The 72089-nt window shown below is 43.8% G+C and overlaps 2 protein-coding genes and 1 pseudogene across 2 annotated transcripts; all 3 read right to left on the bottom strand.

The window, feature by feature from the left end:
* Window positions 1-20586: 20586 nt before the first annotated feature.
* Window positions 20587-29041, bottom strand: LOC123486349 (annotated as a pseudogene).
* Window positions 29042-41938: 12897 nt separating this feature from the next.
* Window positions 41939-46409, bottom strand: LOC121572595. The gene is made up of 6 exons (XM_045217650.1): window positions 46298-46409; window positions 43478-43666; window positions 42975-43323; window positions 42742-42875; window positions 42500-42534; window positions 41939-42144 (listed from the first exon to the last, which is right to left on the bottom strand). The coding sequence occupies exons 1-6, from the start codon at window positions 46407-46409 to the stop codon at window positions 42004-42006; spliced, it is 960 nt and encodes a 319-aa protein (XP_045073585.1). The 3' UTR covers window positions 41939-42003.
* A 21873-nt stretch (window positions 46410-68282) lies between these two features.
* Window positions 68283-70474, bottom strand: LOC123481256. Its single transcript, XM_045217649.1, has 6 exons — window positions 70417-70474; window positions 69895-70257; window positions 69391-69741; window positions 69061-69192; window positions 68780-68814; window positions 68283-68423 (listed from the first exon to the last, which is right to left on the bottom strand). The coding sequence occupies exons 1-6, from the start codon at window positions 70472-70474 to the stop codon at window positions 68283-68285; spliced, it is 1080 nt and encodes a 359-aa protein (XP_045073584.1).
* Between the last annotated feature and the right edge of the window lie 1615 nt (window positions 70475-72089).

The raw sequence follows: 72089 nt of genomic DNA, 5'->3' as shown, positions 1-72089 counted from the left end.
TTTTAGTCAGTAACAGTTAAATGGATATTTATTAATGCTAAAAGAAGTAACATATACAGGGATTTCAGAAGAGCAATTTAATCAATTGATATACAAGGTCACATGTCATTCATTTTAAAAATGCAATATGAAACATTTACGTCATTTAGCAGACGCTCTTATCCAGAGCGACTTACAGGAGCAATTAGGGTTAAGTGCCTTGTTTAAGGGCACATCTACAGATTTTTCACCTAGTCGGCTCTGAGATTAGAACCAGCAACCTTTCGGTTACTGGCACAACGCTCTTACCCACTAAGATACCTGCCATTGGTAGACTATTTGTTTTCTCACACTTACTTTAGTTACACTTGATTTATCTTGCCTCCATTGCAGAAGACCAGCAAAACCAAGTGTACTTAAAGTATTTGAAAGAAAACTATTATTATTTTGAACAAGTCATTCAACAGTTACAGTACTCCAGATGACCCATAGGCGGGCTGTTATACATAGAACATGTCTTGTCTTGTCTAGACGTTAAGAGCATTGGGACAGTAACCGAAAGGTCGCTGGTTTGAATTCCCGAGCCGACTAGTCGAAAAATCAGTGGATGTGCCCTTGCGCAAGGCACTTAACCCTACTTGCTCCGGATAAGAGCATCTTCTAAATGACTAACAAGTAAATGTATACGGGTGAAAAGGGGTAGAGCTGTGGGAGGGTATATGAGATAAACAACTATAGAATGAAACAAGTCAATTGTATGTCAGTCTCATTCCCTATCATTCACAGAAACATGCACTAACTGAAATATAACACCTGAGAGTGCATGACTGATTGGACACCCCAGCCTAATATAACCAATATACATGACACACCGTTCTCATAGGAGGCAATCTATCAGGAGGATCCTCCTCAATTGGTCTCCTTACAGAGAACCCTGCAGTATTCCTAGAACACTTGTCTGATTGATAATGTGCTAGTTCTCCCATGAGTCATGATATCATCATAACATGGCCCTTCCCCCTGAGCACATAGCTATACAATAAATGGTGTTGTATTACACATGATGCTTAACTTGGAGAGTTCAAATAGTTCATTAGCAGTTCTTTGTGGTTTGTAACTGATTTCAGATAACTATATACATCCGAGTAACTGGTTTGCTTGACTGCAAGCTGTCAGTAGGAACATGAACAACAGTAACAAATGTTAAAACAACAGACTGACACCAGATAGACATCCTGCTGAAAACCACAGAGACACAGAGAGCAGGTAGGAGGGTCCTGTGTGTACAAAGCCAGCAGGCCTGACCAAAGCCTAGATATGGCCTCGAGCAGATCGCAAGTACCTGTGAACTTGTTAGCTGTGTGTTGGTGGATGTGAGTGTCATGCTATCAACACGTCTAAAAGAAGGTCAAGACATTTTAGAGGAGATATGACTTGAAAAATATGTTTGTTGCCTTACTAATGCAAAGACTCCCTGGAACTCAATTACAAAACTACACACTCAAACACATGAGTCATTGTCTTCATCATACAGATCACTCTACTACCAGTTTCATTTTGAGTGATTGTTGCTCCTTGTTACTAAGTTACACTTTATAACTATGTTGAGGTTAGTAGTAATGATCCAGTGATGATGACTGCCTTGCTTTTTAGGTGGTTGCTACTTAAAGCAACTGGAAATTATTTCTAACATGTTATAGATGTGTAATAAGCATTTAATAACTATATTACCTTGTTATAGATTCTTCATAGCCACACATTGTCTTTTTTGGCATTTGTTTGACTGCTATTTCGGCTAGACACATGAACTATCACAGAAAGGCAAGTTGTCTATGATACTTCAAATCAATGAACTTTGACAACTACATGTTGCTGCCAACTCTGTTGAGGCAGTTATGGGGACTTCCATGTACACTGCTGCTCCCTGTTGAAAGACAAATGGATTGCAGTCCTACAAGGTGCACTTATACATATTCACATTTTGTCAATCATTTTTGAAAACTGCCCAGTTACTATGTCAAATTGGAAATCAGTCTCTCAACCATATCAATTCTGTTCAAAGTATATTCAGCTAAGAAGTTTATTTTTAGTTCAGTCTTTTCTTATGGAGAGAGAGAGAGAGTTGTGTTCTCAGTGATATATGTTTGTGGTTTTTGATGGTGTGTGAAAAGAGAGTGTGGTGAGGACTGACGGTCATTGCTGGGGGTTAGAGTTGAGTTTACGTGAGTGGAAAATCTATTTAGGGCAGTCAGAACACCACAGAGAGCTGTGATACAGGATACAACTAAAAGAAGACAGTTTGAGAGGCTAAAACACCAGCAATATATACATATTAACAGTTATTATGCAACCAACCATCTTCTTTACATTGAGCATAGGCTTGATATGGTTGTTGCCCACTGAATCTGTGGGTGAAAGTGTTGTAGAAATGTAAGGACAGAGAAAAATATGAATGAAAATCCTCTATATGAAAGCAGTTTAATGTTTTATTTGATCAAAATTGAACAGTATCAATGTAAAAAGACATTGTAACTTACAATGTAAAAGCCACAGTCATACATACAGTGTAGAGAACACAGAATCAATGCAAGTTATTAAAGAGGAAAAGTTGCCATTTCAGTCCATGTTTTGGCGTCTCACCCCAGAGTACACAGTGTCTCTCTCCATGGCGTTCCCCTGTCTCCCGGCCTTCAGTTTCTGGTGGACGACGTTCAGAGCGGCGTAATGGAGAGTATCAGGCTCTTGATCCTGAGAAGAATAGCAAAAAATGATTATCCAAATATTTGGTATTAGACTAAGTATTGTGGTATAGTGAAACAACCCTTCTAATAAAATGCATATTTTCGTATTTTGATTGAAGGAAAAACCCATTGATTCAGCAACAGCTAAACAAGTGTTAGGTCAGGTTACCTGGTTATAATGACTGGGGACTGCAGGAGCACATAGCTGAGTGTGCGTTCCTTTTAATCAAACAAGAATCAATACAATCAACATTTACATTTTAGTCATTTAGCAGACGCTCTTATCCAGAGCAACTTACAGTTAGTGAGTGCATACATTTTCATACTGGCCCCCCGTGGGAATCGAACCCACAACCCTGGCGTTGCAAAAGCCATGCTCTACCAACTGAGCTACACAGTGCCGATGACGAGCTTTTATGACCAATTTTGGCCAAAACATGTAAAATAATGTAACTGTACCAACAATTGATAAGCATACTGTATCTTGCACAATAATATTGCTTACCTATGCACTTGCTCATCTTGTACAAAACACAAGTATAGACAATGATGAGGATGACTGTCACGAACGTTGAGAGATGGGTCAGACCAAGGTGCAGTGTGAAGAGCGTACATGTTTATTAACTAAATAAACATTCAACAAAACAAGAAACAACGTGACGTGACGTGACGTGACGTGACGTGACGTGACGTGACGTCCAAAGGGCTATACACATACCAGCCTAACAGGAACAAGATCCCACAATACACAGCAGGCAATGGGCTACCTAAGTATGATCCCCAATCAGAGACAATGAGCGACAGCTGCCTCTGATTGGGAATCATACCCGGCCAGACATAGAAATAGAAAAACTAGAACCTAAACATAGAATGTCTAACATAGAATTCCACACCCTGACTCAACAAACAAGAGTTCTATAGGTCAGGGCGTGACAATGACACACAGACCCAACGCTACGCCCAGGCAGTACATGAACAGAAGATGGTCCTCCTTAAAACCATCTGTGAAATATCAAATAGGGATAGAGACACTGAGACACTGAGGGATAAAGCTATGACAATGTTTAAGACACCAACAAGACTCTACCTGATCTGAGAGTCATACTTTCTTCTCTCAGATACAAAGATACAGTGGGGGAAAAAAGTATTTAGTCAGCCACCAATTGTGCAAGTTCTCCCACTTAAAAAGATGAGAGAGGCCTGTAATTTTCATCATAGGTACACGTCAACTATGACAGACAAATTGAGGATAAAAAATCAAGAAAATCACATTGTAGGATTTTTAATGAATTTATTTGCAAATTATGGTGGAAAATAAGTATTTGGTCACCAACAATCAAGCAAGATTTCTGGCTCTCACAGACCTGTAACTTCTTCTTTAAGAGGCTCCTCTGTCCTCCACTCGTTACCTGTATTAATGGCACCTGTTTGAACTTGTTATCAGTATAAAAGACACCTGTCCACAACCTCAAACAGTCACACTCCAAACTCCACTATGGCCAAGACCAAAGAGCTGTCAAAGGACACCAGAAACAAAATTGTAGACCTGCACCAGGCTGGGAAGACTGAATCTGCAATAGGTAACCAGCTTGGTTTGAAGAAATCAACTGTGTGAGCAATTATTAGGAAATGGAAGACATAGAAGACCACTGATAATCTCCCTCGTACTGGGGCTCCACGCAAGATCTCACCCCGTGGGGTCAAAATGATCACAAGAACGGTGAGCAAAAATCCCAGAACCACACGGGGGGACCTAGTGAATGACCTGCAGAGAGCTGGGACCAAAGTAACAAAGCCTACCATCAGTAACACACTACGCCGCCAGGGACTCAAATCCTGCAGTGCCAGACGTGTCCCCCTGCTTAAGCCAATACATGTCCAGGCCCGTCTGAAGTTTGCTAGAGTGCATTTGGATGCTCCAAAAGAGGATTGGGAGAATGTCATATGGTCAGATGAAACCAAAATAGAACTTTTTGGTAAAAACTCAACTCGTCGTGTTTGGAGGACAAAGAATGCTGAGTTGCATCCAAAGAACACCATACCTACTGTGAAGCATGGGGGTGGAAACATCATGCTTTGGGGCTGTTTTTCTGCAAAGGGACCAGGACGACTGATCCGTGTAAAGGAAAGAATGAATGGGGCCATGTATCGTGAGATTTTGAGTGAAAACCTCCTTCCATCAGCAAGGGCATTGAAGATGAAACGTGGCTGGGTCTTTCAGCATGACAATGATCCCAAACACACCGCCCGGGCAACGAAGGAGTGGCTTCGTAAGAAGCATTTCAAGGTCCTGGAGTGGCCTAGCCAGTCTCCAGATCTCAACCCCATAGAACATCTTTGGAGGGAGTTGAAAGTCTGTGTTGCCCAGCGACAGCCCCAAAACATCACTGCTCTAGAGGAGATCTGCATGGAGGAATGGGCCAAAATGCCTGCAACAGTGTGTGAAAACCTTGTGAAGACTTACAGAAAACATTTGACCTGTGTCATTGCCAACAAAGGGTATATAACAAAGTATTGAGAAACTTGTAAAGTGGTTAACCCACTGGCTATAAGGTGAATGCACCAATTTGTAAGTCGCTCTGGATAAGAGCGTCTGCTAAATGACGTAAATGTAAATGTAAATGTGCAAGGATTCCTCCAGATTTGTCGCTTGGCATTCAGGCCAAAGAGTTCAATCTTGGTTTCATCAGACCAGAGAATCGTGTTTCTCATGGTCTGAGAGTCCTTTAGGTGCCTATTGGCAAACTGAATACACCACTGCATATACCTTATTTTTTTCATGAAGGAAGAGTTGACAAAACTATTGAGATGACACTACAACTAAACCCTAAAGCACATCTTCCTGAGTGCTTTAGGGTTCTTAAACGTTTTCAACTCGAGACCCAAATGAGAAATTGACTGTCCTCCCGTGACCAAAATCGACCTCCAACGACCCGAAGTAAGAATAAATAGTTAGTGATAATAGATGTATTCTGATAACTCAGGACCCATAGTTTAAGAAACACTGCACAGTTTAGCGTTATGAAAATTATTTTAGATTGTTTGTATTCTTGACATACTTTGCACATCTAACTGAGCGGCAGCGGTCTGGTGTTCACCGTCCAGATGAACAGATGAAAAGAGGTGTGAGAAGAGCGTGTGCACTACCACCCCGATCAACGATTAAATGCATTACCAACCTGTTGACAGGTGGACTGGAAATACTGACATACTGAGAGAGAGAGAGAGAGAGAGAGAGAGAGAGAGAGAGAGAGAGAGAGAGAGAGAGAGAGAGAGAGAGAGAGAGAGAGAGACATAAGGTACATTTCATCCCCCAGTGTTAGTCTATGAGAGACCCAGTGATGTTCACCTCAGCAGGTCTCACTCTACACTGAGCTGCACCTTCCTATCACTCACACCACAGGAAGTGATGCGTACCCTCACTGGCCCCTCCTCTACCTCAGACCACAAACATATTCTCCTTATAAGGTGATTCTCGGAATAGGGGGCTGTGATCAGTGCAAAGCCAAGACAGGAAATGCTAAGGAGAGATAACATCATAACAAAGGCAATTTTGGTTTAACTCTTTATTTGTCTTTAGAAGTGATCAGCATAATGTAATTGTCTACTGCTGGGTCCTTTGCCCCTCAGGGCCACCCTGTAAAAAAATAACCAAATCACTAACACACACAACAGAGATCTAAGTTAAGAGAGGCCAAAAGAGGCAACTACTCCTCTGAGGCCATTAAACAGTTGTGTTTTGACTTCTAACTCCTCCTCTCTAACCACACCCTGTACCACTGAGCTGTGTGGCCTAACTGAGTTAGAGAGAGCTAAAGTAGCCCTGAGGTACAACTAACAAACATACACTGCAGAGATCGATTGACTTACATTTCAATACATTTAATATAACTACACATAGACAATATAGCAAGATTTAAACGTGTATTCAAAGATATGGCCAACCAATTTTCCTCCTCTTCCATCCTCCTCCACTTTGTCATCTTGTAGCAGCATACACTACATGGGGGTCCAGCTCCTTCTCTCTTCTCCTCTCCATCTTCCTCTTCTTGGAGGTGAAATTCAGGGCGGAATAATTCAATGCATCAGGATCTTGGTTCTGTAGATATTTAATGACACAGTATTTACCTGATCATTTTGTGGTTGTCTTTGAGAATCAGGTCCTGAATATGATATGAGAGAACAGATTAACGGATCATTCCATTCTAGTGTACTCACTGACTCTTCTGATCATCATTGTACAGTATGTCACAGGAAAAACATCCACATTTGAAGTGTAGTTCACAGGTCCCATATTATCATGAAATGGGCTCCTACCTGTGTTGTGTGTTTTTGCCTCTCGTCTGATCTTGAGAACCAGGATGAGGATGACTATCAGTAGAACAGCAGTCACAACACCCAGGATCACAACCAGGGGGAGGAGGTACATGGTTCCATCAACTTCCTCTCCTACTAGACTGATAGTTCCATTACAATGTCCTATTAGATGACATGTTATTACATCATTTGGTGGCCCTTTAAAGTCAAACATTTTGCGTTTTTGTTTCTTGCTTATTTATTTTCCCCTACATGACAAAGAAAAATAAACTCACTCTCTTTAGATGACTCTGGTATTTCCTCACCTCATTGTGGTCTATAAAATCGAGATTAGTAAGAATAAATACGTATTTCTTCTCCAAATTATAAAAAAATATGTCCATCAATGGTTTGCCTTTGTTTTATGATAACTCCTGATTAGGTTGATAAAAAGTTGAAAATGTAACAAAAGCCAGATAAAAAGTTGAAAACTAACCTTGATATTTTAAAACTTTTGCGTTGACAAAGAACATGTGGCTATGTGGATACAATCCACAGAAATACAGGCCACAGTCAGCTATTTCCACTTTTGTAATTGTGAGAAAGACAGTGGTGTTGTTGCTGAACATTTCAAAATGGCTCCTTTGAAAACCATAGTGGAGATCAGGTGTTGAATTAAAGCCGTACATAGACGAGATACACACAGGCTCTGATCCGTTGACTTGCTTGAACCATGCTGTGTGTCCCACAGCCGTTGTAACATTGGAGCACTCAAGGTAATGGTAACCCCAGTACGGACCTCCATAGTCTGAGAACTGAAAAACCAAAACAGAGACCAAACCTGAAACACAAAGCACAAAGCCCTACGTTAGTGACTATAATCGTTGATATCACATGTACATGTTAGAAATCATGAAGAAGTGCTGCACTGAACATATACTTGACAGATGTAGTCAATCTCATTCTGTCTCCATGATAGATTTAACAGTGGCTTACTTACTCAATCCATAGAGCAGTAGAGCTGGTAGGAAGGTTCTGGACATTCTGTTCTGGACATTCTGTATGTAGATCTATTCTGATCTGTCTGGTTGTGAATCAGACAACACCTCTTCATTCACTCTGAGATCACAGTGAGATCAACCGGGATTTCATTGGTAGGGGGCGTGGTAGTTGTTGTTGGACCACAATGTCTATTTACAGAAAGCAGAAATGACACAGACGTTTTATGTGGAGTGTAAAAACATAATTGTAGCATATTTGTGTTGAATCAAAATGGAGATAGGTGTTTGGGTTCGGTTGGGTTCATATAGGTCAGCGTTTCCCAAACTAGAGTTTGCGACACCATGTAGTGTCTCCTGATTTAAAAATGGGGTGACAAGAAGAAATCTGAAATAAAATGTACAAAGTCAGTAACCTCCGGTAGTTGCTAGTTCCGTTTGTAATAAACAGAGCTGTTTCTGTTTTATTACTACAAATGTGTCTCTATCTTTTGATTGGTTTAGGTTACGAAATATTTTGACCCCATCCCTGAAAGATTAGACTCTTAGGAACACTTATGTGTCTTCTGTTTCCCTCTAAAATGCCAACAAGCACGCAGGACTCATTAGAACAGAGAGGACAAGACCAGGCACCAAATAACATTGGTGGGAAAAAAAACATCATACATTTTCTTTTTTACACAAAATATCATACAACTTCATTGCCTGGTGATCTTCTGAACTTCCTAATACCTTTCTGATGCATTTCAGTCACTTCAAAGCATACTTCAGACATTCCTTCAGACTGATTTGTACTAGACTGTCACCAATTAAAAAGTAAATATTGGCCTTTGATTACATCACTTTTTTTACATGGTTGGGTCTCAAAAAAATTTTAATATAAAAATGGGGTCGCAGGCCAAAAAAGTTTGGGAACAACTGATATAGGTGTTTGGGTTTGGTGTGGTTCATATAGGTGTTTGGGGTTGGTGGGGTTCATAGATGACCACAAGGCTTCACCCTACAGATGGATTATACATGTTCAAACTAACTATCCACCAGCCCTAACCCTTAACCCCTAACCTAAGTCTAACCCTAGCCCTAACCTCAGCCCTAACCCTAGTCCTAGCCGTAACCCTAGCCTAATCCTAACCCTAGCCTAACTGTAGATACAGCTACAAAGGTAGACAGAACTTTTCAGAGACAGGCCTTTTTGCGAGAAGGGGTAGCTGCAATCCAATATGGTGACTGGAGAATGGCCAAGTGGGTGTGTCGAAAGGAAAGTAGTAGGCGTGTGGAAAGGAGTTGGTGTGTCAAAAGCTCTCTGCTATAGGTTAGACTGTTTTGATTGACCGTTGTGTTATTTTATTTTTTTCTTACCACGCAGCTACCATACATTGAGCTACTATACCGTGGGAGTTTTGACGTCTGTTTTGAAGCCAGAGCATGACTCTGAGTCGTATTTCACTGTTAGTTTTACACAAATAATTGTACATTTTCAGTTATGAAACTGTCAAATGTACTGAAGATGGGTGTACTATTGCTTCAAATCAAATCAAGTCAAATTGTATTTGTCACATGCGCCGAATACAACAGGTAGACCTTACTGTGAAATGCTTACTTACAAGCCCTTAACCAACAATGCAGTTCAAGAAATATAGTTAATTTGATTAATTGTTCAGCAGGCTTATGGCTTGGGGGTATAAGCTGTTAAGGAGCCTTTTGGACCTAGACTTGGCGCTCCGGTACCACTTTCCATGCGGTAGCAGAGAGAACAGTCTGTGTCTTGGGTGACTGGAGTCTTTGACAATTTTTTGGGCCTTCCTCTGACAACGCCTAGTATATCGGTCCTGGATGGCAGGAAGCTTGGCCCCAGTGATGTACTGGGACATACGTACTACCCTCTGTAGCGCCTTACTGTCGGAAGCCAAGCAGTTACCAAACCAGGCGGTGATGCAACCGGTCAGGATGTTCTCGATGGTGCAGTTGTATAGCTTTTTGAGGATCTGGGGACCCATGCCAAATCTTTTCAGTCTGCTGAGGGGGAAAAGGTGTTGTCGTGCCCTCTTCACGACTGTCTTGGCGTTTCTGGACCATGAGAGTTTATGTTGTGTGTGTGTGCTTACTGTGACTGTCACCCTGATATTGGCTACTACAGTAGGTAGCTACTTCCAAAGCCGTTGCCGGACATTAGCGCTTGGCAAACGGGAGCAAAGGGCACTGTGTCCCGGTGTTGTTGTTGTTCATGCCCTCCCTATTGAGTAGTAGACTGTATGTATGTATCAAGGTGACATCTAGATGGTTATCAATATTAGTTATTGTGTATGCTGCTATCCTACATTAAATAAAATAATGTGATGGTAAAACATGACCACGTTAGCTACTGCTGACGACACGACAGTGATATAGCTGCCCAGTAAGAAGCACCTCAAGTCAGCAGGCACGTCGATACAGCACCGGTGCACTGGTCACCGGCTTATCGTCTCGTCATTCAGCCAAATCAGCCATGCAAAACGGTCTTGAGTGGCAACAAATCTGCCCAATTAGCTGATTTGCTTTCCATACACCCACTCCTTTCGACACACCCACTCGCCCATACTCCTGTCGCCATATTGGGCTGCAGCTACCCATACTTGTTTTTAACTCATGATCATAGCATGCATATCTGTCTTGGTGTCAGATATACTAACCCAGGGCATCCCAAACCTTTTTGCCCGTGACCCCATTTTGAAATGTTATGCTTTCAGTACTAGATTCATTCTCTGATCCTTTGATTGGGTGGACAACATGTCATTTCATGCTGCAAGAGCTCTGATAGTTTGGTGGACGTCATCCAGAAGTTGTCATAATTACTGTGTATGTCTATGGAAGGGGGTGAGAACCATTAGCCTCCTAGGTTTTGTATTCAAGTCAATGTACCCAGAGGAGGACAGAAGCTATCTGTCCTCCGGCTACACCATGTTGCTGCCCTACATAGTGCTGCTGAGACTACTGTAGAACTTCATTGCAAAACAGTGTGTTTTAGTCAATGATTTGGTGTTGTGAATATATTTTATATTTAGTATAGTTTTATCTAAAAAGGATAACTTTTTTAATGTTTCACCATTTTTTTTCCTTCTGAAATTCACTGAGTAGGATGGTCCTCCCCTTCCTCCTCTGAGGAGCCACACATGATAGGGATCTATCTACAGAGGACAACGACAAAACTCTGTCTGGCCATTATTGGGTATTTTTCTGTAGACCATATGTTAAACATAGTAAATCTTTTTAGACTATAAAGTTAAACCATAGTTAATCATAAAGACAAGCAGTATGACTAAGTGAATACAGAGGGTGGTACCGAGTGGTACACAAGGAGGGAGGCTGAGCCAGAGTCAGGACATGGCTCTTTGGAATGGCCTGCTCATTCTTACTATGTGTGGGAAATACTGTTATGCATGAGGCAATGCATGAGGAATGTCTTAAATGTATATGGTTGAGAATGGGTTATGCACCTGCCATGTTTAAACCATATTTAAGTATCGATTGATATGTTTTAGAATAAACAGAGCAGAGCCAGGAGTTGGCTCTGTTATTTTTTACATGAGAAAGCTTGGTTCTTCCACTATTGTTTCCAATCTAATGAAGGAGGAGACTGTATACATAGGAGGAGGAGAAGTCAGATTTCGCCGCTATCATAAATTAAGAGAGTGGGCTGAGCGGTCAAAAGATGAAAGCTTGGAAACAATGGTGGAGGAACTAAACTGGGAGGGTTTAAGCTAAAAAGTATGTAAAATGAGCAGGAATATAATTGTATAGAAACTGAGGGCTGAGTGTTGGGAAGGCAGTTGCTCTGCAGACCAGCTCGGCTTTTGTTGATTTGTGTAATAAAATCTATCTACATTTCTACGACACCATCTCTCATTTATTTGGAGCAGGTAGAGCCAGCTGTAATAGTGCAAACCTATTATTGAACTATGCAAACTATGTATTTCAGATTGAAATATACAGTGCTTTCGGAAAGTATTCAGACCCCTTGACTTTTTCCACATTTTGTTATGTTACAGCCTTATTCTAAAATGGATTAGATAAAAAAAATATATTCATCAATCTACACCCAATACCCCATAACGACAAAGCAAAAACAGGTTTCTAGACATTTTTGCAAATGTATTAAAAATAAAAAACGGACATATTGACAAGCTTGGCACACCTCTATTTGGGGAGTTTCTCCCATTCTTCTCTGCAGATCCTCTCAAGCTCTGTCAGATTGGATGGGTAGCATCGCTGCACAGCTTTTTTCAGGTCTCTCCAGATATGTTCGATCTGGTTCAAGTCTGGGCTCTGGCTGGGCCACTCAAGGACATTCAGAGACTTATCCCGAAGCCACTCCTGCGTTGTCTTGGCTGTGTGCTTAGGGTTGTTTTCCTGTTGGAAGGTGAACCTCCGCCCCAGTCTGAGGTCCTGAGCGTTCTGAAGCAGGTTTTCATCAAGGATCTCTTTGTACTTTGCTCCGTTCATCTTTCCCTTGACCCTGAATAGCCTTCCAGTCCCTGCCGCTGAAAAACATCCCCACAGCATGATGCTGCCACCACAATGCTTCACCGTAGGGAAGGTGCCAGGTTTCCTCCAGACGTGACACTTGGCATTCAGGCCAAAGAGTTCAATCTTGGTTTCATCAGACCAGAGAATCTTGTTTCTCATGGTCTGAGAGCCTTTTAGGAGCCTTTTGGCAAACTCCAAGCGGGCTGCCATGTGCCTTTTACTGAGGAGTGGCTTCCGTATGGCCTCTTTCTTCCATTTAAGAATTATGTAGGCCACTGTGTTCTTGGGGACCTTCAATGCTGCAGAAATGTTTTGGTACCCTTCCCTAGATCTGTGCCTCGACACAATCCTGTCTCGGATCTCTACGGACAATTCCTTCAACCTCATGGTTTGGTTTTTGCTCTGACATGCACATTCAACTGTGCGACTGTCACGCACGTTGACTGATGACTCGTGGAACCAAGGCGCAGCGTGATAAGCGTACATTTTATTTAGTACACAACACACGAACAAAACAACAAAACGAACGATACGTGAAGTCCTGAGGTTACAACAACACAAACCTTTACGGAACAAGATCCCACCAACTAACTGGTGCCAACAGGCTGCCTAAGTATTGACCCCAATCAGAGACAACGAGCTACAGCTGCCTCTGATTGGGAACCACCCTGGCCAACATAGATCTAAACGATCTAGAATAAAAAACATAGAAAACTAAACATAGAAAAATCCACACCCTGGCTCAACATTTAAGAGTCCCCAGAGCCAGGGCGTGACAGCGACCTTCTATAGACAGGTGTGTGCCTTTCCAAATCATGTCCAATCAGTTGAATTTACCACAGGTCGACTCCAATAAAGTTGTAGAAACATCTCAAGGATGATCAATGGAAACAGGATGCACCTGAACATCACTCCTTTCAAATCCCATTGAGAGCATACGTCATTGACAGAAAAACTTGTATTGTTGCATCTTGTTGTGTTGTTGTCCTCCAGTGAATAGCCAGCTGACTAAAATTGTCCCTTGCCTAAATTAGCAACGGATGGAGATAGGGATTTGGATTTATGTTTTTTCTTATTTCTGATTATAACGGCCATTCTGATCCAACCATGAATTCATACATTGTTGTGCCCCTGGCCTGAGAGGATGGAAGTTCAATATGTAGGTAGATGTAGAAGGCTAATGTTAACTAGCTAATGTTGCCCATGAATGGAAGCTAGGCTAACGAGCAAGCATTTTAGCCAGGTAGCCTAGGACAACAAAAAATAAAAGCGTGTGGCATTGGCGTTTCTCTACAAGTAGGGTGAGTCAACATGTTTTTCTACTTGCACGAACACACTCACACACACACACACACACACAAACACGCACACAGAAATCAGAACCATGGACAGCCACATAATATTTAGCTTACGTTGATTGGACTAAATAGTTTTTGGTATCTTTTAGTTGTCACTGTATTAGACTAAGCAGAGGTGATTTGATGATGTTGAAATGTTGAATTTGAAATGGTGCTGGAATAGTGGAGGCAGCTCCTGTTTTCTTTGTGACTTGCGGTAACTCTCTGTGGTTCGAAATCAGTAGTTGTTTAGTGGTCCGAAAATGTGGGAAACATTAACTTCCTTGACCATGCTGTGGTCATGCAACTGTCTGTTACTGTACATTCAATATGCTTTGTGGACTTCACTGGACAAAGGTTGCTATCCAGTTTTGTGAAAGAACAAAGGTGTGGTTGAATTTATTCTGCCATTGTGTCTTCTTATTGTCTTGGTCTTTAGGCCTATATATGATGGTGTCGTATCTGATGAGTGGTGGCCATTATTGCTGTCAACAAAGAGTCCGCTTATGCTGCATCGTATTAGAGACTTTTATTAAAATCACGAGGTTTACAGCATAAGTACAGACCCGCGGTGTCCGGAGAACGGCTCCTCCGATTGCTATGGCCGTTCTGACGTCTCATCGTTTAACCCCTATTTATAAACAATGCAAAAAGAGGGGTGGCTCCCTCTTCTGGCCAATCACCAGTTTACAACACACTTCCTGTCTATTATATGTGACATTATACTAAACATTGCCTTTTGATACTAACATAACCAACATTCCATTTCTTCATGAAAAACATTTAACAAAGGCATAATCTTCAGATACGATATTCCCCCCTTCGAGACGAAATAAACGTCTCGAAAACAAACAGAATAGGATTATGACTAGTAACAATTTATCTTATTGAGTATCTTTAACATTAAACCAAAAACATTCTCCTCTAGAGTGTAAATACCTTTCTATGCAATAACTGTTTATGAAGTGGGAATACATTACTATGACATATGAAGTGTGAATACATTACTATGACATATGAAGAAATCTCTATGGAGTGTAAGAGCGAAAAACTGTCCGGCAGCCATCTTTTCAGATATCCATCCATCAATCAAGACAGTAAAATTCTCTCACGGTCCCTCTGCCCCAGGCAACCACCGTCGGTACTCCAGATAACCTCATAAACCATGTAAATGCATTTTGAAACTATGATGCAATTAAATACACATGTAAGCCCCTGCAAACAAAATCCTATCCAAAAACATCCACTGTACAGCTGGTCAACCCATCGGATCGTACAATGAATCTCTCCCTTCCTAGCCTCTCTGTCCCTAAACATTCACGAAATAAACACAAACATCTAAGATCCTCACATGTATTCAATAACATCAAACATCATTCTACAAAAATTAATCCCTAAGGCTATGACACAATTATGTATTACACATGTCTATATTTCATTGCAGACACTGGAATGTAGTCCACTACACTTCATCTCCCCGTAGTCCCCTCTTCCAATGGACTTGTTGATGATGGAATCAGCCACACCCTCCTTGTTTCATCTCCTCCAGTCATATTGTCCCTTCATATTGTCTTTGTTTGAGTCACATGTTCCCCCAAATGCTTCTGGAATGAAAAGAAAAGAACCGACCAAACAGTATCCTTTGCAAAACAACCACTTTCAAATTAAACCTCAATTTCACCTAAGAATTTAAAAAATGATATATAAATGATGTATGAATCACATTATCCATTCCCCCTTTGATTCATAAATCATACTAAAAATCATACTAATATTGAAAAAACAATTTGAAAAATCATCAAATAATCCAAAATGATATTTATCCATCAGTTCCACTTGTCCATCTTTATCCAGATCAGGAACAGTCAACACCGGCATCTGAGTGTTGTCTCCAGGCATCACTCTCCAACCTATCTCAATATCATAGCTCTCTCCAAGGTCAGTAACAAATTACAAACATCACACAGTGCTATCAAAGCTGCCATTAAAATGCAACCCATCACTGCCCCTACTGGCCTAACTGATCTTGCAACCAAATCCTCTCAGATCTCCCAAACACATCCCTTATAATGCATCTATAACCCCAGTGATATTATCTGAACTATCTGGACTCAAAGTATAACTAATATTTATCAATATGATCTTCCCAAATGTTACACCATACCATGAATGAAGTCCCCCCTTCTCCCTTAGACTTACCCTTCAATGATAGGCTTGAAGACTATGACATGTAGCCATGTCACCCTTTTAACCCTAGATTTAGCTGTGTCCGGTGCTATCCCTCTTATAATAGTAGAAACCTCATATGGAAGCTTCAACGTTGACATGTAACCAAATCCTGTCCATTCATAATGTAAGAATATATATTTTATCATCACAAACCCACCAAATATCTCAAAAATTGTCCATAGCCACATTGTCAGACAAAAGCTAATCCTTTAACCATCAAAGTCCTGCTGTTCCTACTAACTGATCCATAAAAATTACATTATATTTGTCATCTCTAACCTTATGTTCATGCTTATCCAAAGTTATCATATAACATCCCAATCTGATATTCCCATAAACATACCCTTTACCTCATATGTTTTATTAGAACAAAAACAACTTTTAGCCCTCAATGTTTCACCTGAATACTTCAGGTTTCCGTTGTTACCTGATTTTCCTTTCCCATTTAACAATTCCCATAGGGTAATTCATTTAACCCAGAATACCTAAACCTAGGCTTAAACAAATGTTTTGACAACGACATTATTTTATCCGTCAATGACTGTTGCTGATACCACAGTCATGACAAAGCATACGACTGACCCAAACCTGATAGAGGTCGCGCGACCGTCTCTAACATGTTCGGTGCTGGAATTCTCAACAGACATGGACCTTCAAGATTCCTCACTGATCTTACAGAATGAGTTAATCTATCTCTAATTTCCACAACAGAAGCCACAGCGAGTGTACTGTCAGATACCTCCCTGTCCGTCATCAAAATCAAAGACCTCATCCTGCAGCTCCATGATGAATCTATATTCTCTCTACTACTATCTGTTCTCCTATTTTAACCCTATTCATCTTGCTATCATTGACAGCACTCTTCATCCGTAACATAACCCATGAGTCTAAAATTCCCCATTTAATTTCAGAAAAGTTGTTGTCGATGTCATACTCCCTCTTTTGCTATTGCCATCGTATCACTAATCCCTTCCAAAGTTACCATTAAAGTAGTTGACTTAATTGCTGTATCAACCCTAATTACTTCTAGTGCAAAAGTTCCCATTATCCTCTGTGTATTATCTCACCGTTGGAGTGACTACTGTAATCTACTCCTCCTGAACTCCTTCCGGTGACTGCGGAAGCTTCAACAGATTTCAAATCTTCCATTATAGGCATCACTTTCCCGAATTACATAGCCCTTTAACCCATAATTCTTAACCGAACAACTTCTAATGCTTGCCCTAGATAAGTACACTATATTCTCCTGACCTTTCTCTGTAACATTACGCAACATAAGTGAACAGTCACTCCTAACCTCTTCCACTTCATATCGTTGTACAACCTATCCCTCCTTTGACTAGGTGCAACAGCTTCTACTCCTGGTCCTGATAACAATACTTATTCTCCATAATTATCTCTCCATATGGGAGGAACGTCCCCATCCTAATCCCTAATAAGTATTCTTTCCCTAACATTGGTGCTGTATTGGTTCCCTTATAACCAAATGCGATATATTTATGGCTTTAATAACTATCAATGTTGAAAGAATTGCTTCTCCCTGTTGTTCTAATAAACTGAAGTGTTAATGTCCTTAGTTACTCCTAGTTTTCCCCAATATAAAAGTTGTCTTTGCTTGTACTTCCATCTATCACCACTAGTGTCACTCTTCCCCCAAATCTCAGTCCTTTCTCTCATCCCTGACTTTCAAACTTTTGATTACACAAAATACACCTATAATGACCTTGATCTTCCTACTCTACAGTGTCCTTCACCATTGTTCTCTCTCTTACTACTACCTTTGAAATTTAGCTTACTGTCTCAGAGTTCCTTCAACCTAATCTACTCCTAACTTATTTTAATCTAATCTTTTCTCTCATAACATTTACAACTTTTCCCCCTGATTTTCACACAATCCCTTACCACCAAATGTTTAGAATATGTGATTGGGAAAGTTCCCCACCTGCTTCTGACTCCTTACACACAGACTTGGCAAACGACTAAACACCTTTTAGCCTAGCCTGAAATCTCTTAGTGTAAGAATGTAACCCAGAATAAACAGTCACCCCTTTTAACTTTTCAGACAGATTGTCTAATAGACAGTCGTCTAGTGTACATTTTATTGTACAATTCAATTTAAACAATGCATCTCTTCCCAACACTGCCATAACAGTATCTTCTAATATTAGTACCTTAAGAGTAATTAACTGTTTTACTACCTCAAATCCCTATCCTAATTCGTTATCAATTAGTGAGATGTTTAACCTCTTTAGGCTGAACCCAGATAAGTTTTCCCCTATTCACTATCACTTCTAATGGTCGGTTGTTTTTACTTCAATTGTTGGCTATTTTCTCTTCTTCTCTAATCGATGCTCTCAGCTGATACCCCCCTTCCGGATATTCTAGGCAATTTAGAATATTTAGGGTTCACCTGGAGAACAGGTGATCTTGAATTGCCCCTGTATCTTCCTTAAAAATGTTCTCTTGTTTCCTCCTGACTTGTTGCTGTGGATATGGAACATCTGGTACCCCCCTTTGGCTGGTACAATTGCATTTGATATTGTTCAGTTGAAGCTGTAACAGTGATTGTTGATTTGGTTCATTCTGATTCTTCATAACCAAAACTTATTTTCTCCTTCTCCTTCTCTTGGGATTATTTTCTCAGCAGGTTTTCTTGGTCCTCTTCCTTCTCGTCGTTGACATATCAGTATTCTTCAACCTTAGTTCTAAGTTCTGTCCTCGAAATATCATCTTCTTACTAGTGGCCTTTCCTTTGGCCTCACTGTATTATTCTTCTCCTTCAATTCTTGGGATCTTCATCCACAGCAGTTTCTCCTCTTCTGTATCTTCAGCGTCTCGAGCTGTTCCTCTAGCTCTCTTGCCTCTCCCAAAGTCGTCGCTTCCTCCAGGCCTGATACGCCTCGGTCTATATCTCCTATTTCTTCTTTGCCAGTCATTGTAGGATAAAATCCTCTTGAACATAAAGCACCTTTAATCTCCAAATCTTCATCGCTTTCTTCATCAGAACTCCCATCAGAGATCAAATCTCGTGTATCCTTCTTCTTTTTCTCTCTTGCCAACTTCCTTCTGATCACAGAGTCATATCCACCCATGACCTCTCGCAATCACTCATCTTCATCATCCTCATCTCCTTCAAGTTCCATCCTCCTTAACCTCCCTCTTTTCTTCCAGACATCTCATTTTCTTCTGGATCTTGGAGTTTTGGATTCACCTTTATCGTCGTTTCTGCTTGTTCTCTATCTATTATTCATCTTCATCTCTGATGCAATAATCACCCTCCTGGATGATCACTGAAAGCTTCCTTCTCATAATGTGGGTGTCTTTTTGCTGAATCCGTATGTGAGAAAGGTGTACTAACATCTGCCATTAGTTTCTCCTAACACTACTTTAGTTAAAGAACTATCCTAATTAGTCAATTTTCCCCTATATCAACCCTTTTATATTCCTTTATTGTGAACTATCTTATTTTAGACTGTATAGCCCATGGCTTCCCCACTCTAATTCTTTTTAAATAAATCAATTAAAAATCATGAATAATTAAAACCAATCTTTATTCCTATATCACCAATTTATCAATTAGTGGTGGCTATCTTACCACAACCCATCAAATGCAAGTAAGTTAGTCAACTTCAAAGCAATCCCAAAAACAAAGCCTCTAACCCTACCATTACTCCAATTCCCATAACCCTTGCTCTATCAGCATCTAATTATCTTAAATTTTACAGAATAATGTCCGTCTTTGATTCCCAACACAACTCCCATCAAACCCCAGTGATACAGAGCCTCCAAAATGCAATTTTATTCAAATCAGTATTTGCCAAGCCTATGTGAAATTGTCATACCACATATTTTGAATTGGAAGATTTTGTAACCTAGCCTGATATCTGATCCTCTGCCTGCGTCACACCTTGTCACGTCACGCACACGTCAGTCACTTCTCTCTCTCTCCTCTCGTTCCATGTTCCTCTCATATTTCAAAAAAACATAGAAACAGACAAGATTTCAGCAGTTAATGCAATCACTGAGTATTTCCACCATATTCAATATTCCTTCGTTCTACATTATTCACTCTAAGACTAAACTCAGAACTAAATAGATCGCTCAAAAACATTTTTATTTTATTTTAATCCGTCATTTAATTATTTAATTCAATTTATTATAATCCGCTACCATATATCTAATTTATAAATTCAATAGGTCACAAAACAAGTTCCATCTTTAACCAATCGCAGTTTAAACTAGAATCATCGTGTCAAAATTTCTCCTCTGTCTGTCTATTTTCTCCGTCTCCCTGCAGCCCCCAGATGGGACCTATGACCCTAACCAACCATTTTGTTTTGTAGGCTCAGCACGACCTCATGTCGTAGTTTTTAGCCCCGTAAAATCAACACGTGTCCTAATCTCGTGTCATAAACTCCCCCTTTCTGTAGTGTAGTATCGCAAAATTAAACGCATGCGCATACCTTTAACAATACGATAGCATTCCGCTACAACCTCACTATTTTATACCTTATAATCACACAATTACACATAACAGAGCTCACATTTGCGTGGAACTTTCAGTTCCACCACATACAAACAAGTTTAAGAGGCTTGAATCCATCGCAGTGGACCTCTAAGGTTCAGATTATCATGTAGCACGCAACACAATTAGCATTTAGCAATTAGCATTTAGCATTAGCCTTTAGCTAACTGCGGCCTACAACATGTAACAAAACCCGCATTGCGTCTTTTTAATTGATTACTGTTTCGTTTGCCCTAAATTTATTCTGCCGGTGGGTATGGCTATTTAAGTGAGCGATCCTCCCCAATGCAGATATCCCATCGGACAGAGCTGAGCAAGCCATCCCCAAATAAATGTTCAACCAAACCCCAGTCCCAGACTGACCTGCAAAGTCCTAACGCCTTTCCAGGATTTTGTGGCCCACCATGCGGTCGCCTCGTGTGTCACGAGGGCTTATCTAAACCTGCAATGCTCTAAAATTGTATACATATCTGAATTTCCCATTGTCACCCGTTACCAATGAAATCTATCTTAATGCTCTAAATTATCATTGTCACTCGTTACCAATGAAATCTATCTTAATGCTCTAAATTATCATTGTCACTCGTTACCAATGAAATAACATTTTAGCAGACTCCAGTCGACCGCAATAACGCCACCGAGGCAAGGTCATATGGAACATCTCTCCAGTGTACACAAGTCATATCCAATCTAACAAACTCCGAAGCGGTAAGAAAACACTCACCATTTTTATTTTTTTTGGCCATGCTTCAGAGCGAGTCAGCCTGGCGATTGACTGAAACAAGGAAGAGACGCAAACCCAGCCCCACGTTGGGCGCCATTATGTCGTATCTGATGAGTGGTGGCCATTATTGCTGTCAACAAAGAGTCCGCTTATGCTGCATCGTATTAGAGACTTTTATTAAAATCACGAGGTTTACAGCATAAGTACAGACCCGCGGTGTCCGGAGAACGGCTCCTCCGATTGCTATGGCCGTTCTGACGTCTCATCGTTTAACCCCTATTTATAAACAATGCAAAAAGAGGGGTGGCTCCCTCTTCTGGCCAATCACCAGTTTACAACACACTTCCTGTCTATTATATGTGACATTATACTAAACATTGCCTTTTGATACTAACATAACCAACATTCCATTTCTTCATGAAAAACATTTAACAAAGGCATAATCTTCAGATACGATAATGGTCTCAAGGCATATGAGTTAACAGGTTATAGAGCAAACAATGCAATTATCACAACACATAGGTTGTAATATGGCTTGGCCTCCCCAGTGATTTTACCCACACAGCATAAAAATGAATGGTTTATTATCTTACAAACACACGGTCATGCAGCAAAAATGGGATTCTCTATCAGATGATTTCTTACAATAAAAAGCTGTAAAAAGTTATGGCTATTTAAGGCATTACAGGATCATTATATAAATCTAACATACAGACAATGTTAAAATTGTAAATTCCATACTAATTTCACCTTGAAGTCTTTGTGACAGTGTGTCACGGTTTCGGCCGAGGCTGCTCCTCCTCCTGGTTCGGGCAGGCTTCGGCGGTCGTCGTCCCCGGAGTACTAGCTGCCACCGATCTATGTTTCTTGTTCGTTTGGTTTTGTCTTGATGTTGTACACCTGTGTCTAGTTAGTCCTCGTTAGTGTCCTATTTAGTTCTCGTTGTGTGTGTCTGTGTTTGTGTGTGATTGCTCTTCTGTTTTGGTGTTTGAGCTACATACTTCCCTCCAGTGTTTGGAGAGGTTTTCGCACATGTTAGTGCGCTGTTTGTTTGACGCCTGTGTGCGCCGTTATTTCGCCTCCGGGCTTATTGTGCTCATTGACTACGTGAATATTTCACTAAAGTCTTTTGGACTGAGCTTCTGCGTCCTGCGCTTGATTCCTGCACCACACCCAACTTCAGCACCCCTTGACAGAATCACACACCCTGCACCGATGGGAGGCCAGAGGGGTACCCACACCTCCACCTACCCTGCCAACCCCATCGGCCGGTCCACCAGTCCCAGGTTCAGAACCCAGGGGGATTCGGCTCTCGCTCCCGAGGGCGTATGACGGAACAGCTGCCGGGTGTCAGGGGTTCCTCCTGCAGGTGGAGCTCTACCTGGCCACTGTACACCCGGTGCCCTCGGGACACGAGAGCGTTTCCGCCCTCATCTCCTGTCTCACGGGCAAGGCATTGGAATGGGCCAACGCCGAGTGGAGGAAGATGGACGCCACCACCATCTCCTACGCCGAGTTCTCCCGTCGCTTCAAGGCCGTGTTCGACCATCCACCGGAGGGCAAAGCGGCGGGGGAGCGTCTAGTCCACCTGAGACAGGGGAGGAGGAGCGCACAGGCGTTTGCGCTGGAGTTCGGACTCTAGCGGCGGACGAGGGTGGAATGAACGGGCCCTCATCGACCATTTTCGATGTAGCCTACGGGAGGACGTTCAACGTGAGTTGGCCTGCAGGGATACCAATCTCACCTTCAACCAGTTGGTCGATATGTCCATCCGTCTGGACACCCTGCTGGCCACCCGTGGACGTCCCGAGGGGGGTCCGTCCATTCCGCCCTCCGGCACCTCCGAGCCGAGCCCTATGGAGCTCGGGGGTGCCGGCGCTAGAGAAAGGAGGAGGAGGAGCCCGAGGGGGCCTGTCTCCTGCACCAAGTGCGGTCGTGGAGGGCACACTGCGGCCAGGTGCTGGGGAGGGTTCTCCGGGGAGAAGACAACAGGCCACGCACTGGGGAGCCCTCCCAGGTGAGTAGACGCCCCACTTACCCAGAGCTCTCTGTTGCGCACTTTTGTATACCTGTTTGTTTTCCACAGGTTGCACCTCATTCCCAGCATAAGGCGCTAGTAGATTCAGGCGCAGCTGGGAATTTTGTTGATCGAAAGTTTTGTTTAGATTTAGGGATCCCTCTCCTACCTGTTGACAAACCTTTTCCCGTTCATGCCTTAGATAGCCGCCCGTTGGGGTCGGGGTTGATTAGGAGATCACAGCACCACTTAGGATGTGTGCGCAGGGGGGTCATGAAGAGACTATACAGCTGTATCTGATCGATTCTCCTGCGTACCCAGTGGTGCTGGGAATTCCCTGGTTAAGCACCCATAACCCTGCTATTTCGTGGCAACAGAGGGCTCTCGATGGGTGGTCTGCTCAGTGCGAGGGGCGATGTCTGGTGTTTCCGTGGTGGCGACTTCGGTGGAAAGTCCAAACCAGTGCCCACACTGCACATTCCGCCTGAATATGGGGATTTAGCTCTCGTGTTTAGTAAAACTAGGGCGCGCTGAGTTGCCTCCTCATAGACAGGGGGATTGTGCGATTGATCTCCAGGCAGGAGCAGCGCTCCCACGGAGCCACGTGTATCCTTTGTCTCAAGAGGAGAGAAAGGCTATGGAGACTTACATAGCCGAATCTTTGAGACAGGGATCCATTCGGCCCTCCACTTCTCCCCGCCTCCTCGAGCTTCTTTTTGTGAAGAAAAAAAGATGGAGGGTTGCGCCGTGCATTGATTACCGTGGTCTCAATCAGATTACTGTGAAATACAGTTATCCACTCCCTCTGATTGCGACCATGACGGAGTCATTGCATGGAGCGCGGTTTTTCACAAAACTGGATCTCAGGAGCGCGTATAACTTGGTGCGCATTAGGGAGGGCGACGAATGGAAAACAGCGTTTAGTACCACGTCAGGTCATTTCGAGTATCTCGTCATGCCATATGGGTTGATGAATGCTCCATCAGTCTTCCAATCCTTCGTAGATGACATTTTCTGGGATATGCAGGGGCAAGGGGTGGTCGTGGTGTACATTGATGACATTCTGGTGTACTCGTCTGCCGAGCCGAGCATATAACCCTGGTGCGTCGTGTATTGAGGAGGCTGTTGGAGCACGACCTATAGTCAAGGCAGAGAAATGTCTGTTTTTCCAGGAGTCGGTCTCCTTTTGGGTTATCGGTTGTCCGCGTCAGGGGTGAGAATGGAGGTGGATCGTGTGTCCGCTGTGCGTAATTGGCAAACCCCAACCACTGTCAAAGAGGTGCAGCAGTTCTTGGGCTTTGCAATTACTACCGGAGGTTTATCCAGGGTTTTGGACAGGTGGCAGCTCCCATCACGTCCCTTCTGAAAGGGGGGTCGGTGCGCCTGCAGTGGTCAGCTGATGCGGACAGGGCCTTTGGGAGACTGAAGGACCTGTTCACGTCGGCTCCGGTGCTGGCGCATCCGGATCCCGTACCCTTTCAGGTTGAGGTGGACGCGTCTGAGGCTGGTATAGGGGCCGTTCTCTCTCAACGGTCCGGCACGCCACCCAAACTCCGCCCCTGTGCTTTTTACTCAAAAAAGCTCTGCCCGGCGGAGCATAATTATGACGTCGGGGACAGGGAGCTGTTAGCTGTAGTTCAGGCCCTTAAGGTGTGGAGGCATTGGCTTGAGGGGCTCAACACCCTTTCCTCATTTTGACTGACCATCGGAACCTGGAGTACATCCGGGCAGCGAGGAGACTGAACCCTCGCCAGGCTCGATGGAGTATGTTTCTCACCAGGTTCGTATTTAAAATAACGTACATCCCTGGGTCCCAGAATGGTAAGGCAGATGCGCTGTCCCGGCGGTATGACACGGAGGAGAGGTCCGTTGAGCCTACTCCCATACTACCGGAGTCTTGTCTTGTGGCACCAGTGGTGTGGGAGGTCGATGCCGAAATCGAGCGTGCGTTGCGTACCGACCCCAGCCCTCCACAGTGTCCTGAGGGTCGGAAGTACGTTCCGCTCGAGATTAGGGATCGACTCATTTACTGGGCTCACACGTCACCCTCCTCTGGACATCCGGGTATTGGCCGGACAGTGCATTGTCTTAGCACTAAATACTGGTGGCCCACGTTAGCCAGGGATGTGAGGGTTTATGTCTCCTCCTGCTCGGTGTGCGCCCAGTGTAAGGCGCCCAGACACCTGCCCAGGGGTAAGTTACAACCCCTGCCCGTTCCACAACGACCATGGTCCCACCTCTCGGTGGATTTTGTGACAGACCTTCCCCTCTCTCAGGGGAATACCACCATCCTGGTCGTTGTGGACCGGTTCTCTAAGGCCTGTCATCTTCTCCATATGTCGGGTCTGCCTACTGCCCTACAAACCGCAGAGGCACTATTTACCCACGTCTTCCGGCATTACGGGGTACCCGAGGATATAGTGTCTGATCGAGGCCCCCAGTTTACCTCCCGAGTATGGAGAGCGTTCATGGAGCGTTTGGGGGTCTCGGTTAGCCTTACCTCAGGGTACCACCCGGAGAGTAACGGGCAGGTAGAACGTGTCAACCAGGATGTGGGTAGGTTTCTGAGGTTGTATTGCCAGGACCGGCCTGAGGAGTGGGCTTGGTACGTTCCCTGGGCCGAGATGGCCCAGAACTCTCTCCGCCACTCCTCTACCAACCTAACCCCCTTCCAATGTGTGTTAGGTTACCAGCCGGTTCTGGCATCTTGGCAGCAGAGCCAGATCGAGGCCCCTGCGGTGGATGATTGGATGAGGCGCTCGGAGGAGACGTGGAACGCTGCCCACGTCCACCTGCAGCGGGCCATCCGTCGTCACAAGGCGAGCGCCGATCTCCACCGCAGTGAGGGGCCGGTGTACGCACCCGGAGATCGAGTCTGGCTCTCTACCAGAAACCTACCCCTCCGCCTGCCCTGCCGAAAGCTGGGTCGGCGGTTTGTGGGGCCTTTTAAAGTCCTGAGAAGATTGAACGAGGTGTGTTATAGGTTACATCTACCTGTTGAATATAAGAATATTAACCCCTCGTTCCATGTGTCTCTTCTCAGGCCGGTGGTAGCTGGTCCACTCCAGGAAGGTGAGATAGGAGAGACTCCTCCGCCCCCACTGGACATCGAGGGGCTCCGGCGTACACCGTTCGGTCCATCTTGGACTCAAGACGCCGGATGGGGGTCTCCAGTATCTCGTGGAGTGGGAGGGGTACGGCCCGGAGGAGCGGTGCTGGGTGCCGCGGAGGGACATCCTAGACCCATCTCTCCTGTCGGAGTTCCACCGGGACCATCCCGCGCGCCCTGCTCGCGTCCTCCTGGTCGTCCCGAGGCCGGGGTCGGCGCACGGCTGGAGCCGCGCGTCAAGGGGGAGTACTGTCACGGTTTCGGCCGAGGCTGCTCCTCCTCCTGGTTCGGGCAGGCTTCGCGGTCGTCGTCACCGGAGTACTAGCTGCCACCGATCTATGTTTCTTGTTCGTTTGGTTTTGTCTTGATGTTGTACACCTGTGTCTAGTTAGTCCTCGTTAGTGTCCTATTTAGTTCTCGCTGTGTGTGTCTGTGTTTGTGTGTGATTGCTCTTCTGTTTTGGTGTTGGAGCTACGTACTTCCCTCCAGTGTTTGGAGAGGTTTTCGCACATGTTAGTGCGCCGTTTGTTTGACGCCTGTGTACGCCGTTATTTCACCTCCGGGCTTATTGTGCTCATTGACTACGTGAATATTTCACTAAAGTCTTTTGGACTGAGCTTCTGCGTCCTGCGCTTGATTCCTGCACCACACCCACCTTCAGCACCCCTTGACACAGTGGTGATATATTTAACTGCTGCTGCAGGTATCTGACCTCAGAGTACACTGCATCCTCTCTGCTGGTCTTCTCTCTTGCTCTTCTAAAGGAGGAGGAGTTCTTCTTGGGGGTGAAACTCACAGCTGCATAGTTCAACACATCACTGTGTTGATTCTGAGGGTGGTGGAGCCATGAGGAAATACATTATGATGATATCATGATCTATTATATAATCTTTCTATTCTCCTGTGGAAGAAAACACTCTACAAAAGACAGGACTGTTCAGACTGTACACCCACTACAATGACCTGACAGTCAGTGGAACAGTGACAGGCAGAAGTTCCATGGAAAAATTAACAACAAACACAAAGATCAGAAGGCTTCATCTAGTACAGTGACCTATTACTTCCAATACATTTTAATAACACATAAAGCACAAATATGCTGAATATTAGGTGGAAAGAAAGGTAAATGGCAGTTTGTTGTAAACACTGAAAATATACTATATTTATAAATGTTGACAAATGTACCTGATTACCCTGGGATGTTGGGACATCTGTCCTCCCTTCAAAGAGATTGAAATAGAGGAATGCCAGCTATTATTTTTTATGACAATCTATCTCTTTTTAACCACATGTAGTTAATTAACAATGCTTATATGTTGGTTATTTAGCTGATATTTACAGAAGGTACATTGCATAGAGATGCATGAAACATTAGATACATCAGTTATAACATTAGATACATTGGATACATTAGATATACAGTAATACCTCTGCTATCTCTGTTCTGAGTCTTTCACAGCACCCAGACAAGTAGAAGGTCCACTATCCCCAGGACGATGTTGGAGACGACCAAGGCCAGAACAGTTGGACTGATCAAATGGAGAATCATGCTCTGGAACTGTGGAAAGGGTATCAGGGAATTCATATTGTACTCATGAGCGCTTAGGAATTTCATTAAACAGAAAAATATGGCATCAAAAGCTAATGGTGTTATTGTATAGCTTGTTGAGACAAATGTATGGGGTCATTTGGAGGTAGGCCGTTTGCATAAATAGACAGTATGGTTGGGGATATTCACAGATTAAATGGAATTGACCATGAATATTCAGCTTGGTCCCGTTCCCAAACAGTATCTCTCCACATGAGGCCACAGCACAGTAGTAAGTCCCAGCATCAGACAGGCTGAGGTTCCTCTTGGGGAGGTTGTAGACACAGCTCTGTGTAGGAGACCCAGCCTCAGGGCTCTTCACACACTGATCACTCCTGTCTCCATGGGTGTAAATGATTCCTGGACGGGATTCTCCTGAGCCATGTCTGAACCAATAGACACTATGTTCTCCTACACAGGTCTCAGTGTGTATTGTACAGTTCAGAGTCACAGAGTCTCCTGGCTGGACTGACTCAGACACAGGCTGCTGGAGCACAGACATGCTGTTGGACTCTGAGTCTGAAGAGAGTGAGTAACTCAAGTAAGACTAAGTGGGTGAAAAACATGAAAAGCCATGTATTCATCACTAGCATTTGATGAAGCAGTTGTACGAACATATCAACATACAGGGCCACACAATTTGAAATTGAAGAAGCAAATGTTTAGTTACCTTTGACAATTAAAACAGTTCCCTCTCCAAATGTTTGCTCATAGATGGCTGTAATGGAACAATAGTATTTAGCTGAGTCCCCTGGCTCTGTCTTGGATATGGTCAAGTTACAGCTGTAGACTCCTCCCCTCACACCCAAACGTTTGGTCTCAGTAAAGTCCTTGATAAAGTTGTTGGAATAATTACTGTCTTGACCCACATAAAGAGATGACGTCATGTGGAGGGGTTTCAGTCCAAAACTCTGCTTGAACCAATTAAATCTGGTCACTGACTTATCTGGACAAATGCAAGTGAGAGTCACGGTGCCTCCCAGCTCAGTAACCATCACAGGGGTTGGTTGGATTACGTTTGGTTTGGTAAAAGCACAAACTGTCAAAGCAAACAAATAAAATGGATCAAAGACAAAGACATGGATAAACCATTTCTACCCATTACAGACAGAACATCCACCTCACTTATCATACTACAGTTGAAGTCGAAGTTTACATACACTTAGGTTGGAGTCATTAAAACTCGTTTTTCAACCACTCCACAAATTTCTTGTTAACAAACTATAGTTTTGGCAAGTCGGTTACGACATATACTTTGTACATGACACAAGTAATCTTTCCAACAATTGTTTACAGACAGATTATTTCATTTATAATTCACCATTTCACAATTCCAGTGGGTCAGAAGTTTACATACACTAAGTTGACAGTGACTTTAAACAGCTTGGAAAATTCCAGAAAATGATGTCATGGCTTTAGAAGCTTCTGATAGGCTAATTGACATAATATGAGTCAATTGGAGGTGTACCTGTGGATGTATTTCAAGGCCTACCTTCAAACTCAGTGCCTCTTTGCTTGACATCATGGGAAAATCAAAAGAAATCAGCCAAGACCTCAGAAAAAAATGGTAGACCTCCACAAGTCTGGTTCATCCTTGGGAGGAATTTCCAAACGCCTGAAGGTACCACGTTCATCTGTACAAACAATAGTATACAAGTATAAAGACCATAGGACCACACAGCCGTCCTACCGCTCAGGAAGGAGAAGCGTTCTGTCTCCTAGAGAATAACGTACCTTGGTGCGAAAAGTGCAAATCAATCCCAGAACATCAGCAAAGGACCTTGTGAAGATGCTGGAGGAAACAGGTACAAAAGTATCTATATCCACAGTATAACGAGTGGAATATCGACATAACTGTTAAATCTAGAATCGGCTTCCTATTTCGCAACAAAGCCTCCTTCACTCATGCTGCTAAACATACCCTTGTAAAACTGACTATCCTACCGATCCTTGACTTCGGCGATTTTACAAAATAGCTTCCAACACTCTACTCAGCAAATTGGATGTAGTCTATCACAGTGCCATCCGTTTTGTCACCAAAGCCACATATACTACCCACCATTGTGACCTGTACGCTCTCGTTGGCTGGCCCTCACTACATATTCGTCGCCAAACCCACTGGCTTCAGGTCATCTATAAATCCCTTCTAGGCAAATCCCCACCTTATATTAGCTCATTGGTCACCATAGCAACACCCACCCGTAGTATGCGTTCCAGCAGGTATATCTCACTGGTCATCCCCAAAGCGAACACCTCTTTGCTCGCCATTCCTTCCAGTTCTCTAATGCAAATGTCTGGAACGAACTGCAAAAATCTCTGAAGCTGGAGACACTTATCTCCCTCACTATCTTTAAGCATCAGTTGTCAGAGCAGCTTTCCGATCACTGCACCTGTACACAGCCCATCTGTAATTAGCCCACCCAACAACCTCATCCCCATATTGTTATTTACATTGTTATTTATTTTGCTCATTTGCACACCAGTATCTCTATTTGCACATCATCTTCTGCATATCTATCACTCCAGTGTTAATAGTAAATTATAATTGTAATGATTTTGCACTATGGCCTATTTATTGCCTTACCTCCATAACTTACTACATTTGCACACATTGTATATAGATTTTCTATTGTGTTATTAACTTTACGTTTTGTTTATTCCATATGTAACTCTGTGTTGTTGTTGATTTTTCCGCACTGCTTTGCTTTATCTTGGCCAGGTTGCAGTTGTAAATGAGAACTTGTTCTCAACTGGCTTACCTGGTTAAATAAAGGTGAAATAAATTAAATAAATAAATAAAAACCTTAAAGGCCGCTCAGCAAGGAAGAAGCCACTGCTCCAAAACCGCCATAAAAAAGCAAGACTACGGTTTGCATCTGCACATGGGGACAAAGATCGTACTTTTTGGAGAAATGTCCTCTGGTCCGATGAAACAAAAATATAACTTTTGGGCCATAATGACCATCGTTATGTTTGGAGGAAAAAGGGGGATGCTTGCAAGCCGAAGAACACCCAACCGTGAAGCACGGGGGTGGCAGCATCATGCTTTGCTGCAGGAGGGACTGGTGCACTTTACAAAATAGATGGCATCATGAGGAAGGAAAATTATGTGGATATATTGAAGCAACATCTCAAGACATCAGTCAGGAAGTTAAAGCTTGGTCGCAAATGGGTCTTCCAAATGGACAATGACCCCAAGCATACTTCCAAAGTTGTGGCAAAATGGCTTAAGGACAACAAAATCAAGTAATGGGAGTGGCCATCACAAAGCCCTGACCTCAATCCTATAGAAAATTTGTGGGCAGAACTGAAAAGCGTGTGCGAACAAGGAGGCCTACAAACCTGACTCAGTTACACCAGCTCTGTCAGGAGGAATGGGCCAAAATTCACCCAACGTATTGTGGGAAGCTTGTGGAAGGTTACCCGAAACGTTTGACCGAAGTTAAACAATTTAAAGGCAATGCTACCAAATACTAATTGAGTGTATGTAAACTTCTGACACACTGGGAATGTAATGAAAGAAATAAAAGCTGAAATAAATCGTTCTCTCTACAATTATTCTGACATTTCACATTCTTAAAATAAAGTGGTGATCCTAACTGACCTAAAACAGGGAATTGTTACTAGGATTAAATGTCAGGAATTGTGAAAAACGTAAATTTATTTGGCTAAGGTGTATGGAAACCTCCGACTTCAACTGTATAAGAATGTTAATCATCTTTTGATTATTCATGACTTTATTAACTTCAGAGTTCACTGTTAGAAGCAGGACTGATGATACAGTAGGCTGTCCTCTTCCTTCTCTCTGCTGATCTCAGAACAGCCAATCAGAACAAGGGACCATCATTCCATGCCATGTTAGACAGCCAATCCCCTTGCCTCTCTCTCTAATCTGACAGACAGAATGACTAGTATACACCAGTGGCAGTCGGTGCCTTTTAAGATGAGGGAGGATTATATTTGTTAATGAACATGGCCTTATTTCTATTACAGCATATTATATGACTGTCATTCATATTCCATTCACCCAGCTCAATGTAAGATTGATAGGTTTAGTCTACTACATGAGACTCCAATTTTCCTTGTACCCATCATGAAGTTGCTACAACCTAGCCTATGAATGAAAGTTTACAACATAGATGCACAGGTTGAGAGAATTTTGAGTAATCAAGGTGACAGACAGTGACACATGCAATACCGCCTTGCACACTCTTGCCTGCATCTAGCTGATCTAGGGTGTAATCATTAGTCCAAAAGTTGCAAACAAGAGTTTCTAATGCGCCAATTCAGGTGTGTATATCCCATTTCATTCCGTTTAAGATTTTTTTTTCAACAGAATCGGCGCAATGAATACACCCCTGATCACACGCAAACACAGTTCACTTTCATAGCAGCCACATACAAACAGCTTGTTGTATATATCATTCCTTCTCTCATGTATCGACGCACTCTCCTCCTCTCAAATAGCATCCCTCTCTGTTTGAGCCTGGTGTTTGAGTGTGTCTAAACTAGCTAGCGGCATTCGATTCTAGCTAAGTAAGTAAAAGTGAAAAAAGATATACCACGAAATATAGCTATCTCTCTCGCTATCTCTCTCGCTTGTCCTTACTTTTGTAAATACTATATTATATTAAATGGGAAATATACAATTTTTATTTCTTTCAGGTGATGACATTCAAGTGGCAACTGAAGCAGATATGAGGATCCTTGTCCTCCTCTCCATCATAAGAACTGAAATTCTCCTCTGCTGTCTAACCATCATCTTCATCATCTACCTCATCAGGAAATAGATAAATTCAATGATTCAGTTTCTCAATCCTTCAGCTGTTACAAACACAAATGTCAGCTTAGATGGCAGAATGTCAAGGAAAAATGCACACATGTTGATGATGCAGATTAGCTTGTAATTATTTTTTATATTTCTGTTCAGATTTTTAATAAATACATTAATCTTTATTGACAATGCCATTTCTTATTCAATACTGACAAAATTAAGAAGTAGATACAGTATGATATGTTAACAAACTCAAACAAGACTGATGGGAAGTATTTCACGGCCATTGCATTATGGGAGCTTTCACAACGTGTGTCTCAGAAACGTCTCCACCCTGCCCTCTCCCTCTTCCACACTGACGAAGCGCACCACTGACTTGGTGCGGAGAGCAGGAATGGACCGGGCCGGGCTGGCGACGCGCACCACTGACTTGGTGCGGGGAGCAGGAACAGACCGGGCCGGACTGGCGACGTGCACCATCGGCTTGGTGCGGGGAGCAGGAACAGGCCGGACCGGGCTGGCGACGCGCACCATAGGCTCGGTGCGGGGAACAGGAACAGGCCGGACCGGGCTGGCGACGCGCACCATAGGCTTGGTGCGGGGAGCAGGAACAGACCGGACTGGCGACGCGCACCATCGGCTTGGTGCGGGGAGCAGGAACAGGCCGGACTGGGCTGGCGACGCGCACCATAGGCTCGGTGCGGGGAGCAGGAACAGGCCCGGGCCGGGCTGGCGACGCACACCATAGGCTTGGTGCGGGGAGCAGGAACAGGCCGGGCCGGGCTGATGACACGCACCACAGGCTCGATGCGAGGAACAGGAACAGGCCGGACCGTACTGGGGACACACACCACTGGCCCTATGCAGGGATCAGGAACGGGCCGGACCGGACTGGTAACACACCCCAGTACCTCTCGCCGTGCCTCCACACTTTCCCTCTCCTCTGTGACCAGTGGCCCCCTTAACCTGGCGGCCTCCTCTGCACACCCGCTGGACCGCTCCTTCGCGGCCTCCTGCTGCCCCGTCGTCCACGTCGTGAGCCCCCCCCCTAAAAAATGTCTGGGGGTCTCTCCACCCCGTGGGCCAGGCCTCTATAGTTCTCGCCCAACTCTCGCTCTTCTGCTTCCAACTCCAGCCATTCTGCTCTTCATTTGGCTTGACCCAGTCGAGACTCTTCCTCCACTGTTCCCAAGTCCACCCTCTCTGCTCTTCACTAGGCTTGACCCAGTCGAGGTTGCCACGGAGATCTGCTAGCGATTCCCCTGGCGATGGCTCCTGGACACGCTGCTTGGTCCAGTTTTGGTGGGATCTTCTGTCACGATCGTCGGGAACAGAGGACCAATGCGCAGCGTTGAATGCAAACATACTTATTTAAATGTTTACACAAACAAAACAACAAAAACGATACGTGACGTCCAAAATTGCGAACACAAACCTACACAGGAAACACGGAACAAGATCCCACAAACACTGAGGGAAAACAGACTGTTTAAATATGGTTCCCAATCAGAGACAACCAGCAACAGCTGACACTCGTTGCCTCTGATTGGGAACCACTCTGGCCAACATAGAAATACAAGACCTAGAATGGAAAACAAAGAGCACAAAACATAGACTCTACACACCCTGGCTCAACATAAAAGAGTCCCTAGAGCCAGGGCGTGACAATTCTGAAGTTTGCTGACGAGAAAACCCTACACATTCATTTACGTGTATAATAACTGTACTTACATTTGGTGCCCCGTGTGAGGAGAACACATACTTTTCAGAATTTGTAAAAATATATATTTTCTAAATAATCATCTCATAGAATGTCTTTCCCTCAATGTCCAGCCTGGTTACGGTTCACTTGAGTTGATTGATTGGCCAAAGAGAACCACACAACATTTAGACATTCTGATGGAAAAATAATCAGAAATTGAAACTGGAAACATAGATTGCTACTAAACTTTCAGTTTCTTTACTGACCTTGAATCATGAGATATGCACAAATAATCTCCAAAATAAGATGCATTATACCGGAATATTACACAATGATACGATATGGGCAACATTCCAAAGGGTCAAATTAAAACTAAAATCATCCTCAAAACGAGACGTATTTGCGAAATCTCCCTGGAATTGCACCTTTTCATAGTAGTTTGTTACAATGTGTATAAGTCCATGTCCTGGTGTGTGTTTTAGCCATATACAGGATAACACTGAGTCTACAGTGGAGAAACACTCCAGCGTCACAGATCCCCCTAGGGGCACCAATTCTGTCAGCACAGGCTGAGATACAATGGGATGCATGGTACCATCTAGAACACACAGGACAGAGGACATAGTTGGAGATGGAAATATTTGCTAATGGTGTAAATTATCCAGAGGTAAAGGGCTCATGTTTGGCTAATTGATGTATGCGTAAAATTAATAATTTCACATCCTAATTTGCATAAGAGTTACAGTAAAGCCATGTCAATAAGTTGAGCCAAGGTAGAGGACAATGCCAGTTATCTTACAGTAAATAACTACTGAAACACAGGAGAAATATACTAGGCAGTCTAGATATGCAGATCTAGATTTACAAGTGAGATGCAGAGTCACCATACAGATGAATAATGGGGTCATCTTGCAATCCGTCCTGAGTTGTTACTCTCCCCTGCCCTGAACCAAATGGACTGGTGCAGTACTGTGATCAGTAGGTTTCTTGCCTGACAGTTACAGAGAAAGGCAGAAAATAATTTTTTTCTCTGATTGGTGGGAGATACATCAAATAACACCCTTCCTGGTAGGTGTGTGAACCGACACTGCACTTCTTACAAAGAGAGCATTTATTGCAAATCATATACATGTTTGTCTATGTGGTATGTGGAGTCAGAGAGATTCTCAAGAACCAGGTCTCTCTTGAAAATGTTATTTGTATATCAATGAGAATTAACATGGTTATAGAATGGTTAAATAAAAAGGCACCTCTTCTGTGATAAGAAATAGATGTGTGTTAGTGTTCTTCCATTTTTAATGGTGTGATGGAGCCTGACACATATTCAGCTAAACTGCTATTCCAATTAATCATATTATGTTTTTTATATGTGGTTGCAGAGATGTTCTGTAGACAGAGAATAGAGATGTACAGAGTGGCTTGCGAAAGTATTCACCCACATTGGCATTTTTCCTATTTTGTTGCCTTACAAGCTTGAATTAAAATTGATTTTTGGGGGGGTTTGTATCATTTGATTTACACAACATGCCTACTATTTTGAAGATGCTAAATATTTTTCATTGTGAAACAAACAAGAAATAAGACAAAAAAACTGAAAACTTGAGCGTGCATAACTATTCACCCCCCCCAAAGTCAATACTTTGTAGAACCACCTTTTGCAGCAACAACAGCTGCAAGTCTCTTGGGGTATGTCTCTATAAGCTTGGCACATCTAGCCACTGGGATTTTTGCCCATTCTTCAAGCAAAACTGCTCCAGCTCCTTCAAGTTGGATGGGTTCCGTTGGTGTACAGCAATCTTTAAGCCCCAAGTAGCTCAGTTGGTAGAGCATGGTGCTTGCAACGCCAGGGTTGTGGGTTCGTTTCCCACGGGGGGCCATTATGAAAGTGTATGCACTCACTAACTGTAAGACGCTCTCGATAAGAGCATCTTCTAAATGACTAAAATGTAAATTGTCCTGCTGGAAGGTGAACCTCATATCTCTGGAAGACTGAAACAGGTTTCCCTCAAGAATTTCCCTGTATTTAGCGCCATCCATCATTCCTTCAATTCTGACAATTTTCCCAGTCCCTGCCACCGCCATGCTTCACTGTGGGGATGGTGTTCTCGGGGTGATGAGAGGTGTTGGGTTTGCGCCAGATATAGCGTTTTCCTTGAAGGCCAAAAAGCTCAATTTTAGTCTCATCTGACCAGAGTACCTTCTTCCATATGTTTGGGGAGTCTCCCACATGCCTTTTGGCGAACACCAAACATGTTTGCTTATTTTTTTCTTGAAGAAACTGCTTTTTTTCTGGCCACTCTTCCGTAAAGCCCAGCTCTGTGGAGTGTACGGCTTGAAGTGATCCTATGGACAGATACTCCAATCTCCACTGTGGAGCTTTGCAGCTCCTTCAGGGTTATCTTTGGTCTCTTTGAGCCTCTCTGATTAATGCCCTCCTTGCCTGTCCGTGAGTTTTGGTGGGCGGCCCTCTCTTGGCAGGTTTGTTGTGGTGCCATATTCTTTCAATTTTTTAATAATGGATTGAATGGTGTTCCGTGGGATGTTCAAAGTTTCTGATATTTTTTTATAACCCCACCCTGATCTGTACTTCTCCACAACCTTGTCCCTGACTTGTTTGGAGTGCTCCTTGGTCTTCATGGTGCCGCTTGCTTGGTGGTGCCCCTTGCTTAGTGGTGTTGCAGACTCTGGGGCCTTTCAGAACAGGTGTATATATACTGAGATCATGTGACACTTAGATTGCACTCAGGTGGACTTTATTTAACTAATTATGTGACTTCTGAAGGTAATTGGTTGAACCAGATCTTATTTAGGGGCTTCATAGCAAAGGGGGTGAATACATATGCACGCACCACTTTTCCGTTATTTCTGTTTTCAATTACTTTTGCAAGGCACAGTATAAATTAATGATTTATTATGTTAAAAACACACAGTCATACAGCAAAAATGGGATTCTCTGTCAGATTATTTCTTACAAGCTGTAAAAATGTATGGTTATTTAAGACATTACAGGATCATTATATACAGTGGGGGAAAAAAGTATTTAGTCAGCCACCAATTGTGCAAGTTCTCCCACTTAAAAAGATGAGAGAGGCCTGTAATTTTCATCATAGGTACACGTCAACTATGACAGACAAAATGAGAAAAAAAACCCCAGAAAATCACATTGTAGGATTTTTAATGAATTTATTTGCAAATTATGGTGGAAAATAAGTATTTGGTCAATAACAAAAGTTTCTCAATACTTTGTTATATACCCTTTGTTGGCAATGACACAGGTCAAACGTTTTCTGTAAGTCTTCACAAGGTTTTCACACACTGTTGCTGGTATTTTGGCCCATTCCTCCATGCAGATCTCCTCTAGAGCAGTGATGTTTTGGGGCTGTCGCTGGGCAACACAGACTTTCAACTCCCTCCAAAGATTTTCTATGGGGTTGAGATCTGGAGACTGGCTAGGCCACTCCAGGACCTTGAAATGCTTCTTACGAAGCCACTCCTTCGTTGCCCGGGCGGTGTGTTTGGGATCATTGTCATGCTGAAAGACCCAGCCACGTTTCATCTTCAATGCCCTTGCTGATGGAAGTCGTCCTGGTCCCATTGCAGGAAAACAGCCCCAAAGTATGACGTTTCCACCCCCATGCTTCACAGTAGGTATGTTGTTCTTTGGATGCAACTCAGCATTCTTTGTCCTCAAAACACGACGAGTTGAGTTTTTACCAATAAGTTATATTTTGGTTTCATCTGACCATATGACATTCTCCCAATCCTCTTCTGGATCATCCAAATGCACTCTAGCAAACTTCAGACGGGCCTGGACATGTACTGGCTTAAGCTGGGGGACACGTCTGGCACTGCAGGATTTGAGTCCCTGGCGGCGTAGTGTGTTACTGATGGTAGGCTTTGTTACTTTGGTCCCAGCTCTCTGCAGGTCATTCACTAGGTCCCCCCGTGTGGTTCTGGGATTTTGCTCACCGTTCTTGTGATCATTTTGACCCCACGGGGTGAGATCTTGCGTGGAGCCCCAGATCGAGGGAGATTATCAGTGTCTTGTATGTCTTCCATTTCCTAATAATTGCTCCCACAGTTGATTTCTTCAAACCAAGCTGCTTACCTATTGCAGATTCAGTCTTCCCAGCCTGGTGCAGGTCTACAATTTTGTTTCTGGTGTCCTTTGACAGCTCTTTGGTCTTGGCCATAGTGGAGTTTGGAGTGTGACTGTTTGAGGTTGTGAACAGATGTATTTTATACTGATAACAAGTTCAAACAGGTGCCATTAATACAGGTAACGAGTGAAGGACAGAGGAGCTGTCACGGTCGTCAAAGAGCGAAGGAGACAAAAACGCAGCGCGTTGAACGAACATGACTTTATTATATTAAAGTGCACGAACAAAACAAGAAACAGAACGATTCGTGAAGTCCAAACAGTAACACTGACTGAAAAGGAACAAAAACCCACCAATACAATGTGAAAACACACAGTTTAAATATGGCTCCCAATCAGAGATAACGAGCCGACAACTGACACTCGTTACCTCCGATTGGGAGTCATATGACTAAATCAAGAACACCAAACCCAAACATAGAAATAAACAACCAGAATACCCAACCTAGAAATACACCCAAACAATGAAAATGAACAACCCTGGCTCAATAATCAAAGTCCATGGAGCCAGAGTGTCACAGTACCCCCTAAAGGTGCGAACTCCGAAGGCGCACCAGCATACAGTCTAGGGAGGGTCTGGGTGGGCGTCTGTCCATGGTGGCGGCTCTGGCCCAGGTCGTGGTCCCCACCCCACCTTAGTCACTATCCGCTTCCGTAGCCCCCTCCACATGACCACCCCCAACCTAAACCCCACTGGATTAAGGGGCGGCACCGGACTAAGGGGCAGCACCGGACTAAGGGGCAGCACCGGACTAAGGGACAGTACCTGACTAAGGGGCAGCACCGCCTGAGGGGCAGCACCGGACTGAATGGCGGATCCTGGCTGGCTGGCTCTGGCGGATCCTGGCTGGACGGCTCTGGCGGATCCTGGCTGGCGGAAGGCTCTGGCTGATCCTGTCTGGCAGAAGGCTCTGGCTGATCCTGTCTGGCAGAAGGCTCTGGCTGATCCTGTCTGGCGGAAGGCTCTGGCTGATCCTGTCTGGCGGAAGGCTCTGGCTGCTCCTGTCTGGCGGAAGGCTCTGGCTGATCCTGTCTGGCAGAAGGCTCTGGCTGCTCCTGTCTGGCGGAGAGCTCTAGCGACTCCGGTCTGGGCGGACGGCTCTGAAGGCTCATGGCAGACGGGGCGGCTTTGCAGGCTCAGTACAGACGGGCAGTTCCTGCGGCGCTTGGCAGACGGACAGTTCAGACGGCGTTGGGCAGACGGGCAGTTCAGGCGCCGTTAGGGCAGACGGGCAGTTCAGACGGCGTTGGGCAGCCGGACAGTTCAGGCCCGTTGGGCAGACGGGCAGTTCAGACGGCGTTGGGCAGACGGACAGTTCAGGCGCCCGTAGGGCAGGCGGCAGACTCTGGCCGTCTGAGGCGCATCGTAGGCCTGGTGCGTGGTGCCGGAACTGGAGGTACCGGGCTGAGGACACGCATCACAGGGCTAGTGCGGGGAGAAGCAACAGGGCATGCTGGACCCTGGGGACGCACATAAGGCCTAGTGCGGAGAGCAGCAACAGGGCATGCTGGACCCTGGGGACGCACATAAGGCCTAGTGCGGAGAGCAGCAACAGGCCGGGCTGGGCTGGCGACGCGCACCATATCCCTGGTGCGGGTGGCCGGAACAGGCCGGGCCGGAGCTGGCGAAGCGCACCGTATCCCTGGTGCGTGGAGCAGGAACAGGCCGGGCTGGGCTGGCGACGCGCACCGTATCCCTGGTGCAGTGGCCGGAACAGGCCGGGCCGGGCTGGCGGCGCACCGTATCCCTGGTGCGTGGAGCAGGAACAGGCCGGGCTGGGCTGGCGACGCGCACCGTATCCCTGGTGCGAGTGGCCGGAACAGGCCGGGCCGGGCTGGCGAAGCGCACCGTATCCCTGGTGCGAGTGGCCGGAACAGGCCGGGCCGGGATGGCGAAGCGCACCGTATCCCTGGTGCGTGGAGCAGGAACAGGCCGGGCTGGGCTGGCGACGCCGCACCGTATCCCTGGTGCGAGTGGTCGGAACAGGCCGAGCCGGGCTGGCGACGCGCACCGTATCCCTGGTGCGAGTGGCCGGAACAGGCCGAGCCGGGCTGGAGACGCGCACCGTACACTTGGTGCGAGGGGTCGTAACAGGCCGGACCGTACTGGAGGCACACACCACTGGCTCTACCCCGGGAACTGGAACGGGCCGGACCGGACTGGTAATACACCCCAGTACCACTCGCCGTGCCTCTACATCTCCTTTCCCTACTCTGACCAGTGACCCCCGTAACCTGGTTGCCTTTTGAATTCGCCCCTTCTCTGCCTCCGTCAGCCCTGTGGCAGCCTCCTGCTGCCCAGCCGCCCAAGCCATGTGCCCCCCCCCAAACAATTTTTGGGGTTGCCTCCCGTCCTTCCGACGATGGCCCTGCTGACGCCGTTGCTCCTCTCGCCGTCGCCTCTCCACCGTTTCGCTCCATGGACGGCGATCCATCCCATCCAGGATCTCCTCCCAAGTCCAGGACCCTTTTCCGTCCAACAGCTCCTCCCATGTCCAGACCCTTTGCTCCTGGACGCGCTGCTTGGTCCTTTTGTGGTGGGTTTTTCTGTCACGGTCGTCAAAGAGCGAAGGAGACCAAAACGCAGCGCGTTGAACGAACATGACTTTATTATATTAAAGTGCACGAACAAAACAAGAAACAGAACGATTCGTGAAGTCCAAACAGTAACACTGACTGAAAAGGAACAAAAACCCACCAATACAATGTGAAAACACACAGTTTAAATATGGCTCCCAATCAGAGATAACGAGCCGACAGCTGACACTCGTTACCTCCGATTGGGAGTCATATGACTAAATCAAGAACACCAAACCCAAACATAGAAATAAACAACCAGAATACCCAACCTAGAAATACACCCAAACAATGAAAATGAACAACCCTGGCTCAATAATCAAAGTCCATGGAGCCAGAGTGTCACAGGAGCCTCTTAAAGAAGAAGTTACAGGTCTGTGAGAGCCAGAAATCTTGCTTGTTTGTAGGTGACCAAATACTTATTTTCCACCATAATTTGCTAATAAATTCATTAAAAATCGTACAATGTGATTTTCTGGATTTTTCTGTCATAGTTGACGTGTACCTATGATGAAAATTACAGGCCTCTCTCATCTTTTTAAGTGGGAGAACTTGCACAATTGGTGGCTGACTAAATACTTTTTTCCCCCACTGTACATCTAACATACAGACAATGTTAAAATTACATTTTTTTTGTTGCATTGTAAATTCCATACTAATTTCAATTACTAAAAGCTGTTTCATTAGGCTACAAATAGTTTTAAAAAAGTTATTCTTGATGTCTTTGTGACAGTGGTGATATATTTCACTGCTGCTGCAGGTATCTGACCTCAGAGTACACTGCATCCTCTCTGCTGGTCTTCTCTCTTGCTCTTCTAAAGGAGGAGGAGTTCTTCTTGGGGGTGAAACTCACAGCTGCATAGTTCAACACATCACTGTCTTGATTCTGAGGGTGGTGGAGCCATGAGAAAATACATTATGATGATAGCATGATCTATTATATAATGTTTATATTCTCCTGTGGAAGAAAACACTCCACAAAAGACATGACTGTTCAGACTGTACACCCACTACAATGACCTGACAGTCAGTGGAACAGTGACAGACAGAAGTTCCATGGAAAAATTAACAACGATCACAAAGATCAGAAGGCTTCATCTAGTAGAGTGACCTATTACTTCCAATAAAGCTTCATAACATATAAAGCACAAACAGCTGAATACTAGCCGTAAGGAAAGGTAAATGGCAGTTTCTTGTAAAAACTGAAAATATACTATGTTTATAAATGTTTACAAATGTACCTGATTGCCCTGGGATGTTGGGACATCTGTCCTCCCTTCAAAGAGATTGAAATAGAGGAAGGCCACCTATTATTTTTTATGACAATCTATCTCTTTTTAACCTCATGTAGTTCATTAACAATGCTTATACTTTGGTCATTTAACTGATATTTACAGAAGGTACATTGCATAGAGATGCATGAAACATTAAATACATCAGCATAACGTTAGATACATTGGATGCATTAGATATACAGTAATACCTCTGCTATCTCTGTTCCGGGTCTTGCACAGCGCCCAGACAAGTAGAAGGGTCACTATCCCCAGAACGATGTTGGAGACGACCAAGGCCAGAACAGTAGGACTCAGATCAAATGGAAAATCGTGCTCTGAAACTGTGGAAAGGATATCAGGGAATTCATATTGTATTCATGAGCGCTTAGGAAGATCATCAAACAATAAAATATGGCATCAAATGCTAAATGTGATATTGTATAGCTTGTCCAGCTTGGTCCCGTTCCCAAACAGTATCTCCCCACATGAGGCCACAGCACAGTAGTAAGTCCCAGCATCAGAGAGGCTGAGGTTCCTCTTGGGGAGGTTGTAGACACAGCTCTGTGTAGGAGACCCAGCCTCAGGGGTCTTCTCACACTGATCACTCCTGTCTCCATGGGTGTAAAGGATTCCTGGACGGGATTCTCCTGAGCCATGTCTGAACCAATAGACACTGTGTTCTCCTACACAAGTCTCAGTGTGTATTGTACAGTTCAGAGTCAAAGAGTCTCCTGGCTGGACTGACTCAGACACAGGCTGCTGGAGCACAGACATGCTGTTGGACTCTGAGTCTGAAGAGAGTGAGTAACTAAAGTAAATCTAAGGTGTTTTGGTGAAGAGCATGAAAAGACATGTATTCATCACTAGCATTTGATGAAGCAGTTGAACGAACATATCAACATACAGGGCCACACAATTTGAAATTGAAGAAAGACATTGTGTTACCTTTGACAATTAAAACAGTTCCCTCTCCAAATATTTGCTCATAGATGGCTGTAGTGGAACAATAGTATTTAGCTGAGTCCCCTGGCTCTGTCTTGGATATGGTCAAGTTACAGCTGTAGTCTCCTCCCCTCACACCCAAACGTTTGGTCTCAGTAAAGTCCTTGATAAAGTTGTTGGAATAATAATTATCTTGGCCACCATAAAGAGATGATGCCACGAGGAGGAGTTTCTGTCCAAAACTCTGCTTGAACCAATGAAATCTGGTCACTGACTCATCTGGACAAAGGCAAGTGAGAGTCACGGTGCCTCCCAGCTCAGTAACCATCACAGGGTCAGGTTGGATTACGTTTGGTTTGGTAAAAGCACAAACTGTCAAAGCAAACAAATAAAATGGATCAAAGACAAAGACATGGATAAACCATTTCTACCCATAACAGACAGAACATCCACTTCACTTATCATATTCAAACTACATACTACAAATGATTAAAAAGGAACTCAATTAAAATATCTTACACTTACACAAGTTGATGTAAAACAAAAGCACTTCTCTATTCATCATTGTAACATTAGTCCCTTCTGCACTGTATAGTGTGTGGGTCTGAACGTGTGATACCTTATCGGCACCTTATATATGAAGGCACTTTACATGTAGCCGTCATACAGTAGGAGGGAACACTGAAACAAGAGATTTTATTGGCTGACTACAATCTTAGATGTGTGTCCTCTAGCTTACCATAGTTTGAGCTTCCCGGGAATTGCATTTTTAAGAAGACATTATAAATCAAGTCAGAGTTACTGGATCAAGGCAATCAAATATTGGCTTGATATGGTTGCTTCTTTTTTGAGAGAAATGAAACATTTACTGAAATGATTTCTCTTTTGATGTTTGGACAGGAAACAGTGAAGGATCTCTAGTGCTGCTTATACTACCGACCCCAACACAGCCCAGCCCAAGGGTTAAAGTTATCCATAATGTAAATTGACCCACCACTGCATAAAAGCTGCATCATAAGCCTCCAACATTAAATACTAATACTAGTTGTAACCGCAATAGCATTGAATAATATATGTTTTTGTTGGCCTAATTTCAAACCTTTGTTTAATACCAATACCTTCTTTTTTTCCATGAAGGAAGAGTTGACAAAACTATTGAGATGACACTCAATCTTTATCTGCACTTTGTCCTGTTGTTGAATGCTGTAGGGTCCTTAAACGTTTTCAACTCGAGACCCAAATGAGAAATTGACTGTCCTCCCGTGACCAAAATCGACGTCCAACAACCCAAATCTCATAACTCAGGACCCATAGTTAAATAAACCCTGCACTGCACTGTTTGGAAAATGCTTTTAGCTTTTTGTTTGTATTCTTGACATACTTTGCACATCTAACTGAGCGGCAGGGGTCTGGTTTTTACTGTCCAGATGAAGATGGGTGTGGAAAGAGCCCCCCCCCCCTCCACGCCCTCAAATCACCCAGGCATTTACTCTTACACACAAATATTTTCCCCAGTCTATCTGTTGGCAGGTGGACTGGAAATCTGGAGAAACATACTGAGTGAGAGAGAGAGAGAGAGAGAGAGAGAGAGAGAGAGAGAGAGAGAGAGAGAGAGAGAGAGAGAGAGAGAGAGAGAGAGCATGTTTACATTTCATCCCCTCAGTGTTAGTCTATGAGAGACCCAGTGATGTTCACCTCAGCAGGTCTCACTCTACACTGAGCTGGTCCTTCCTGTCACTCACACCACAGGAAGTGATGCGTACCCTCACTGGCCCCTCCTCTACCTCAAACCCCAGTCCTATTCTCCTTATAAGGTGCTTCTCAGAATAGGGGGCTGTGATCAGTGCAAAGCCAAGACAGGAAATACTAAGGGGCAAATAACATCATGACAAAGGTCATTTTGATTGATCTCTTTATTTGTCTTTATAAGTGATCAGTATAATGCAATTGTCTACTGCTGGGTACTTTGCCCCTCAGGGTCACCCTATAAAAATGTTTTTTTTAAATCACTAACACACACAACAGACATCTAAGTTAAGTGAGGCAACTGCTCCTCTGCAACCATTAAACAGTTGTGTTTTGACTTCTAACCCTTCCACTCTAACATTTTACTAGATGCTCTTATCCAGAGCAACTTACAGTTAGTGCATGCATACATTTTTCATACTGCCCCCCCGTGGGAAACAAACCCACAACCCTGCCGTTGCAAGCGCCATGTTCTACCAACTGAGCTACAGGGGACTACCCACACCCTGTACCACTGAGCTTTGTTGCCTAATCAAGTTGGAGAGAGCTACAGTGGCCCTGAGGTACAACTCACAAACACTACAGAGATATTTACTGATTTACATTTCTAAACATTTATTTTAACTACACATACAATATAGAAGGATTTAAACTTGCATTCAAAGATATGGCACTTTGTCATCTTGTAGCAGCATACACTACATCGGGGTCCAGCTCCTTCTCTCTTCTCCTCTCCATCTTCCTCTTCTTGGTGGTGAAATTCAGGGCGGAATAATTCAATGCATCTGGATTTGCAGACACAATGACATAGACTACAGTTGTAATTTTCACTGTTTCTGAATTGCTTATAATTCAGTATTTAATCATGCAGTATTTACCTGATCATTTGTGGTTGTCTTTGAGAATCAGGTCCTGAATATGATATAAAAGAGAGACGAGAAAATGGATTAATGGATCATTCCATTCTAGTGTACACACTGACTCTTCTGATCATCAGTGTACAGTATGTCATGGGAAAAACATCCACATTTGAAGTGTAGTTCACAAGACCCATATTATCATGATATGGGCTCCTACCTGTGTTGTGTCTGTTTGCGTCTCGTCTGATCTTGAGGACCAGGATGAGGATGACTATCAGTAGAACAGCAGTCACAACATCCAGGTTCACAACCAGGGGAAGGAGGTACATGGTTCCATCATCATCCTCTCCTGCTAGACTGATAGTTCCATAACAATGTCCTATTAGATTAAATTTTATTAAATCACTAGGTGGTCCTTGTCACGGAATCTGCCGAGGCTGCTCCTCCTCCTTGTTCGTGCAGGCTTCGGCGTTCGTCGTCCCCGGAGTACTAGCTGCCACCGTTGAATGTTTCGATGTTCGTTTGGTTTGGTCTGTCTGTTACACCTGTGTCCGTTTGGTCTTGATTATGTGCCTTATAAGTTTCCTGTGGTTGTTTTCGTTAGTTGTCTGTTATTTTATTTCCTGTCTGTTGGTGGTATCCTGTGCAGTACTCTGGGATTGTTATTGTAACGCACTGTGTTGCGTTGTCGTTTTGCCTCCTCGTTAGAGGTACTTTATTTTGTACTGGTTGTACATTTAGTAAAGTCGTGTTTGACTTAGCTTATGCGTCCTGCGTCTGACTCCTCTCAACGCACCCACATCAACAGTGACAGAATAACACACCATCATGGAGTCAGCAGGAGCAGCGGCGGCAACCAAGTCCCTCGAGGAACGGATCAGCAATCAAGACACCATGATCCAGCAACTTGGGGCCGCCATGAACGATTTGTCCAACACGCTGCGCCGTTTGGTTACTGGAGAGGTGCCCACATCTTCGCACACCTTACCATCACCATCGGCCAGTCCTCCTCTCCCAGTACCGGAACCCAGCGGCATTCGGCTCTCGCTCCCGAGGGCATATGATGGTACCGCAGCCGGGTGTCAGGGATTCCTCCTGCAGGTGGAACTCTACCTGGCCACCATACACCCGGCGCCCTCGGGATACGAGAGCGTCTCCGCCCTCATCTCCTGTCTCTCCGGCAAAGCGTTGGAGTGGGCTAACGCCGAATGGAGGGGAATAGACGCCGCTACCATCACCTACGCGGAGTTCTCCCGCCGCTTCAGGGCAGTGTTCGATCATCCACCTGAGGGGAAGGCGGCGGGGAGCCGTCTGTTCCACCTCCGACAGGGGAAGAGGAGTGCCCAGGAGTTCGCCCTGGAGTTCCGGACGCTAGCGGCAGATGCGGGATGGAATGAGAGGGCCCTCATCGACCATTATCGATGCAGCCTACGAGAGGACATTCGTCGTGAGCTGGCCTGCAGGGACACCAACCTCACCTTCGACCAGTTGGTGGACATGTCCATCCGTCTCGACACCCTGCTGGCTACCCGCGGACGTCCCGAATGGGGGTCGTCCATTCCATCCTCCAGCACCGCCGAGCCGATTCCCATGGAGCTCGGGGGTGCAGGCGCTAGGGAGAGGAGGAGAGAGAACCCGAGTGGGGCCGTCCCCTGCACCAACTGTGGCCATGGAGGGCACACTGCGGCTAGGTGTTGGGGAGGGTCTCCTGGGAGAGCGGACAACAGGTCACGCACTGGGGAGTCATTTCAGGTGAGTAGATGCCCCACTTACTCTGTTGGACACCTGTGTATACCTGTGAGATTTCCACAGGTGGCACCTCATTCCCAGCATAAGGCGCTAGTAGATTCAGGCGCAGCTGGGAATTTTATTGATCGTGTATTTTGTTCTAGGGTAGGAATTCCCCTTCGGCCGGTGGAACCCCCTTTCCCAGTTCATGCTCTAGACAGCCGGCCGCTGGGGTCGGGGTTGATTAGAGAAGTCACAGCGCCACTGAAGATGATTGCGCAGGGGGGTCATGAGGAGATCATTCAGTTTTATCTGATCGACTCTCCTGCGTATCCCGTTGCGTGGCAACAGAGGGCTCTTATGGAGTGGTCTGCCCAGTGTGTAGGGAGATGTCTAGGTGTTTCCATAGGGGCAACATCGGTGGAGAGTCCGAACCAAGTGTCCGCAATGCACATTCCCCCTGAATATGAGGATTTAGCACTGGTTTTCAACAAAACTAGGGCAACACGGTTGCCACCTCATAGACAGGGGGATTGTGCGATAGATCTCCAAACAGGAGCGGCACTTCCGCGGAGCCGTGTGTATCCCCTGTCTCAAGAGGAGACCGCGGCTATGGAGACTTACATAGCCGATTCCTTGGAACAGGGATACATACGGTCCTCCACTTCCCCGGTTTCCTCGAGTTTCTTCTTTGTGAAGAAGAAGGACGGGGGGTTTGCGCCCGTGTATTGGATTATTGTAGTATCAATCAGATCACGGTTAAGTACAGTTATCCTCTTCCTCTGATTGCGACTATGACAGAATCATTACGCGGATGCGGTTCTTCACAAAGTTGGATCTCAGGAGCGCGTACAATCTGGTGCGCATTAGGGAGGGAGATGAATGGAAAACAGCATTCAGCACCACCTCGGGTCATTACGAATATCTCGTCATGCCATACGGGTTAATGAATGCTCCTTCAGTCTTTCAATCCTTTGTGGACGAGATTTTCAGGGACATGCATGGGCAGGGTGTGGTAGTGTACATCGACGACATCCTAGTGTACTCTTCTACACGAGCCGAGAATGTAGCCCTGGTACGCAGAGTGTTGAAGAGGCTGTTGGAGCATGACTTGTATGTCAAGGCAGAGAAATGCTTGTTTTTCCAGGAGTCCATCTCCTTCTTGGGTTATCGATTGTCCGCGTCTGGTGTAAAGATAGAGGTTGACCGTGTGTCGGCCGTGCGTAATTGGCAAACTCCAACCACTGTAAAAGAGGTGCAGCAGTTTTTGGGTTTTGCTAATTACTACCGGAGATTTATCCGGGGTTTTGGACAGGTGGCAGATCCCATTACGTCCCTGCTAAAGGGGGGTCCGGTGCGTTTGCAGTGGTCAGCTGAAGCGGACAGGGCATTTGTTAAACTGAAGGACCTGTTCACTTCGGCTCCGGTGCTGGCGCATCCGGATCCAGCATTACCATTCCAAGTGGAGGTGGACGCGTCAGAAGCCGGTATTGGGGCGGTTCTGTCGCAACGGTCCGGCACGCCACCTAAACTCCGCCCCTGTGCGTTCTATTCCAAGAAGCTCAGCCCGGCGGAGCGTAATTATGACGTAGGGGACAGGGAGTTGTTAGCCGTGGTTCAGGCCCTAAAGGTGTGGAGGCATTGGCTTGAGGGGGCTCAACACCCTTTCCTCATTCTGACTGACCACCGTAACCTGGAGTACATCCGGGCAGCTAGGAGACTAAACCCTCGTCAGGCTAGGTGGAACATGTTCCTAACCCGGTTTGTTTTTAAGATCACGTACATCCCAGGGTCCCAGAACGGTAAGGCAGACGCCCTGTCCCGGCGGTATGACACAGAGGAGAGGTCCATTGAGCCTACTCCCATACTGCCGGAGTCTTGTCTGGTGGCTCCGGTAGTGTGGGAGGTCGATACGGAGATCGAGAGGGCGTTACGTGCCGACCCTACTCCCCCGAGTGTCCTGTGGGGCGGACGTGACGTTCGCTCGAGGTTCGTGACCGACTTATTTATTGGGCTCATACATCACCCTCTTCTGGACATCCAGGTATTGGCCGGACAGTGCACTGCCTTAGCGTGAAATACTGGTGGCCAACGTTAGCTAGAGATGTGAGAGTTTATGTCTCCTCCTGCTCGGTGTGCGCCCAGTGTAAGGCGCCTAGACACCTGCCCAGGGGAAAGTTACATCCCCTGCCCGTTCCACAACGACCATGGTCCCACCTCTCGGTGGATTTTGTGACCGACCTTCCCCCTCCCAGGGGAATACCACCATTTTGGTCGTTGGGATCGGTTTTCCAAGGCCTGTCGTCTCCTCCCAATGCCGGGTCTCCCTACTGCCCTACAGACCGCTGAGGCCCTATTTACCCACGTTTTCCGGCACTATGGGGTTCCCGAGGATATAGTGTCTGACCGAGGTCCCCAGTTCACCTCCAGAGTCTGGGGGGCTTTCATGGAACGCTTGGGGGTCTCGGTGAGCCTTACCTCGGGTTACCACCCAGAGAGCAATGGGCAGGTAGAACGAGTCAACCAGGATGTGGGTAGGTTTCTGAGGTCCTATTGCCAGGGCCGGCCGGAGGAGTGGTCAAGGTATATCCCCTGGGCAGAGATGGCACAGAACTCTCTCCGCCACTCCTCCACCAATCTAACACCTTTCCAGTGTGTTTTAGGGTATCAGCCGGTTCTGGCACCATGGCACGAGAGCCAGATCGAGGCTCCTGCGGTGGATGAGTGGATTCGGCGCTCGGAGGAGACGTGGGGACGCTGCACATGTCCATTTGCAGCGGGCCATCCGTCGACAGAAGCGAGCGCCGATCGCCACCGCAGTGAGGGACCGGTATACGCACCGGGAGATCGAGTCTGGCTCTCGACTCGAAACCTGCCCCTCCGCCTGCCCTGCCGGAAGCTGGGTCGGCAGTTTGTGGGGCGTTTTAAAGTCCTGAGAAGATTGAACGAGGTGTGTTACAGGTTACAACTGCCTATTGGATTATAAGAATATTAACCCCCTCGTTCCATGTGTTCTCTTCTCAGGCCGGTGGTAGCTGGTCCACTCCAAGAAGATGAGATAGGAGAGACCCCTCCGCCCCCCTTTGGACATTGAGGGGGCTCCGCGTACAGGGTCCGGACCATCTTGGACTCGAGACGCCGGATGAGAGGTCTCCAGTATCTCGTGGAGTGGGAGGGGTACGGCCCGGAGGAACGGTGCTGGGTGCCTAGGAGGGACATCCTAGATCCATCCCTCCTGACTGAGTTCCACCGTGGTCATCCCACGCGCCCGGGTCCGCGTCCTCCTGGCCGTCCCAGAGGCCGGGGTCGGCGCATGGCTGGAGCCGCGCGTCAAGGGGGGGGGTACTGTCACGGAATCTGCCGAGGCTGCTCCTCCTCCTTGTTCGGGCAGGCATCGGCGTTCGTCGTCCCCGGAGTACTAGCTGCCACCGTTGAATGTTTCGATGTTCGTTTGGTTTGGTCTGTCTGTTACACCTGTGTTCGTTTGGTCTTGATTATGTGCCTTATACTGTAAGTTTCCTGTGGTTGTTTTCGTTAGTTGTGTGTTATTTTATTTCCTGTCTGTTGGTGGTATCCTGTGCAGTACTCTGGGATTGTTATTGTAACGCACTGTGTTGCGTTGTCGTTTTGCCTCCTCGTTAGAGGTACTTTATTTTGTACTGGTTGTACATTTAGTAAAGTCGTGTTTGACTTAGCTTATGCGTCCTGCGTCTGACTCCTCTCAACGCACCCACATCAACAGTGACAGTCCTTTAATGACAAACCTAAACATTTTGCTTAATTATTATTATGTTTTATCTACATGAGAAAGAAAGACAAACTCAATATTTTTGGATGGTATTTCCTCACCTCCGTTGTGCCCTATAACATCGAGATTAGTAAGAATAAATACTTATTTTGTCTCCAAATTATAATGATAAAAAAACATGTCCATCAATGGTTTGCCTGTGTTTCATGATAACTCTTGATTAGGTTGATACGCATTTTCAAATGTATCAAAAGCCAGATAAATAGTTGATAACGTACCTTGAATTTTTAGAACTGTTGCATTGACAAAGACCACGTGGCTATGTGGATACAATCCACAGAAATACAGGCCACAGTCAGCTATTTCCACTTTTGTGATTTTGAGAAAGATAGTGGTGTTGTTGCTGAACATTTCCAAATGGCTCCTTTGAAAACCATTGTGGAGATCAGCTGTTGAATTAAAGCCGTACATAGATGAGAGATACAGACAGGCTCTGATCCGTTGACCATGCTATGTGTCCCACAGCCGTTGTAACATTGGAGCACTGCTAGGTGATGGTATCCCCAGAACGGACCTCCATAGTCTGAGACTGAGAAACCGAAACAGAGACCAAACCTGAAATACAAAGAACAAAGTCCTATGTTAATGAATATAATTGTTGATATCACATGTACATGTTAGAAATCAGGAAGAAATGCTGCACTGAACATTCTTTTTATACTTGACTGATGCAGTCAGTCTTACTCTGTCTCCATGTTAGAATTAACAGTAGCTTACTTACTCAATCCATAGAGCAGTAGTGCTGGTAGGAAGGTTGTGGCCATTCTGTTTTAGATCTTTTCTGATCTGTCTGGTTGTGAATTAGAGAACACTGCTTTATTATCCTCCCGAGTGGCGCAGTGGTCTAAGGCACTGCCACTAGAGATCCTGGTTCGAATCCCGGCGCACAATTGGTCCAGGGTAGGGGAGGGAATGGCCGGCATGGATGTAGCTCAGTTGGTAGAGCATGGTGTTTGCAACGGCAGGGTTGTGGGTTCGGTTCCCACGGGGAGCCAGTATGTAAAAAAAAAAATTATGCACTCCCTACCTGTAAGTGGCTCTGGATAAGAGCGCCTGCTAAATGACTAAAATGTAAATGTTATTCACTCTGAGATCAAAAGGGATTTCATTGGTAGGGGGCGTGGTAGTTGGTTTTGGACCACAATGTCTATGTACAGACTGTCATATCACCAATTAAAAAGTAAACATTGGCCGTTGATTACATTTACATTATATTTTAGTCATTTAGCAGACGCTCTTATCCAGAGCGACTTATAGTTAGGGAGTGCATACATTTTTCATATATCACTATTTTTACATGGTGGGGTCTCGAAAAATGTTGGATATCAAAATCGGGTCGCAGGCCAAACATTTTTGGGAACAACTGTGTTAGGTTCTAAACAAACTGAGTAAAACTCACGGACGATTAGTAAAGCTCAACCAAGTTTATTCACCCACTGGGTCACACAGCTCTATAAGACAAATACATGTTTCCACCAGCACAAGTATATACCCCAATTTGGGTGAAGTATCCTCCCTTCCCTCTAAACATGACATGTTTATTGATAGGCAGGAAGTGAAGTAATGCAGGCAATAAACTGCTCCTTCTCCCTTAACGTGACCTGACCTGACCTTGACCCCATTCCTCACTAATCCACAGCTCTCCACACTCATCAGTGACTGTAATCAGGTGATTGTCTTTCTTTTACTCAGTACTTAATTGCCTCCACCATATACATTCCTCCTACAGATAACCCTTACATTCTGGTTTAGAAACCAGACCATGGCACTCCTCATTTCCATAGGATACTTGATAATTAACAATAAGATGTTCTGCCAGTACTTACACGTCCTGCATTCCTCTCTCTCCCTCTGTGACATGATTAAGGATATTTCTAGTTTATAAGTCAGAACCCATCAACTGATATAGGTGTTTGGGTTTGGTGGGGTTCATAGATGACCACAAGGCTTCACCCTTGTGGTCAAACTAACTATCTACCAGCCCTAACCCTTAACCCCAGCCCTACCCTAACTCTAACCCTATCCCTAACCTCAGCCCTAACCCTAGTCCTAGCCGTAACCCTAGCCTAACCCAAACCCTAACCCTTGCCTGACTGTAGATACAGCTACAAAGGTAGACAAGTATTTTCAAAGACAGGCGTTTTTGGGAGAAGGGGGTAGCTGCAGTCCAATATGGTGACTGGAGAATGGCAGAGTGGGTGTGTTGAAAGGAAAGTAGTGGGAATGTGGAATCTAGTTGGTGTGTCAAAAGCTCTCTGCTATAGGTTAGAGTGTTTTGATTGAACGTTGTGTTTATTTTTTTCAGTTTCTTACCACGCAGCTACCATACGTTGAGCTACCATACCGCGGAAGTTTGGACGTCTGTTTTGAAGCAAGACCATGTCTCTGAGTCGTGTTTCACTGTTGGTTTTAAACAATAATTGTACTTTTTGAGTTATAAAACTGACGATTGTTTATTTGTTATTATAAATACTGATGATGGGTGTACTGTTGCTTAATGTGTTGTATGTGTGTGCTTACTGTGACTGTCACCCTCATATTGGCTACTACAGTAGGTAGCTACTTCCCACGCCGTTGCCGGACATTAGTGCTTGGCAAACGGGAGCAAAGGGCAGTGTGTCCCGGTGTTGTTGCTGTTCATGGTCTCCCCATTGAGTAGTAGACTGTATGTATGTATCAAGGTGACATCTAGATGGTTATCAATATTAGTTATTGTGTATGCTGCTATCCTACTTGAAATAAAATAATGTGATGGTAAAACATGACCATGTTAGCTACCGCTGGCGACACAACCGTGATATAACTGCCCAGCACCTCAGGTCAGCAGTCAGGTCGATACAACACCGGTGCACTGATTCTCTTTCCATACACCCACTCGTTTCGACACACCCACTCGCCCATACTCCTGTCGCCATATTGGGCTGCAGCTACACATACTTGTTTTTAGCTCATGATCATAGCATGCATATCTGTTTGGGTGTCAGAGATACTAACCCAGGGGTTCCCAAACTTTTTTGCCCGCCACCCCATTTTGATATCAAACATTTTTCGTGACCCCACCATGTAAAAAAAGTTATGTAATCAAAGGCCAATGTTTACTTTTAGAATTGGAGCTATGACCGTCTATTACAAATCAGTACTTTTGACAGTTTTTTCAATCTGAATGAAGTATGGTTTGAAGTGACTGAAATGCATCAGAAAGGTATTTGGAAGTTCAAATGATCCCCAGGCAATAATGTTGTATGATATTGATTATGTTATTTTTCCCCCAGTCTGAGTTAGTGCCTGGTCTTGTCCACTCTGTTCTGGCTTCTGGGCATTGTAGAAGGAAAAAGAAGACACATATGTGTTCCTGAGAGTATTATCTGTCAGTGATGGGGTCTTAATATTTTGTAGCTTACAAAGGATAGAGCCACATTTGTAAGAAGAAAACTGAAACCGCTCTATTCATTACAACCACATCTAGTGGCTACTGTTCTATTTCATTTCACTTGAAAAGATTGTTCATTGATGTACATATAAGTTTAGATACAGTGTAAAAATCTGAAACATATAAGAATGTTAATCATCATCTGATTATTAATTACTTTATTAACTTCAGAGTTCACTGTTAGAAGCAGGACTGATGATAGAGTAGGCTGTCCTCTTCCTTCTCTCTGCTGGTCTCAGAACAGTCAATCAGGCCTAGGGACCATCATTCCAGCCATGTAAGACAGCCAACCCCCTGCCTCTCACTCTAATCTGACAGACAGAACGACTAGTATACACAAGTGGCGGTCAGTGCCGTTTAAGATGAGGGAGGATGATACGTTTTTTTACTTATTTCTATTACAGCATATTGGATGACTGTCATTCATATTCCATTCACCCAGCTCAATGTAACATCGATAGGTTTAGGCTACTACATGATGCTCCAATTTCCCTTATACCCATCATGAGGTTGCTACAACCTAGCCTATGAATGAAAGTTTGCAACGTAGGTATACAGGTCGAGAGAACTTTGAGTAATCAAGGTGACAGACAGTGACACATTCAATACCGCCTTGCACACTTTTGCCTGCATCTAGCTGATCTAGGGTGTAATCATTAGTCCAACAGTTGCAAACGAGAGTTTCTAATGGACCAATTCAGGGACACAACCAGTCAACAGTTTTAGAACACCTACTCATTCAAGCGTTTTTCTATATTTTTACTATTTTCTACATTGTAGAATAATAGTGAAGACATCAAAACTATGAAATAACAAATATGGAATCATGCAGTAACCAAACAAATGTTAAACAAATCAAAATATATTTTATATTAAAGATTCTTCAAATAGCCACAATTTGCCTTGATGACAGCTTTGCACACTCTTGGCATTCTCTCAACCAGCTTCACCTGGAATGCTTTTCCAACAGTCTTGAAGGAGTTCCCACATATGCTGAGCACTTGTTGGCTGCTTTTCCTTCACTCTGCGGTCCGACTCATCCCAAACCATATCAATTTGGTTGAGGTCGGGGGATTGGGAGGCCAGGTCATCTGATGCAGCACTCCATCACTCTCCTTCCTGGTAAATTAGCCCTTAAACAGACTGGAGATGTGTTGGGTCATTGTCCTGTTGAAAAACAAATTATAGTCCCACTAAACGCAAACCAGATCGGATGGTGTATCTCTTCAGAATGCTGTGGTAGCCATGCTGGTTAAGTGTGCATTGAATTCTAAATAAATCATAGACAGTGTCACCAGCAAGCATCCCCACACCATAACACCTCCTCCTGCATGCTTTACGGTGGGAAATACACATGCAGAGATAATCCGTTCACCCACACCACATCTCACAAAGACACGGCGGTAGGAACCAAAAATCTTAAATTTGGACTCCAAACCAAAGGACACATATCCACCGGTCTAATGTCCATTGCTCGTGTTTCTTGGCCCAATCAAGTCTGTTCTTCTTATTGGTGTCCTTTAGTAGTGGTTTCTTTGCAGCAATTCGACCATGAAGGTCTAATTCACACAGTCTCCTCTGAACAGTTGATGTTGAGATATGTCTGTTACTTGAACTCTGTGAAGCATTTATTTGGGCTGCAATTTCTGAGGCTTGTAACTCTAATGAACTTATCCTCTGCAGCAGAGATATCTCTGGGTCTTCCTTTCCTGTGGCGGTCCTCATGAGAGCCAGTTTCATTATAGCGCTTGATGGTTTTTGTGACTGCACTTGAAGAAACTTTTGAAGTTCTTGAAATGTTCTGTATTGACTGACCTTCATGTCTGAAAGTAATGATGGACTGTTGTTTCTCTTTGCTTATTTGAGCTGGACTTGGTCTTTTATCAAATAGTGCTATCTTCTGTATACCCCCCCCTACCTTGTCACAACACAACTGATTGTCTCAAACACATTAAGAAGGAAAGAAATTCCACAAATTAACTTTTAAGAGGCACACCTGTTAATTTAAATGCATTCCAGGTGACTACCTCATGAAGCTGGTTGAGCGAATGCCAAGAGTGTGCAAAGCTGTCATCAAGGCAAAGGGTGGCTATTTGAAGTATCTCAAACATAACATATATTTTGATTTGTTTAAAAATAAATTGGTTGCTAGATGATTCCCTATGTGTTATTGCATAGTTTTGATGTCTTCACTATTATTCTACAATGTAGAAAATAGTAAAAATAAAGAAAAACCCTTGAATGAGTAGGTGTTCTTTTGACCGGTAGTGTGTGTTTGTCCCCATTTCGTTGCGTTTGCTTCCGTTTCAGAAAGTTTTTCAACAGAATAGGTGCATTGAATACACCCCTGATTGCACGCAAACACAGTTCACTTTCATAGCAGCCACTTACAAACAGCTCGTTGTATATATCATTCCTTCTCTCATCTATCTACGCACTCTCCTCTTTTCAAATAGCATCCCTCTCGGTTTGGGCCGGGTGTTTGAGTGTGGCTAAACTAGCTAAGTGCCTTTGATTCTAGCTAAGTAAGTAAAAGTGAAAAAAGATATACTACGAAATATAGCTATCTCTCTCGCTCTCTCTCTTGCTTCTCCTTACTTTTTTAAATACTATAAAATAGGAAATATAAAAGGTTTAATTATTTTAGGTAGTGACATTCAAGCGGCGACTGAAGCAGATATGAGGATCCTTGTCCTCCTCTCTATCATAAGAACTGGAGCCCTCCTCTGCTGTCTAACCATCATCTTCATCATCTACCTCATCAGGAAATAGATCAATTCAATGATTCAGTTTCTCAATCCTTCAGCTGTTTCAAACACAAATGTGGTTTACTCTCTGTTCAAATGTTTCAGTGCTCATCAGTTTAAATGCATAATGTCAAGGTAAAATGCCCACATGTTGATGATGCAGATTAGCTTGTAATACTTTTTTTATATTTCTGTTCAGATTTTCAATAAATACATTAATCTTTATTGAAAATGTAAAACTCAATTCAATACTGATACAATTAAGAATTTGATAGATTAATTATTAATGACTAATTATTACACCCTGAAACTGTGTATAATGTGTTAGAAATGTGTGAGTGTAGGACCAGTAAAGGCTATGGCATTGAGCCACTATTTAGCAATGTGAGTAAGAGTTAGGCCAGAAAACAAAGACAACTGAGAAACTAAGATAAAGAGGCCTCCCAATTTAGGGAGGGGAGAAACTGTTATGAAAACATGGTGCAGAATATTATGAGAACGGCAATAACTGAGTAATGCAGGGAGTAGGATATGTGTGTGTGTGTGTGTGTATGTATGTGTGTATGCATGTGTGTATATGTGTGTGTGTGTGAACTGAAGGTCAGTAGAGCAGTTTTAGAGTGGAAAACTACAGCCCGCCTTCAGAGGGGAGGGATTTCTTTTTGTATGACATATGAGTATAAAAGATGGACTCTGAAATTGTGATGGCAGAATTCTCAATGAATATATATCTCTGACTATGCAGACCGGGACTCTGGCCGTTACTTAAATCCCAAAAGACTTTCAACCTTTTGGGAGACGCACAGAGACACTAAAATAGTTTGTTAAATAATTCACATAACAGCTTGGTCCTTCTGAGCCGGACTCCAATACCCTGTTTCTGTCATTCCAGGTAACTCTGAAAACCGTCGACGGGCCGAATGATACATTCGTAAATAGAAAGTCCTGCCCTTTGACATTAAGGGTTAAAACAGGCCAGAGGACACCTGATTAATGACAGAGACGGTGACGGAATCCAAACCTACATTGAATTTCGCTGCAAGGATAAGGTCAGTAGTCTTTATTCATTAACTTGGTGAAATTGATTTGAGGACTTGCTAAAATATTGAAAAGTAGCAAATTGATCAATGCGTAGCCATTTTAAGTGAAATATGGGGTTGACTGTCAGGAATTATCAAGATTACATTGTGAGGATAGACTCCTCCGTAGAGTAGGAGATAATTCTGGGGGACTAGTCAACCTGGTGGTGGGTCCGTAATGATTCACGGTAATAGGCCATTACCAAAAGAAACTACCCGGTGTTGAAATAGAAGGAACTATTAAAAGTACACCTATGGGATGTAACCTGTAAGAGATTATTGAACAGTCAACAAATAATCTGGGTTAAACAAATACAAAAAGTACACCAGAAGGAATTAAAGTAGCATGTGTGAGAAATAGAATATTAGTAAAGTCAAAAGTCACAAACAACTGTAGATTTTGCTGTAACTCTATCCGTTCTGGAGCCTTATAAACTCCAGGTTACCGATACAACACCAATAATCATGTAAGGTTGTATACGTGTGAGACCTAATGTTTGCTCAAAAGTCACATGAATAATTCCAGGTGGTTGTATAGAGGGAGGGAGAACCCATTCCTGTTGTATGAGACTGTCAGGAATTATCAAGATTACATTGTGGGGATCAATCCCTCTGTAAAAGTATGAGATAATTCTGGGGACTAGTCAAGACTACATACAGGGAGAGGTGGTTGTATAGAGGAGGGAGAACCCATTCCTGTTGTATGAGACTGTCAGGAATTATCAAGATTACATTGTGGGGATCAATCCCTCTGTAAAAGTATGAGATAATTCTGGGGGACTAGTCAAGATTACATATACAGGAAGGGGTGATTCAAGGTGTTGTTGTGTGAAGCTATTTTGAATTACTTGTTAAATTGACTTGTTATATAGAAGAGGTGGCTAAGGGATTTTTAACAGTACCAACCATGGGGGGCAAATCCTCACAAGAGGTCCCAGAATTTACTGGGGACGAGAAATGCTTGATGTAATTAAAATGGAATCCAGGGATAGAAGAAATCTCCATTATGTAACCAGGTGGAGGGAGAGGTATGGTTTTGAGGGACGTCTAGACGCAGATAAACTCGAATCCATGCTTAAACAGATACATAAGGTGTGTAAAGGAGAAATAAGCAGTGAGAGAGAGAGAGAGTAGAGGGGGGCCAGTACCCACTGATAGCCTTACCTAATCTATTGGCGGGGAATGAAAGGGGCCCCAGCAACCTTAGATGTATACAGTAATAATAATAATATGCCATTTAGCAGACAGGCCATGAACACATTGGACGTGGCCAGAGCGGTAGAAGGAATGACCCACCCCGAAACAGGAATAGTAAGGTTTGGGCTGCCGTTAGAGGGCAGTGGGTTTCAGGGGATGCCCAGAGGACACTTTTGCCATGGGCCGATCACGGAGAGTATGTTGGGAAAATAACTGAATTGTGTAATAGCCTCAGAGAGACATGCAATCCATCATGAGCAGAATAACAGACAGGACAGAGCCCAGAAAGAAGGCAGAAAGAAAAGAGAAGTGAGTGAGAGGGAAAGAGAAGTGAAGGTTGAGGTCTCCGTGCCTCCCCCAGAGCAGAGGGCAGAAATGTTATATCCAAACTTGGCAGACCAGGCATGGAGAGAAAATCCAGATGATGAATACGTAGGGAGGAGAAGGAGAGTGCAGGGGAATAATGTTGCCCCCCCACCGGCCCCACCTCCCTATGAGGAAGAAGGGGCTGGAGGAGGAAGGGAAGATGAAGGTGAGGAAGAGCCAGAGGTAGAGGAGTACAGGACAAGGGCAGAGAAAGTCAGACAGGAGAGAAAAGAGAGAAAAGATAGAAGAGAGAGAGAGAGAAGTCCATCCCCCAGCTTTGAGCGTGAGGAAGAGGAAGATAAGGCATGACTAGTCCTTGAAGGAGAAATAGTAGACTCTAGTGGGGGAAGACTAAGGAACCCCTTTGATCCAAATTGTGAGGTGTTTGAATTGGCTACTATTGACTTAGCACTTCAACAGGAACAGAAACCTTATTTGACATTGACAGTAATGGGTATAAAAATTAAATTCCTTTGTGATACGGGGAGCCTGCAGGACAGCAACCTGTGCAACAGACAAGCCAGATGGAGTCAGGATTGATGGGGAGAAAATCATAGTGCGATCTGCCTCTGGTCATCAATTTATTGAAAGGTTATCAGCCCCAATAACCCTAAAACATGACCAATCAGGATGAGAGGCAACCATACCCATCCTGATATCTAAGCTGTGTCGGGTAAATTTACTAGGACGTGATGTAATGACTAAATTGAATGTGGCTGTCATTTCCGCTGAGAGGGGAATGAAAGTACACATAGTCAGAGACAATATGGTGGTCTGTGGGGAAGGGGAGCCATGTTATTGGGATAGGCAAGATTTGTTTAGGGGGGGAATAACTGATATTCCCCAAACCTTGATGGAACTTGCTGATGACGTAGTACCAGGCCCCACTAAAATGTCCCCCGATGACCTACACTGTACTCTCTGGTATAACAAACACCCAGGTCCAGATGCAATCTATGAGAAAGCATTATTTAAAACCACAGAAAGGACTATAGCCTTGAAATGGTTTCACTATGACAACACCCACGCAGTAGTGGAGGTGGAAATAGGGCCCCAAAGTCAGAGACTGTTCAGGGAAATATGGAGCCCACATGTGTCCCTAGCAAAGGAGCCAGCAGAGGACTGGAAAGACATGGGCCAGTGGGTATCCAAGGGTAAGAGGATCACTGATTGGGTCAATATTGTGAGTGGCGATCAACACAGCCCATCCACAGATAGTACATTTAGATGAGAATAGCAGATGCTGAGGAGAGGAATACCTGTTGACAGAACAACAGGAGTCAGATTTAAAAGAAGTTCCAGAGCATTTGTGGTCCCGGGGGTCCAGCAGACGTAGGATTAATAAAAGGGGGTAATTCCAGTACAGGTGATACCCAAATCTAATCATAGGCCATATCAGAAGCAATACCCTATGAAACCAGAAGCAATAAAAGGTTTGCAGTTTACCAAGAGCAGATTGGGAGGGGACCTTGAGGGAGGGCCAATTCCCGGGGAGATAGTGAGGCCAGAAACAAAGGTGCAGTGTCCTGGAAATCACAGTCTGTTTTTGTTTTTTTTTCAGTTCTGCTGGGAGTACATTGGATGATGGGGTTTTGTGTTGAATTAGAGACAGTGAGACTATTAGTCAATACCTAGGAGAGAAGAGAGGTTACGGTAGCAAAGACAGACAAGAAGGAAATGGTAATAGTGGAGACAGGAGTGAGTGGAAGTGTTACAATTGTGACAAAACGGGACATTTTGCTAGAGAATGTGAGGAACCGTGTAGTTACTGTGCAAGGAAAGGGCACCAGGAAACTGTAGGCAGAAGGGGAAGAGAGAAATCAGGAGTCCTCATGACCTGGCTGTTTGGTTGTTGTTTTTTAATTGGGGTTTTCAAATAAAAAACAACACACCTAGTATGATGTTTATAAAGCCTTGTTGTTTCAATTTTGGGGGGTTTTCAGCAGGTCAAGGGTGATTGGTCTTAGAGGAGCACACAGTGAATTCTATGGAGTTTTTTAGGTTTTGGCTGAGTTTGGGGTATATATGATTTCTTATGAGAATGAATGTCATGAGGACTTATTAAAAACACTTGGGATAAGTAACATTTATTAAATATTTAGAATAATGGTAATGTTTGGTATATTATGGGATGGAATTTCAATTGCCTCTGAACTCTGTTTTAACTTTCTGGTGTTAATTAATCATCCACACTGGTAAATTCTAAAGGCATGAGAGGAGGACTTTAAGATAGTTTATTTCACCAATAAATAAAAATAAGGGATGGCAATTGGATGATAAATTACCAATATTACCTAAGTGATTGTTAGGTAGGTGATAATATTGACACATGGGCAGTGACATGTGTCAAAAGGAGGGATGGATGATAGAACAGATTAGACAACACTTTGTTGCACATGGGATTACTAATTATAAAAAATAAAAAAAATAAAAAACTTTTGTTCAAGATGTGTTATCTGTGCTCAAAATAATCACCAGGGCAGACAAAGGGCACCTCAGGGTGAGTATCCTCCGGCTAAGTACCCTTTCCAGCAATTGGAAATGGATTTTATAGAGTTATCACGGAGTGAAGGGAAGAAATTTAGAGTAACCCCAGATAAAGATGGGTTATCCCCCTTTGAGAAAGTGTTTGGAAGACCTTACAGAATGCCACAGTTGGCAGGACCAGACAGGCAGACATAGAACTAGAGAGCACCCTAGCAGAACACGTGAGAAGGTAGTTTATTAACCACACCTGTATGTCAGAGGTTTTGTGCCCCACAGGTGAACTAAAGGAGAAGGTGACCCACTCTATCTAACCAGGAGACTGGGTGTGGATCCAGTCCCTAAAGAAGAAAAAACTGGAAGCAGCCCCGTTGGGGAAGGTCTATATCAGGTCCTGTTGGTGACGGCCTTCGCTGTAAGAATCGCCTAAAGATCCACCTTGGTGCATGTCACTCACTGCAAAAAGGTAAACCCAGTTACACCTGACGAACAAACACAGAGTTAGGAGAAAGAACCGATCACCACTAGGGCTCGGGGGTTGGCTCCTTAACGAAGATTCCCTTACCCTGTCTGATCATCCCTGTGTGAGTTCGATAGAAGGTAAAGCAATGGGTTGGCCTCTGGCGTCTGACATGTTCTCAGGGCGAGGGTGGGGATTCACAGGTCTCCTGACGGTAGGTAGCTGTCTGATTGTGGGGGCAATATTCCTAACACACACGGACCCTCCTGTTTCAGCCAGAAGTGGTAGTTAACCTAACACAAGTTGAAAAGGCATAGGAGACAGCTAGACGTAGGGAAAGGGGAAATACTAGGGACTTTAGGGAAGGACATCACCATATGTATGCCACCATGTACATCCTGGGACTATGTAGTTGCTTATACCAAGCGGGGGGGATATGTCAATCTCCATACACAGTTTAGGGACAGGTGTAGTATTGTGAAAGTAGGGAATTATCAGAAATGGCAGTGCGACCCATATGAGGGTAGGTACTGTCTGAAAGTCTGAATTATGCTAAAACAGATTACAGACCTGACAAGTGAGATATCTTCTTCAACTGGGGCACCCTATAGAGTAAACCTCTCTGAGGGAGGTAGTGAGACAGTGCAAACTATAGACCTGAAGGAAGTAGTACAGATGGAGACGGAGTAAATAGATTTTAACCTGTGGTTGGAATGGATTCAGTATACGGTCTAAAGAGGACTGTTATGCCTGTAGGACAGCCAAACCAAGGTTAACAACTACTCCGTTCCCCTTGACAGGCTTTAACTCTGTGTCAGGTTTATCCTCCATGCAAGCCACCTGGGAATGTGGTGAAAGAGTCTTGTAGTAACTTGCACTTTTCTGTATCCCCTGATAACAAAGTCACCCCGACCTAGGTTGCCTCCGTTTGAAGTCTCAGGGGATTCTTATTATTGTTTTTCTAGGACTAGTAAGGATAGGATACAGGGTAGGGCATCTTAGCTCCTGCTCCCACACAGAGAATGTCACACCTAAAGAGCATGACTAATCTCTCCTCTTTGTTGCAGCCAGAGGATTTTAGGAACCAAAACCAGGCCCGTGCTGACATCTGATGGTTGTGTGGTGATAACAGATTGTGAACTCACCTACATGTGCAAAAAATCAAACGTGTCAGAGACTGGTGAGTTGTCACGTAGAAAGTAGGACCTCCTCCTGGGATCCTTTGATGAAAGGATATATATTGATGGGATAGCAGTACCTCGAGCGTTCCAGAACAATTTAAAGCTAGGAATCAGATCGCAGCTGGGTTTGAATCAAGTATTTTCTGGTGGTCAACAACTAATAAAAACGTAGATTGGATGAATTATGTTTACTATAACCAGCAAAGATTTATAAACCACACTCGTGATGCAATAAAGGGATTAGCTGAGCAGACAGCGGCAACTAGCTTAATGACATGGCAGAATAGAATAGCTTTAGATATGCTTTTGGCTGAGCGGGACGGAGTTTGTGTTCTGTTTGGATCTATGTGCTGTACTTTCATCCCCAACAATACAGCACCGGACGGGTCCGTGACCAAAGCGCTTCAGGGACTCACCACGCTGGCGAACGAACTGGCTGAGAACTCTGGTATTGATAGCTCCCTAAACGGTTAGTTTGATAACATATTTGGTAAATTGAAAACTATTGTTGTAACTATTCTGGGTGAAGTTATAGCTTCTATGGGTTTACTTGTTCTTTGTGGATGTTGTCTTATTCCCTGTGTCTGAGGGTTGGTGAGCAAGGCGGTTTCCCAACAGATGGTGAGATACGGCCCAATCCCGGACTCCGACTGAAGGATATGACCTACCAGGCTTGGTGGAGGACGACGACGATCCAGATAATTTGAGACTGGATGTTTTCCTAGAACTATAAATCTCTAGTTTAAAAGTTATTGTAATGATCTTTTGCGTATTAAAGTCTCATTTTAAGTATGATGTACTAGTTACCATTGCTAAAAAGTAACGTTATGCTTTTAATCATGGGGTAACCCTGATGAACCTGTAATGTTTTAATATGCAAACCAACTTATATACTTCAATGAGTGTGATTCATTTCTATAACAACATATATTTTGTATGTGTGTAATATTTAGTCAAAGGGTGGAATTGATAGATTAATTATTAATGACTAATTATTACACCCTTAAACTGTGTATAATGTGTTAGAAATGTGTGAGTGTAGGACCAGTAAAGGCTATGGCATTGAGCCACTATTTAGCAATGTGAGTAAGAGTTAGGCCAGACAACAAAGACAACTGAGAAACTAAGATAAAGAGGCCTCCCAATTTAGGGAGGGGAGAAACTCTTATGAAAACATGGTGCAGAATATTGTGAGAACGGCAATAACTGAGTAATGCAGGGAGTAGGATATGTGTGTGTGTGTGTGTGTATGTATGTGTGTATGCATGTGTGTATATGTGTGTGTGTGAACTGAAGGTCAGTAGAGCAGTTTTAGAGTGGAAAACTACAGCCCGCCTACAGAGGGGAGGGATTTCTTTTTGTATGACGTATGAGTATAAAAGATGGACTCTGAAATTGTGATGGCAGAATTCTCAATGAATAAATATCTCTGACTATGCAGACCGGGACTCTGGCCGTTACTTAAATCCCAAAAGACTTACAACCTTTTGGGAGACGCACAGAGACACTAAAATAGTTTGTTAAATAATTCACATAACAGAATTAGATACAGTATGATATTTTAACATACTTAAACAAGACTGGGATTATTTCACGGCCGTTGCTTCATGGGAGTTTACACAACGTGTCTCAGAAATGTGTCCATCCTGCCCTCTCCCTCTTCCACACTGATCTGTTCATTGAGAAGCTCAGTGCAGCAGCATTTTTGTGTGTCCATGTTCAGATTCAAAAATAAAGAAAGAGAGAAGTTTGCTGATCAGAAAACCCTGCACATTCATTTACAAGTATGATAGCTGTACCTACATTTGGTGCCCCGTGTGAGGAGAATACATAATGTGTAAAACATTTTTTTATTTTTTATAATCAGCTCTTAGAATGTCTTTCCTTCAATGTCCAGCCTGGTTCCGAATCACTTGAGTTGATTGATTGGCTAAAGAGAACCACACATCATCTTGACATTCTGATGGAAGAAAATCAGAAATTGAAATTGGAAACATAGATTCCTACTAAACTTTCTCTTTCTTCACTGATCTTGAATCATGAGATATGCACGATCTCCAAAATAGTATTCATTATACCAGAATATTCCACAATGATACGATCCAACATCAGTATGGGCAACATTCCAAAGTGTCAAATTAAAACAAAAATCATAATTTGCAGCTCAAAATGAGACATATTTGCAAAATCTCCCTGGAATTGCACTTTTTCATAGTAGGTTGTTACAATGAGTACAAATCCATGTCCTGGTGTGTGTTTCAGCCCTATCCAGGATAACACTGAGTCTACAGTGGAGAAGAACTCCAGAGTCACAGATCCCCCTATGGGCAATGATTCTGTCAGCACAGGCTGAGATACAATGGGATGCATGGTACCATCTGGAACACACAGGACAGAGGACATAGTTGGAGAGGGAAATATTTGCTAATGGTGTAAATCATCCAGAGGTAAAGGGTTCATGTTTGGCTAATTGATGTAATCAATTCACATCCTAATTTGCATAAGAGTTACAGTAAAGCCATGTCAATATGTTGAGCCAAGGTGGAGGATATTGTCAGATATCTTACAGTAAATAGCTATTGAAACACAGGAGAAATTGACTGAACATACAGTGCTTACAAGTGAGAAGCAGAATCACCATATAGATGAATAGTGGGGTCATCTTGTAATCCATCCTGAGTGGTTACTCTCGCCCTGAACCAAATGGACTGGTGTAGTACTGTGATCAGTAGGCTTCTTGCGTGACAGTTACAGAGAAAGGCAGAAAGGAAACTTTTTTCTCTGATTGGTGGGAGATACATCAAATTACACCCTTCCTTGTAGGTGTGTGAACCGACACTGCACTTCTTACAAAGAGAGCATTTATTGTAAATCATATACATGTTTAGCTATGCGGTATGTGGAGTCAGAGAGATTCTCATGTTCTCTCCTGAAAAAAATATTTTTATCTCAACTAGACTAAACATTGTTAAATAATGGTTGGTGTTCGCCTGACACATATTCACCTAAACCGCTATTCCTTTGATCATATTGTATATTTGTATATGTGATAGCAGAGATGTACTGTAGACATAGAATAGAGATGTACGGAGTGTATCAATTAATGGTTTATTATGTTAAAAACACACAGTCATAGAGCAAAAATGGGATTCTCTGTCAGATTATTTGTTACAAGAAAAAGCTGTAAAAAGTCATGGTGTCACGATCGTTGAGAGACGGGTCGGACCAAGGTGCAGCGTGAAAAGCGTACATGTTTATTCACCCAAATAAACATACAAACAAAACAAGAAACAACGTAACGTGAAGTTCAATAGGCTATACACATACCAGCCTAACAGGAACAAGATCCCACAATACACAGCAGGCAATAGGCTACCTAAGTATGATCCCCAATCAGAGACAATGAGCGACAGCTGCCTCTGATTGGGAATCATACCCGGCCAGACATAGAAATAGACTACCTAGAACATAAACATAGAAAATATAACATAGATTTCCACACCCTGACTCAACAAACAAGAGTTCTATAGGTCAGGGCGTAACATATGGATATTTAAGGCATTACATGATCATTATACACATCTAACATACAGACAATGTTAAAATTACAGTTTCTTTGTTGCATTGTAAATTCCAAACCAATTTCAGATACTAAAAGTTTCATTTGGCTACAAATAGTTAAATGGTTCTTCTTGGAGTCTTTTTGACAGTGATAATACCTCTCACTGCTGCTGCAGGTATCTGACCTCAGAGTACACTGCATCCACTCTGCTGGTCTTCTCTCTTGCTCTTGTAGAGGAGGAGGAGTTCTTCTTCGGGGTGAAACTCACAGCTGCATAGTTCAACACATCACTGTCTTGATTCTGAGGGGGGTGGAGCCGTGTGAAAATACATTATGATGATAGAATTATCTACTATATAATGTTTCAATTCTCCTGTGGAAGAAAACACTCCACAAAAGACAGGACTGTTCAGACTGTACACCCACTACAATGACCTGACAGTCAGTGGAACAGTGACAGGCAGAAGTTCCATGGAAAAATGAACAACGATCACAATGATCAGAAGTCTTCATCTAGTACAGTGACCTATTACTTCCAAGAAACCGTAATAACATAAATAGCACATATAAGCAGATTACTAGCTGCAAGGAAAGTTAAATAGCAGTTTCTTGTAAAAACTGAAAATATACTGTATTTATAAAAGTTGACAAATGTACCTGATTGCCCTGGGACGTTGGGACATCTGTCCTCCCTTCAAAGAGATTGAAATAGAGGAAGGCCAGCTATTATTTTTATGACAATCTATCTCTTTTTAACCTCATGTAGTTAATTAACAATGCTTATACTTTGGTTATTTAACTGATATTTACAGAAGGTACATTGCATAGAGATGCATGAAACATTAGATACAGCAGCTATAACGTTAGATACATTGGATGCATTAGATACATTAGCTATAACATTAGATACATTGGATGCATTAGATATAAAGTAATACCTCTGCTATCTCTGTTACGAGTCTTGCACAGCGCCCAGACAAGTAGAAGGGTCACTATCCCCAGGACGATGTTGGAGACGACCAAGGCCAGAACAGTTGGACTCAGATCAAATGGAGGATCATGCTCTGGAACTGTGGAAAGGATATCAGGGAATTCATATTGTATTCATGAGTGCTTAGGAAGATCATCAAATAGTAAAATATGGCATCAAAAGCTAATGGTGATATTGTATAGCTTGTTGAGACAAATGTATATGATCATTTGGAGGTAGGCCGTTTGCATAAATATACAGTATTGTTGGGGATATTTACAAATTAAATTGTAATTACCTTGAATGTCGAGCTTGGTCCCGTTCCCAAACAGTATTTCCCCACATGAGGCCACAGCACAGTAGTAAGTTCCAGCATCAGAGAGGCTGAGGTTCCTCTTGGGGAGATTGTAGAAACAGCTCTGTGTAGGAGACCGAGCCTCAGGGCTCTTCTCACACTGATCACTCCTGTCTCCATGGGAGTAAAGGATTCCTGGACGGGATTCTCCTGAGCCATGTCTGAACCAATAGACACTGTGTTCTCCTACACAGGTCTCAGTGTGTATTGTACAGTTCAGAGTCACAGAGTCTCCTGGCTGGACTGACTCAGACACAGGCTGCTGGAGCACAGACATGTTTCTGGACTCTGATCCTGACAAGAAGTTCAATAAACCCATTGAATCGCTAGAATATTACTGTAGAAAGTTTTCAACCTCAACATTTGTTAAATTAACATCTAATCTGATTAAGATAATACTCCATATTTACACCGCATATCTGTAAATTCAGTTTGACAAAAACGTACCTTTTATTATGAGAATGGCTCCTTCTCCCAACTCCACCTTGTTGCCATGAGCACTTCCACAGTAGTATGTGCCTGAATCAGAGAGCTGCATGTCTGAGATCCTTAGGTGATTCTTTTCTTGGCCATTTTCCACTGAGAAGCGAGGGTTATCCTCAAACTCATGGTAAAATGTTGCGTTCCTGTCAAACTTATAGACGGTTGATAAGAGTTTAAGCTTATCTCCCAAGGGTTGCTTGTACCAGGAGAAATGCATGGCCATGTGGCCTTCATAGAAGCAGTGCACAATCACTGCGTCTCCAACGTTGGCTGATTTGAGAACACTGTCCTGACGTATGGATGAGGACTCAGTACCAGCTACCACATGTATTAAAGAACATGAACAATACAGTACATTTGCTGTTACATACCCCAAATACAACTTATAATATTCAAAGTTGCTGTAAAGTATTAAATATGATATCTCATGCATTAAAATCAAGGGCGGACATCACATAAGCAGAGAAATATAAACGTTGGACTTACCCATCTCTATAAGAAGTGGAAATATCAGACACAGTGTGATCCTCTTTGAAGTTGACATCCTCTTCACAACCTGTCTTGAGTGGAAAAAGTCCACCTATGTAGACAACACTTCAACAATGGAGTTACAGATGATTGGTCGAACTGGACGCATCATTTTTGTTGACGCCTTATTCCGTTAAGACAATCTTCTTCACATTGTACAGAGTCACAGAGTCTCGTGGCTGGACTGAATCAGACACACACATATTTTAATATAGGTATATTCTTATCCTTATATATTTAGTACAAATTTAGTAAAGATCATTCAAGTTTGAAATCCCTTATTCTTTATCACTACAGCTACTGTTGTTTACGTCAAGACACACAAAAAAACATAAATGGATTTTTTTTTTACGAACACAATACAGTAATACTCTTTTAGTGATCTCTAATTCAGGACTTTTACTCAATTGGCTGGATGGATAGAACACCTTCCCATGATTTTGTTATTGAGGAGGCAGATTCCTCTAGGCCTATAGGTGATGATAATACTTCACAGTTAAAACTGTGTTGTGTTTGACTAAGAACTACAGATCTAGGTCAAATGACCTCATGAATAGCTCATTGTGTTTTTTCACAGATTTCAGTAGACTATGTATAGATAAGCTGCCTCATCAAAAGAGTTGGTTTACTGTTGTTAAAATGGTCAACTTGAAGAGCAAGTAGTATAGCCTATGGTATGAGAGAGCTAAGAGTTCTGAGACATCCGTCTGAAAACCACAGAAACAGAGAAACAGAGAAAGAGAGAGCGAAAGAGAGAGAGAGAGAGAGAGAGAGAGAGAGAGAGAGAGAGAGAGAGAGAGAGAGAGAGAGAACAACAGAGAGAAAGAAAGAGAGCAGAGGGTCCTGTGTACAAAGCCAGCAGGCCCTAACAAAGCGCATATACATCCTCATCTTGTGTTCATCACAGACCGCAGACTAACTGTAAATCTGTCATTCTCATTGACAGCAAGTCTAAGAAGCGATAGATCTGTTCTAAGTGCACTATTTCTATGCTTCCTGTTCTTAAAACATCAATGTGTAACTGTTGGCCGACCTGACCAAATTCACATAGAAATGTGAGTTATAGATCTTTCATTCTCAATGAAAGCAAGTCTAAGAATCGGTAGATCTGTTCTAAGTGCTCTATTTCTAAGCTTTCCGTTCTTAAGTTTAGTTTTTGCATCTTTTACTTTCGGTTTTGTACACCAGGTTTAAACAGCTGAAAATACAATATTTTGAGTTATTAAAAATGTATTTCACAGCGGTTTAGATGGTACAATGATTCTCTACACTATGCATTGCTTGTTTTATCCCATAAACAGAAATTAGGCAAACTATTAGAATTTTAGCAACCAGAAAATGGCGTAGCGATTTCTGCATATTTCACATGTAAAGATGCCTGTGTATGGCCTGAATAAATACATTCAACTTCCTTTGTCTTGACTGCTGTTAAATGCTTTATTCATCTAATCACAAGCAAGTCCATTTAAAATGAGTTTGGCAGAGATGCAATGTACTTAATTCAAGTAGCTACAGTAATTATTAGTTACAGTAATTCAGCTAATAATGTTAATAAAGTGAGAGTTAATAAAAAGCGAATTCATTGGACTGTTTCATTCATCCAGTTCTACTGTCTGATCCCAGCATACACT

The sequence above is a fragment of the Coregonus clupeaformis genome, unplaced genomic scaffold (assembly GCF_020615455.1).
Source record: "Coregonus clupeaformis isolate EN_2021a unplaced genomic scaffold, ASM2061545v1 scaf1165, whole genome shotgun sequence".
NCBI lineage: Eukaryota > Metazoa > Chordata > Actinopteri > Salmoniformes > Salmonidae > Coregonus > Coregonus clupeaformis.
The sequence above is the reverse complement of the archived record's forward strand: the minus strand, read 5'-3'. Positions and strand labels throughout refer to the sequence as shown.

Excerpts from the sequence above, each read along its gene's own strand:
- LOC123481256 (XM_045217649.1), bottom strand. The coding sequence starts at position 70,474 with ATGTCAACTTCAAAGAGGATCACACTGTGTCTGATATTTCCACTTCTT. Across the intron at positions 69,193-69,390 it reads GACCAAGCTCGACATTCAAG|TTCCAGAGCATGATCCTCCA; the intron begins GTAATTACAATT and ends TCCTTTCCACAG. Across the intron at positions 68,815-69,060 it reads TCGTAACAGAGATAGCAGAG|GGAGGACAGATGTCCCAACG; the intron begins GTATTACTTTAT and ends ATCTCTTTGAAG.
- LOC121572595 (XM_045217650.1), bottom strand. The coding sequence starts at position 46,409 with ATGTACCTCCTTCCCCTGGTTGTGAACCTGGATGTTGTGACTGCTGTT. Across the intron at positions 43,324-43,477 it reads AACTGTTTTAATTGTCAAAG|ACTCAGAGTCCAACAGCATG; the intron begins GTAACACAATGT and ends CACTCTCTTCAG. Across the intron at positions 42,876-42,974 it reads GGGACCAAGCTGGACAAGCT|AGTTTCAGAGCACGATTTTC; the intron begins ATACAATATCAC and ends TATCCTTTCCAC.